The sequence below is a fragment of the Capra hircus genome, chromosome 14, assembly GCF_001704415.2.
Source record: "Capra hircus breed San Clemente chromosome 14, ASM170441v1, whole genome shotgun sequence".
Classification (NCBI taxonomy): domain Eukaryota; kingdom Metazoa; phylum Chordata; class Mammalia; order Artiodactyla; family Bovidae; genus Capra; species Capra hircus.
This window is the reverse complement of record NC_030821.1, coordinates 60,286,307-60,358,395: the sequence shown is the minus strand read 5'-3', so window position 1 is coordinate 60,358,395 and position 72,089 is coordinate 60,286,307. Positions and strand designations below refer to the sequence as shown.

Here is a 72,089-nt window from a genome sequence, read left to right as displayed (position 1 = left end):
GGAGAGGATGAGATGAAAAGAGGATTTAAAAATGAGTCCAAGGGCTGAGAAAACAACAAGAAGGATGCTGTTGCTTTCATCTGAGATGAAAATGGATGTAAGAGCAGCAAATTCAGGAAGAGTCTTCATACACTACAGACTGAGAAGTTGATTAAGAGTTTGAAAGGGGCCCATGAGGCATATCTCCATGTATCTCACAGAAGCCTTGATCTTTCTTTTGGATCTCTTTACAGTGAATTTATTTCATTTATTTACTTATTTATTTATTTTTGGCATATTTTGCACCACTAAAAATATAATACACCCTCACATTTGTAAGCAAAGTTGGCAATACAGGGTAAAACAGAATGAAAAGAAAAATCTAATTTCAGACTATTTACAAGAAACCCACTAAAAATAAGTTATCACAGAAAATTTAAAGGGAATGATTGGGTACAGTTATATTAAGAGCATTGTTTTCTTCTGTAACAAAAATGTTAAAGTTTAAAAAAATCTGCTCCCTCTCACTAATAGTTACATACATATTAAATTTACAGAGCAATCAAAATTCTCCAAGCCAGGCTTCAACTGTATGTGACCTGTGAACTTCAGATGTTCAAGCTAGATTTAGAAAAGGCAGAGGAATCAGAGATCAAATTGCCAATGTCCATTGGATGGTATTGGATCCAACTGGATAGAAAAAGCAAGAGAGTTCCAGAAAAACATCTAATTCTGCTTTATTGACCATACCAAAGCCTTTGATTGTGTGAATGAAGGAACGTGAAGTTGCTCAGTCATGTTCAACTCTTTGAGACCCCCATGGACTGTACTCTACCAGGCTCCTCCATTCATGGAATTTTCCAGGCAAGAGTACTAGAACGGGTTGCCATTTCCTTCTCCAGGGGATCTTCCCAACCCAAGGACTGAACCTGGGTCTCCTGCATTGCAGACAGATGCTTTACCATCTGAGTCACCAGGGAACCCTGGTGACTGTATGGATCACAACAAATTATGGAAAATTCTTTAAGAGATGTGAATACCAGACCACCTGAGCTGCCTTCTGAGAAACCTGTATGCAGGTCAAGAAGCAACAGTTAGAACGGGACACAGAACAATAGCCTGGTTCCAGATCAGGGAAGGAGTATATCAAAGCTGTCTATTGTCACTCTGCTTATTTAACTTCTATGCAGAGTACATCATGAGAAACTCTGGGCTGGATGAAGCACAAGCTGGCATCAAGATTGCTGGGAGAAATGCCAATAACCTCAGATACACAGATGACACCACCCTTACGGCAGAAAGTGAAGAACTAAAGAATCTCTTGATGAAAGTGAAAGAGGAAAGTGAAAAAGTTGGCTTTAAACTCAACATTCAGAAAACAAAGATCACGGCATTCAGTCCTATCACTTCATGGCAAATAGATGGGGAAACAGTGACAGACATTTTTTGGGAAGGGGGGCTCCAAAATCACTGCAGATGGTGACTGCTGCCATGAAATGAAAAGATGCTTACTCCTTGGAAAACAAGCTATGACCAACCTAGACAGCATATTAAAAAGTAGAGATATTACTTTGCCAACAAAGTTCTGTCTAGTCAAAGCTATGATTTTCCCAGTAGTCATGTATGAATGTGAGAGTTGGACTATAAAGACAGCTGAGAGTTGAAGAATTGATGTTTTTGAACTGTGGTGTTGGAGAAGACTCTTGAGAGTTCCTTGGACAGCAAGGAGATCCAACCAGTCCAACCTAAAAGAAATCAGTCCTGAATATTCATTGGAAGGACTGATGTTGAAGCTGAAACTCCAATTCTTTGGCCACCTGATTTGAAGAGCTGACTTATTTTATAATACCCAGGACATGGAAGCAACCTAGATGTCCATCAGATGACGAATGGATAGGAAAGCTGTGGTACATATACCCAATGGAGTATTACTCAGCCATTAAAAAAATACATTTGAATTAGTTCTAATGAGGTGGATGAAACTGGAGCCTATTATACAGAGTGAAGTAAGCCAGAAAGAAAAACACCAATACAGTATACTAGTTCATATATATGGAATTTAGAAAGATGGTAATGATAACCCTGTATGCGAGACAGCAAAAGAGACACAGATGTATAGAACAGTCTTTTGGACTCTGTGGGAGAGGGAGAGGGTGGGATGATGTGGGAGAATGGCATTGAAACATGTATAATATCATATATGAAACGAATCACCAGTCGGTTCAATGCATGATACTGGATGTTTGGGACTGGTGCACTGAGATGACCCAGAGGGATGGTAAGGGGAGGGAGGAGGGAGGGGGGTTCAGGATGGGGAACACGTGTATACCTGTGGAGGATTCATGTTGATGTATGGCAAAACCAATACAATAGTGTGAATAATTAACCTCCAATTAAAATAAATAAATTTTTATTTTTTTAAAAAAGGAAAGAAAAGACCCTGATGCTGAGAAAGATTGAAGGCGGGAGGAGAAGGGGACAACAGAGGATAAGATGGTTGGATGGCATCACCGACTCAATGGACATGAATGTAAACAAGCTCCGGGGGTTGATGATAGACGGGGAAGCGTGCTGCAGTCCATGAGGTCGCAAAGAGTTGGACACAACTGAGGGACTAAACTAAACTGAACTGAATCTATTTGTTCAAGGCTATGGACTGGTCAACATTAGCTGATGTTTACTTATAATTAAAAGACAAAATTCTAAGCCAGAGAACGTATTATGATTTTTTTTTTTTTTAGGTTTAAAAATGAAGTGATTGATAGTCACAGTCTGTGGGGAACATTTTGTTTCTAAAAATCCATTTGCCATTGCTGTTGGAAGCTATGAAAATATCAACAAGATCATCAAGTGCACTAATGATGTGCTATTCCTTCGAGAGGATCGTAATGTTATGCTCTCAGGTATGGGTTTGGAGTGGCTGAAACAAGCCGATAGCACATACAATGTGGGTGTTTTTGCCAGGCGTGGGGGCGGGCATTTGGGGGGATTCTTGTGGAGTCCATACCCAGACTGTCAGCTGCACAGAGAGAGACAGCCACAGATATGAATAAGTGGAACATGTTTTGTAACCTGTATTCTCATGAGTGTGATGATCTTGGTGGTTCTCACCTGGGCCTCCACACACCAAAGGGATGTAAAGGCACCTCCACACCCTGGAAGGTCCTCAAGCCAAGGTGTTGGGGCTACTCTGATGGTCAAATGTCCTTCCAAACTCCATCACTCTGTTCTCATGTTTGTGCTCTTCAAGCTAAGTAGGTCTGTGTACATCAATAGAGGTTTGAATTTAGTCTTTTGCCATTAAAAGTGTGATAAATTTCAATACTAGAGAGTATAAATGTTTGAAATGATTTCAGATTCCACATTGTAACTAACATTTCAGAAACTACCACTTGTCTGATTTGAGTGCAATAGCAAAGAAGACCCAACATATAGAGAAAGCCACTAGCCAGCAACTCCATTCTCTACTGTGCAGTTAGAATAAACTTCAGAAAACATGAATCTGACCTGTGGCCCCAACATGGCCAGTGAAGTACGTACGTACTCAGGATGTAGCCCAGACCTCTCCGTGTGACTGTGAGGAATGAAGGTTTTTTTTTTTTTTCTGGAATGAAGATTTGATTGTGCCTCATCTCTTCAGTTTCAACTTCTCATTTCTCTCTTTTTATTCAACATTTCTAATTTTCCCACTGTTCCATACTCAGGGAGAGTTTTTTGTTTGTTTGTTTCAAATTACCAGAAATTGAATTTATTCAGGAATAGCAGAGGAATTGTAGTTTGGGAAACACAAGCTGTTTGGTTTGAGGAGGGTTGTATTATTGCAGAAGGCATGCAAAGAACCCAGTTAGGGGTCCAAGTAGCAAATTCATAGGCTTGAGTGAGGATGGCTTGAGATTCTTCTGGATGCTCAGCAGTCAGGATATTTATGTTCCGGTTTTCCATAAGCCAGGCATTTAGGAGAAATTACATTTCAATAAAGTTCATTTTCCTGTGAGCAAATGCTTGAGATTCATTTCTTATTTCCGGTTCCATATTAGACTGAAATTTGGGAGTGTTTTTTATTATGTCTTCTGAGTCTAAAGAAAATGTTTTAATATACAACTTTACTGCTTTCATAATGTTTACAATATAAAAGTGCTTTCCTAAGTATTCTTTCTTTTTACTCTTACAAGTACACAATACATAATATTATCCAATTACAAATTTGTGATTTAAAGCACTGAGTCATAGGAGTTGAGAAACATCCTTAAATCATATTATTAAGTGAAAAGGACTGGTATTTAAGTCTCAGGATCTAGTTTAATTCTAAGATTGATATAGGGCTATAAATTCTTGCTACAAATCCTAAATTTACAATTTTGAACTCATCAAAATTGTACCATTATTTTCTTAATAACCTACTATCATAAATGCTATTTACTTGAGATACAAAGGCTTCCCTGGTGGCTCAGTTGGTAACAAATCCACCTGCAATGCAGGAGACCCAGGTTCAATCCCTAGGTTGGGAAGATCCCCTGGAATTTGTCATGGAAACCCACTCCAGTATTCTTGCCTGGAGAATCCTGTGGACAGGGGAGCCTGGCAGCCTATAGTTCATGGGGTTGCAAAAAGCTGGACACGACTGAAGTGACTGAGCACATGTGCACAGTAAAAAATTAAAGGTGAAAATTCTCCTACAGAATCACACTCGCACAAAATAAATGTCTAAATTTCTTCACACTCAAAACATAAAGGTCCTTTGCTGATCTTTTTTTTAGTAAATAATTTTGAATACATGAATAAAACAATTAACAGAAAAATAAAGGCAAAACCTCTTATCTAAAATTTATAAATAAATATATATAAATTTACAAATGATATATATAAATGTATAATAGAATATATATTGATAAATATATGTACATGTACATTTAAAAATGTATATATGTGTGTGTGTGTATGTGTATGTATATATCCTGTAAGTAAATTTAGGGGTCAAGATTAATGAAAAGCAATTAAAATATGAATGAAAATATTGAGAACATTTAAAAAAAAACATACAGGTCCTTTTGAATCGATCTTGGCCATTAGCTGTTAAACAGAGAATCACTATGATTAACTGGTTTTCATAACTCTACTCACAGTCTTGACCTCTTTGACACTATCGAAATTACCAATATAATTTCTAGGGCACAAGAGATATCACCAAGGTCCTAAATTAATTTGGCTCATAGTTTCATTTATAGGATTTAGAGCATTCATTTTGGATTCTTGTAGATCTGTATTGGAATCCAAGATCTGCTACTGTGTGGATTTGAGGAGCTTTCTTATCCATCAGGACAGGCTAAATCATGCTTTGATATCAAATGACACCAACACTTCAGTGGCTCATGGTGGCAGAAGTTTACTTCTCTTCCAAGCCACATGTCCATTCCACGTTGACCACAATGACCACGTGCCCATCTTGGGGGTTGTTAAATTTACTCTGAGCAAATGACATCTAGACCGAGACTGAGGTGAAGGGGAAGACTCTGGATGTGGCGGGGGGAAATAGTTCGGTCAGAAACGCCTTGGGAGAACAGTCTCAAGACGAGAGAATGTTTAGAAACTGAGGAGAACTGGTTTTTAGAGGCCATGCTCAGTTTCCGATTTACCAATTATCTCTGTGACCTCAGGAAATTTACTTAAACTTTCTGAAACTCAGTTTCCCCCTCAAGTGAGGAGAATAATATTACCAACATTTTAGCATCAAATGTCTAATGATTGAATAAAATAACACGCGTGAAAATTTCTAACACATTGTCTCGTACTTAATAAACAACAGTTTTTCATTTTCTGGGTGTGAAATTGTGTGTCAGATGTACACATGACAGAATTGTCAGAGAAGCTCTCAACACCAAACCTCCTGGGTCTGACGATGAGATAAAATAGAAATGGGAACTAGATGCTTTGTGTTTCCAAATAAACAATTGTGATTCAAAACATCTTGTTTCCATTCATGTTTGTGTTTTATAATTTTCAGTACCCATGCACAAACTCTTCTCTGGGTTCTATAGAAATATCAACACAAGTAAGACAAAGTTTCTCAAAATCTGTAGATGTCAAAGTGTCTGAAACCTAATGGGACGGACTATGCCAACCATACTGAACTGGCCTGACATTTATTTGCTAAGTGTCATCTAAACACAATCTTTTCTGATAATTCAGGGTTTCTTCAGCCACCACAATGAATGCCTATTTGTACAAGTGTTCAATAAAGACAGCCAACAAAAGACACATCCTAAATTTTTTTACATTATTTTACTTTACAATACTGTATTTCATTTTTCACTGAGTTTTCACAATATCTAAATTAAGCTGACTGATGAACATTTGATTGATATTCTTTCCAGTAAGTTATTATGATGTCAAAAACTCTCAATGAAATCCAGTGGCTGATTTAATGATACCATATTTTCAAATTGACACAAACTTGTTTAAAAAGAAAGGAGAAGAGACAGAATGGAAGATTTAAAGAGAAGAGACAGAATGGAAAATATAAAATGTTGGATATTTATACCAAGTAAGAATTCCTTTAAATGTAGGAAAGTATTGGTTGTAGCTGGTAGCTGCAATGAATCACAACATCTGATAAAGAAAGATAATGAAGAGCTTTTCTTTCTTCTGTCCTCAGCTTTGTAGAGTAATAGAAAAACTTTTCTTTGATATCATTTTTCTATATAAGGCTCTACTATTATTATAAAAGGTTGCAAACGATTTGTGTTTAAGAGTGAGTGGAAGCTCATGTGTCATTAAACATACACTTTTGGCCCCTTGGTGCAGTATCAGACCTTGGATATCCCTCAGTGAGGCTCAGCAAGGTCTTACACTACATTCCTTAATTGTGTGGTATCTATGGGCTTCCCTGGTGGCTCAGATGGTAAAGAATCCTCCTGCAGTGCTGGGACCTGGATTCAATCCTTGGGGCAGGAAGATGCCCTGGAGAAGGGAATGGCTACTCACTCCAGTGTTCTTGCCTAGGAAATCCCATAGACAGTGGAACTTGGAGGGTATAGTCCATGGGGTCTGCAAAGAGTCGGACACTATTGTGTAACTAAACAATAGCAACAGCAACATTTCAGTATAACCTCCATAAACCAGATACTTGTAGAATTGACCACTGAGATCAATTTAAGTATTTGGTGTGTGGTATCAAGTATAAAGCAATGTTTCCACTTGGCCATTTAAAATAACAACAGAAGGAATATACTTCAATCTGCTGATTACTCACAATAAATCAAACTGATGTTTTCACCTCCTTTCATCTCGAGTCTGGAATAAATATTAGGTAGTGTGAAAAAGACTGCCAGTGCTCACCTAATAGCAGGGGCTCCTCTTCTGGGCTGCGGGCAGAGCTGAAGTGTGGGAGCTGCTGGGTCCCTGAGTCACTGCTGGGAGACAAGCCACGATCCACTTGGACTGCACTTGACAGCGACGTGAATAAGAAAAACGCCTTTCCTGTGGCTGGTCCCGGGGATTGGGGTCGTTTGTGACTGATTTCCTATGGCTTTGACAAGTGGACTCTCCAACACTGAGGTTCCACTTCACTCTTACAGGGAGGTGGGGCCAGAAGGCTTGGCCCTGCCAGTGCACTTATGGAAGATGCATGGACCGTCTGATCTAAAGACATTGTCACTGGAGAATGCGCATGACTGAGGATCTCTCTCTTGGCTTTTCTGCCCCGCCCAAAGTTGAGTGCAACTCATGGTTATTGAACATATTTTCAACAACAAGTCAACATTGTTTGTTAATCAGCTATATACTAATACAAAATAAAGTTTTTTTTTTTTAAAGAAATAGTGGTTCTTCATCTGTCCTTAACATTAATGGCTAATATTTGTTGAGTACATACTCTGTGCCTGGCAGGCCTAATATTTATTTTTTCATTCATTCTGTTTATTTAACAAATATTTGTGGAGCACCTTTGTGATGGCCAGTAATGTTTTAGATCCTAGGGACTCATTTATTCATCTCAGCCACTTTGTGAGTTGAGTATACTTCTTCAATTTACAGATATAATAGAACAACTCCAGAAATACAGGTCTAGCCCTGATTTTTTGTCAGCTCTTCAAAACCATGCTTAGTCTCCACAAGCAGAGTGCCCACCCTTAGAAAATGGTCATGATAATATTCACAAGGAAAATGATGACGTGCGAAAGGAGATAATGTAGTTTATGGTGCTTTTATTGCTACAAACTGTTATAGAAAGGCATTGTTGCACATGCCTAAGGTGACTCTTGCAACACAAAATAAGGAATATATTAATATTTCAGAATTTTTCCATTGTTTGTTTCCCCTCCTTGAGAATCATTTGAGGTCTATTTGAAGAAAGAAACATAAAAATGCCTCTTCTAAGGAAAATAGTTTCGAGTCTTGGAGCCAAAGTCTTTATTATTTCAAGGCACAGCCACAGAGCCATGCCAAAGGTCACATTTCTGCCAACACACAGAAGACCAAAGCTCTGGAGTAAGACCTTGTTCATTACCATGCAATTTGAGTTTACATTTTGACCTTAAAAATCATCTATCATGGTGGTAGGTTTTAGCCAAGGTGACTCTGCCCAAGGGAAGAAAAATGGGTTTAGTGACCTTCTGAATCCTGTTCCTCCAGAATTCTGTTGTCTATAAAATGCATTCTGAAATAGTTTATAGCAAAACATCTACCAGGACTAAAATGATTTTCAAAAATATAAAATGACTATGTGCACATTTTAGGCATGAAAAGATTTCATTTGACTCTTTTCCAACATGTTGACTTTCATTTAGAAATAGAAAAATGAACTACTTTTTAAATTTAAAATAAGACTTCTGAGTTACAGAGCAGCTTGAAGCCTATACAACAGAAATTACCACATAATTAAAAGTCACATGGTCCCTGGTCATGAATGCCGTGAAGGTCTACTTCTTTAATGGACTGTCTTTAAGAGCCATCACTGAGCACAGAGAATGAGTAAACAACTTGAGTTATGGAAGACATTCTCCTAAGGATGAAACTTAATTAAAGAAGAAGAATGTATTGTTTTAAAACTATTTCAGGCCTTTGCATGAAGTTCCAGAAATCTGGCCAGAGAACAAAGGAAGAAAGTGACTGTTAGGAAGGAGCTGGTTAGTCATCCATATGTCATGATTACGGCGTCTCATTTGTACTTGCACTTGATTTCCTAATTGCCTCTTTGGAACTCATACAGTGAGCAGCTGAGAAGGCAAACACTGTGTGTATCAAATAGGAATTCAGACAGAATAGCTGGCATTACCTGCTACAGGGTTGAATTATTTCCCTCATAAAGACAACTTCAAGCACTAAGCCCCAGGACCAAAAGATGTGACCTTTTTTGGAAATACAGTTTCTACAGAGGTAGGTCCTTTAAAAGGGTTTCCCTCATAGCTCAGCTGGAAAAGAATCTGCCTGCAATGCAGGAGACCCGGATTCCATCCCTGGGTTGGGAAGATCCCATGGAGAAGGAAATGGCAACCCACTCCAGTATCCTTGCCTGGAGAATCCCATGGACAGAGGAGCCTGGTGGGCTACAGTCCACAGGGCTGCAAGAGTCAGACACAACTTAGCGGCTGAACCACCACCAGGTACATTAAAATAAGGTCATTAGGGTGGGCCTTAATCCAGTGTGACTGAGTGAGTGAAGTGTCACCTACCAGGCTCCTCCGTCCATAGGATTCTCCAGGCAAGAGTACTGGAGTGGGTTGCCACTGAGGTCCTTATAAACAGGAGAAATGTTGTCAGAGACATGCACACTGGGAAAACTGTGTGAAGATTAGAGTTATATTTTCACAAGCCAAGGAGAGTCTGGGGCTACCAGAGGCTACAAGAGGCAAGGAAAAACACTTCCCTTCAGCATAAAGTGCTTCGCCTAAAGAATCCATCCACCCAAAAATATACAATGGAGAAAAGACAATCTCTTTAACAAGTGGTGCTGGAAAAACTGGTCAACCACCTGTAAAAGAGTGAAACTAGAACACTTTCTAACACCATACACAAAAATAAACTCAGAATGGATTAAAGACCTAAACGTAAGACCAGAAACTATACAACTTTTAGAGGGGATGCATAGGCAGGACACATCTGTCATAAATCACAGCAAGATCCTCTATGACACACCTCCCAGAGTAATAGAAATAAAAACAAAAACAAACAAGTGGAACCTAATTAAACTTAAAAGCTTTTGCATAATGAAGGAAACTATAAGCAAGGTGAACAGACAGCCTTCAGAATGGGAGAATATAGCGAACAAAGCAACTGACAAAGAATTAATCTCAAAAATATACAAGCTCATGCACCTCAATACCAGAAAAACAAACAACCCAATCAAAAAGTGTGCCAAAGAACTAAACAGACATTTCTCCAAAGAAGACATACAGATGGCTAATAAACACATGAAACGATGCTCAACATCACTCATTATTAGAGAAATGCAAATCAAAACCACAATGAGGTACCATCTCATGCCAGTCAGAATGGCTGCCATCAAAAACTCTACAAACAATAGACGCTAGAGGGTGTGGAGAAAAGGGAACCCTCTTACACTGTTGGTGGGAACGCAAACTAGTACAGCCACTATGGAGAACAGTGTGGATATTCCTTAAAAAAATGGAAATAGAACTGCCATATGACCCAGCAATCCCACTGCTGGGCATATACACCAAGGAAATCAGAATTGAAAGAGACACATGTACCCCAATATTCATTGCAACACTGTTTACAATAGCTAGGACATGGAAGTAACCTAGATGTCCATCAGCAGACAAATGGATAAAGAAATTGTGGTACTTATACACAATGGAATATTACTCAGCTATAAAAAAGAATGCAGTTGAGTCAGTTCTAATGAGGTGGATGAAAGTGGAGCCTATTATACAGAGTGAAGTAAGTTAGAAAGAGAAACACTAATACAGTATATTAACGCATATATATATGGAATTTAGATGGAGAAGGAAATAGTAATCCACTCCAGTAGTCTTGCCTGGAGAATCCCATGGACAGAGGAGCCTGGCTGACTACAGTCCATTGGGTCGCAAAGTGTCGGACACAACTGAAGCAACTTAGCACATATGCATGGAATTTAGAAAGACGGTAATGATGATCCTTTATGCAATAATCCTATATGAAAGGTAGCAAAAGAGACATAGGTATAAAGAACAGACTTTTGGACTCTGTGGGAGAAGGCTAGGGTGGGATAATTTGAGAGACTAGCATTCAAACATGTATATTACCATGTGTAAAATAGATAACCAGTGCAAGCTCAATGCATGAAGCAGGGCACTCAAAGCTGGTGCTATGGGACAACCCAGAGGGATGGGGTGGGGAGGGAGAAGGGAGGGGCATTCAGGACGGGGGGACACATATGCACCCTTGGCTGATTCATGTCGATGTATGGCAAAAAAAAAAAAAAAAAAACCACCACAATATTATAAAGTAATTATCCTCCGTTTAAAAAAAAAAAAAAGAATCTGCCTACCAACGCAGGAGACATGACTTTGATCTCTGGTTCGGGAACATACCCTGGAGAAGGAAATGGCAATCCACTCCAGTATTGTTGCCTGGGAATTCCCAGGGACAGAGGAGCCTGGTGGGCTAAGGTCCATGGGTTCTCAAAGAGTCAGACAAGACTGAAACGACTTACACACACTGTGATGCTTATATAAGAATAAACACACATCAGGCCAAGCCAAGTCTACGGAGATGTGGGGGCAAATGTAGACATTCTTTCCATGTCTAGTAAAGTTGTTTAATTTGCAGTCTGTTTATCCATAAATCCAAAAGGACCTTTCAACATAAATATCTTTTAAAAATCTTTCTGCAGTAAAAATCTCTCTTTTTATTTATTTATTTATTTTTGCTTAAAAAATCTCTTTGGTGTTCACAGTAGTGAGGGCAAACACTTTGCTCTTACTCATAGAAACTAGGAGCAATCCAGAAAAGATGATGGGCTTGTTTCAGACTTCTGGTTCCAGGAAAACTCAACTTCACTTGAAAATGAATACATTTTCAGAGAGTCTGAGAATGTGCTTTTTTTATTGTAGAAAATCTGTAGAGATTCTTAGGACAAATATATTTCATCGTTTTTCCTGATTTTCTCTTTATCGAATGTGTTATCTAGACAGAGACCTTACCAAAACTTTCTACCAAATTCTAATGAGTTTTTTCCATCAATATGCAATGGATAACTGAGAGGGGTTTCATGAGAGCATATTGTCCACAGGATTAAGAGCTGTATCTACTAGTAAAACCCCCTTTGTTTGATATGTTAAAAAGCTGCCTACCAACTCCTTCTAAGAGAAGGCTCTATGCCATGACAGTCCGGTGGTTAGGACTTCCCCTTCCAATGGGGGAGGGTGCAGGTTTGATCTCTGGTAAGGGTGCTAAGATCCCACATGGCTGGAGGAGGCCTGAAAATCAGAACATAAAACAGAAGCAGTATTGTAACAAATTCAGTAGCTCCATCACACAAAAGGAAGTGAATTCTGGATGAGTTTGAAAGTGGATTCTTCCTCATTCAGGCTCCGGACCAGAGTGCAGACCAGCTAGCACCCTGACTGTGGATTCATGAGACCATGAGCAGAGGGCACAGCTATCTGCATGGACTCCTGACCCCACAAAAATCAGGAGATAATAAATGAACATTGTTTTTATTAAATAAAATAAAGACTTTTGAAAAAAGAGTGAATAACAATGTACACAGCATTATCAAACTGGCTTGTGACTCAAACACAGAATCAAGTGAACTTCAGCCATGACCCCCTGTTTCCTTGTTTGTTATGCTTTTATCAAGTCTGGTGGCTTAGACAGTAAAGAATCTGCCTGCAATGCAGGAAATCTGGGTTTGATCCTTAGACCAGGAAAATCCCCTGGAGGAGAGCATGGCAACCCATTCAAGGAAGGCTACAGTCCGTGTGGTCGCAAAGAGTCAGACATGAGCGAGTGACTAACACTTTCACTTTTTCACTTTTTTCATCAGGTCACTGACTGTGAAAATAAATCCATACAGATGCTTTGCTTTTTATATATAACCACAGGTGACAAACCAACAAACAGTTGGCAACAGAAATACTACCAATTGTTTTTGAATATTAACAGTTAAAAATATCCAAGCATCGAGAGAACCTGAAGTGTCTCAGATTTCCAAATAAAATCTTCAGCTTTCTCAAGATGACTGGCATCAGAGTAGAAATTAGCCAATCTTTCCTTTCAAATGTAACCTTTGAAAACATTGACAACCCAAGCCTGAGTATACCCGGGTACTGACGCTGCTGCTCTCTGCTCCCTTCATCCATGTCAGATGTCAGGGTTTGGTTTGCAAGTGTTGTCAGCTGGGTAGGCAGAGAACTGACATGTGACCCCCAAGGCTGCCCTTTGTTTGCTGTGACTGGGAAGAATTGGCCCCGGACTTTTGGCTCTGCTTCACCGCAGAATTCTGGGGCAAATATTTATTTAACTACTCATCTTCCAAATAGTGTCTCCCTGAAATTCATATCCACCCCAAACCCCAGATATGACCTAATTTGGAAATAGGGTCTTTGCATATGTTAAGATCCAGTTGAGATGGGGTGGTGGTGCTTTAGAGTGGACCTGCTGGTGTGCTGATGTCCTTACAAGGGGAGCAAGAAGGCAGAAAAGACACAGAGGGGGAGGGCCATGTGACCAAGGCAGAGATTGGAGTCTTCATAGGAAGGAATACCTAGAATGGCCAGGCACCTCCACAAACTGCGAGACAAGGAAGGAGCCTCCCAGAATTTCAGAGGGAGCCTGATTCTGCCAACATCCCAACTTCACACTTCTAGTCTCCCAACCGAGTCCAAATTTTCTGTTGTTTCCTGCTCCCCATTTTGTGGTACTTTGTCTGGCAGTCCCAGGATCAAATCAGGGAGCATCTAGGGAAGATAGTGCTTTCGAAGGTTGATTTCTACATAGTTGAAACCAATGAGTAATGGGTTTTCTTCTTGCTCTCAGGTCATTGTACAAGAGTGAGAAAGAAGCAAGTATTTCCTCTGAGGCAGGGGCTCCAGCAACAGCTAGTCCATGAAGACCCTTCCTCATTCTCAGGAATGAACACTTTTCCATGCTACAGGGCAGCCACAGAGTACAATCAGGGCCTCAAGGCTCTTCTCCCCAGGACCAGTGGTGTCCTCCCGGATGGGACCTGTGAGACTCTGAATCTGGGTCACCCTCATCAATTAAAATTTCAGAGAACAGAGGCTGCTCAGGACTTACCTGGTGGTCCAGTGGTTAAGAATTCACCCTCCAATGCAGGGGAAGGTTCCTAGTCAGGGAACTAAGATCCCACACACTGTGGAGCAACTAAGCTCGCGTGCCACATTTAGAGAAAAGCCCGCATGAAAACAAAGACCCAGTGCAGCAAAAAAAAAAAAAAAAAGGATAGAGGCAGCTATCTGCAGAAAACTTTGACACTGGGCCCCAGAGCATAAGCTTGCACAGGTTGTCTAGACTTCTGAAATCTTAAATCCTTCACCTAAGAAATGAGACCAGTGGTATTGTCTACATAGTTGGCCTACATGGAGTTAAATAAGCTAATGCATAGAAACTGCTTAGACAGTGGCTGGCACCCAAAAGCACTTAATAATGGCAGCTATTGTCATTGTCTAAGACAGCTGCAAATACCATGGCAATCCTCACCATGGTGATTACAATGATGACCTTGGCATACTTGCTCAGTCTCTTCAGTTGCGTTCAACTCTTTGTGACCCTATGAACCTCTGTTCATGGAATTCTCCAAGCAAGCATACTGGAGTGGGTTGCCATTTCCTTCTCCAGGGGAACCTTCCTGACACAGGGATTGAACTAGCACCTCCTAGATTGGCAGGCGGATTCTTTACCACTGAGCCACCAGGGAAACTCTATATGTCAATTACATCTACATAAAGTTGGGAAAAAAATGTTAATATTTTGTCGGAAAGAAACCTGATAAAATTTGGAATTTTCTAAAAGTCCCACGGTTTGATTGTATAGTCTTGTTTCCACTTAAATTCTAATTAAAGAGTGCTATTTATAAGTTAAATATTTTGAGATCTATTATGTACTGTGTTAGTTTGCTGCTGCTACTAAGTCGCTTCAGTCGTGTCTGACTCTGTGCAACCCCATAGACAGCCTCCTATCAGGCTCCGCCATCCCTGGGATTCTCCAAGCAAGAACACGGGAGTGGGTTGCCATTTCCTTCTCCAATGCATGAAAGTGAAAAGTGAAAGGGAAGTCGCTCAGTCGTGTCCGACTCTTAGCGACCCCATGGACTGCAGCCTACCAGGCTCCTCTGTCCCTGGGATTTTCCAGGCAAGAGGACTGGAGTGGGGTGCCATTGCCTTCTTCGTATTAGTTTGCTAGGGAGGCCATAACAAAGTGCCATAGACTGAGTGGCTTAAAAAACAGAAATGTGTTTTCTCACAGTTTTGCAGGCTAGATGTCTGAGATCAAGGCATCACCAAGGGCAGCTGTCCCCTTAGCTGCAGATGGCTGTCTTTTCCCTGTGTTCTTGCAGGGTCTGTCTTCTGTGTGTCTGTCTGAATCCTCATCTCCTTTCTTTATAAGAACACCAGCTGCTTTGGGTTAAGAGTCACCCTAATGACTTTGTTTTAACTCAAGCACCTCTTCGAAGGCCTTATCTCCAAATACAGTCATTTTCTGAAGTTCTGGAGGCTAGGACTTTAACACATGAACTTTTGTGTGGGTGGGGGCACAGTTTAGCCCATAATATGCACTTTAATAGGGCTTCCCTTGTGGCTATATGGTAAAGAACCCGCTTACAATGCAGGACACCTGGGTTCGATTCCTGGGTTGGGAACAGCCCCTGGAGAAGAGAATGGAAACCCACTCCAGTATTCTTGCCTGGAAATTCCACGGACAGAGGAGCTTGGCAGTTACAGTCCACAGCATCACAAAGAGTTGGACACAACAGAGTGACTAACACTTTCATCTGCTTTACTATTTTACTCTCAATTTTCAAATGAACATTTATCACAGTGCGGACCAGATACACAGGAGCGTAGGAGAAAAGCTTTATGAGGAAAAGTAACTCTCAGGAAATGACTTCTTTTTTTTTAAGAAACCACTCAGAAGCACCCAGCAGGACCACTCCCTGTTCTCCCAATCAAGGGCATTTCCAGCTGCACCATTTGCAGCCCAACTCTTAGTGACAAAAATACCTCTTTTGAGGACTAATGTCTCCAGGAAAAAGCTGATGCTTCTGCTCCCTGCTGGCTTCCAACTCCCCCCCACTCCCCTCCAAGCTGGTCACAGGAAATCTGAGAGGAATAAAGATGGAGGCAAGGATTAGATTTACTCCAGAATAAAATATTTGTGACTGTTGCTCACACCTTCTTGTTTGCAGTGAAAATTCAATTCAGTTCAGTCACTCAGTCATGTCCAACTCTTTGCGACGCCATGGACTGCTGCATGCCAGGCCTCCCTGTCCATCACCAACTCCCAGAGTTCACTCAGACTCATGTTCATTGAGTCGGTGATGCCATCCAATCATCTCATCCTCTGTTGTTCCCTTCTCCTCCCGCCTTCAATCTTTCTGAGCATCAGGGTCTTTTCAAATGATTCCATTCTTTCAGGTGGCCAAAGTATTGGTGTTTCAGCTTCAACATCAGTCCTTCCAATGAATATTCAGGACTGATTTCCTTTAGGATGGACTGGTTGGATCTCCTTGCTGTCCAAGGGACTCTCAACAGTCTTCTCCAACACCGCAGTTCGAAAGCATCAATTCTTCAGTGCTCAGCCTTCTTCACAGTCCAGCTGTCACATCCATACATGACCACTGGAAAAACCATAGCCTTGACTAGATGTACCTTTGTTGGCAAAGTAATGTCTCTGCTTTTGAATATGCTATCTAGGTTGGTCATAACTTTCCTTCCAAGGAGTAAGCGTCTTTTAATTTCATGGCTGCAATCACCATCTGCAGTGATTTTGGAACCCCCAAAAATAAAGTCTATCACTGTTTCCACTGTTTCCCCATCTATTTGCCATGAAGTGATGGGACCAGATGCCATGATCTTACTTTTCTGAATATTGAGTTTTAAGCCAGGTTTTTCACTCTCCTCTTTCACTTTCATCAGTGAAAATTAAGGGCCTTCAAAGGTACTGTGTGTGCGCGTTTAGTCACTCAGTCGCATCTGACTCTTGGCAACCCCATCGCAAGTTCAAGTCATTTTAATTATTTTCAAACCATTCACGGAGTTTTAGGATTTCTTTCCCATAAAGCCATTGCATTGCTTGTTCACCATTGGATTTCCCGTGCACACTTTTGTTGCAGTGGAGGAACAGCCGAGAATGAGGGTCCACTCCTGGATCCCAGGGTCTCCGTCAGGCCCAGGCCCCTGCTCACGACATCTCCCCCAAGGTGTGGGCCCGCTGCCCTGTATACCACCCTACCGATGGAAGCCCGGGGGTGGCAGCCACCTCCAGGCCCTGTCAGCACCTCACAGCCTGTGGGGAGCAGGGGCACGCCAGCCCTGGGAGCTCTTTGCTCAACAGTGAGGGTGGGAGGATTTGAAGTTTGTGCATCATACTGGGGGCACAGTTGGAGTGTGTGAGTGTGTGTGTGTGCGTGTGTGTACAGAGATAAACAGATATGCACGTCAGGTCATGAAGTAAATGCTTCCCGGCATGTAAGTGAGTTACTGCTTCTCTTTCACGGAGAACAGTGGAAATGCAACTTCTTCCTCCCACCCCCCAACCTCACCTTCTATGTTTGCCTGAAAGACCTGCTATCAGTCTTAAAGGAGAGTCGGGTACATTAAACTCAAAACATTTTGAGTGTAAGAGAGTGGACTGTGAACCCTCCTGGCCTCCTTATCCTGTAAAAGCTTTAATAACCTGCTCTCATTTCTAGTCCTGTAGCCTAGTGCCCCACCTGCCACTGACTCAGAACGAGTAAATGCCACCACTCTGAGGACATATAATTATGGGCTCTTTGCTGTGTTGTTCAGTCTTTTAAACATTATATAATTTGTCTTGGGAAATATATTCACCATTGTACCCCAAAGTACACATCTCATTGTGTTTCTGACTTCTGAATCCAAATTCAAACAATCTAACTTGATAATATATTAACAAAGTGGACACTTTCATCTTTTTTTTTTTTAAGTGCAAAAAGAAGCCAGGACTGAGAACTGTTTAATAACATGTTCAAGGTCATTAAGCCAGTTAATGCAGGTAATTCCAAATTCAGATTGCTCTGGCTTACAAACCCACCGTCTTTCAACTTTCCTACAATGTAGTCAGTGATGACATTTGTATAATTTGATACAATAATATTTAGAAATCTGAGATAATATAAAATGAAACTTATTTTCCACAAATGACTGTGAAAGGGAAACGTCTCTACATGAAACTTAGTCTCTGTGTTCTTGTAAGATGCCTGCAATCATGATTTCCACTACTAATAAAAGCACTGCTGTTTTATCTCCTGATACTGAGAGGTCTTCCATATATTCATTGTCTGCTGCTTCTGGTCCAGTGGTGGTTGGAGGGGAGGGGGTCTAAGATGAGTTTCTTAGAAGCTTTAGTATCTTTGTATTCTGTTCCTTAGGAGGTCTTCCCAGGAGGCTCAGTGGTAGACTCTGCCTGCAATGCAAGAGATGTGGGTTTGATCCCTGGGTAAGGAAAATCCCCTGAAGGAGGAAATGCAACTCACTCCAGTATTTTTGCCTGGAGAATCCCATGGACAGAGGAGCCTGGTGGGCTACATTCCATGGGATCGCAAAGAGTTGAACATGACTTAGCGACTAAGCAGCAACAAATTCTTTAGAAAGGATGCCACGTGGTGGGTGTACAAGGTTTGGAAGTCAGGCTAAGTCTGCTTGCAGGATGTTCCTTCTCATCACTTCTCCATCTGCACTGTGGACAGGTGACCAGGGAGGTACTGATCGGAGGAGGCGCTTACTTCTGAATGCTTCTGTCCATGTGTCCGCGTGAGTCATATAGCTGCTACGTGACAGAATGGGAGGAAGCAACCATTTTGTTATGCTCAGAGACTCTGTGGGTGAGGAATTAGGAAATAGCAAGATGGCCTGCTGTCGTTCACAATGTCTGGGTTCTCTGTGGGCAGTGAGTTCTCTGGGTTCTCTGTGGGCAGTGACTTCACAGCTGGGGGCTGGAATTGTGGTCTGGCAGGGGTGCCATGGGGTTTTGGGGGCCTCAGCTGGACTCTTACAGGTCCCCGCGGTTCTCACTCCCCGGCTTCTCCACCTGGCAGCTGGTTCCAAGAGCAAGCACCTCAAGAGAGAAAGGTAGAATTACACGATTCATTATTTAATCTCAGCAATCTCACGGCTTCCTTTCTGCCACATTCTGGGGATTGAGATAGCAACCCCAGTTTATCCAAGTTCAAGGGCGGAACATATGATGGGAGGAACACCAAGATCACCCATGTTGTATGAAGGTCACTTGGAAAGAAAGATGCTGTTTGCCATTTTGAAAAATACCATCTGCCATAATGAGTCAAATCTTAAAAATGTACTTTTATAATGTTATCAGCTATGTGATTTCCCAATGGTACAAATATGAAAAGAATAAATGATTTGGGACTATCTGCAGTTAAACCTTATTCATCCCATGAGTCTTTCCTTAGAGACCATCAGAAGTTGATTGTATTAATATATCCACTGTCTGTGGCTGGATCTTTGTTCCTTCTGTGGTCCTAGGATGTGGAAGCTCTAATACTTTATCCATGGATTGCCAATTAGGATCTGCTCTATGGGCACGTTTACAAAGACACTACAAAGCCTGCTCAAGTGCACATGACAGGAAAATCCAGTTTAACTTGCAGCTGAATCTCAAAACATGAACACTAGTGGTGCTTGAAAACCTTAGCCAAATCAATCCATAATAAAGACAATGTTGGCTCAATTTTCTTTATTCCCTGACAAAATATTTGAGATTTGTGTGTGCATTGTGGGGTAATTAAGTCCTCAATTACATTTGAACTAATATTTGAGTGACATAATCAAGAAAATCCAATACCCTGCAGTCCTTAAGCAATGAGTCCTTCAAAATGAATCCTTATATACAGAGGAGCAATTTCAAAATATAACTTAAAGGAACACTGAGATCTATTTTTAAATCTGAAAATAAAGTTGGGAAGAGATATATCATAGGAAAAAAAAAGAAAGAGGAAGGAAGGGAGAAAGAAAAAGAAAAACTGGCAAAGGACCTTGAGAGGGTCATCTTATCACTGTGCATCTATGCAGAACTCATAAATGAAAGCAGGCTATGGAAAAAAATATTTTAGTTTACAAAAAAAAAAGCCAGCACTAAAAAGAAATCTATTCTGTGTTTATTGATGCACTATTCCTCCCGTTATCTCAGAAAACAAACACTCTTAATTTTCACTCAAATGGAAACTCGCTCCAACTGGCATATGTCGTGGCTTTGTGTGGTGCTACAGGACAAATGGCAGAAACCTCTTCTCTGCAGACAGATGGAAACACATCATTCTATGAGTTTTCCTTTCACCATCCCTGTGTCACAATCTCTTCTCCATGGTAATCAAATGCCTGGATCTACCCTCCTTGAAATGATGTCTAATTTAGACCTGATAGCTGCAGGATTTATGGAGGTATAAATAGCCACCAAATGACAGTCTCATCTTTATGGAAGATATAAAAAGTGGTAAGACCTGGAAGGTATGGCAGGCGTAGGAAAGCATTAATTTCGTTGGCAGTGGCAACAGGACACCATATTCCGTATTAGCAGTGCCACTTTCAGTGCTATTCCAATATCTGCAAATATTAATTTTTTCCCTAACAAATGTCACCTTGTGTTATTTATAAAATAACGTTGGTGTTAGAACTCTTCTAAAGCATTCATTATTTTGTGGTTCGTGTGTTAAATTCTACTTGCTAATTTTGAAGAGTACCCTATTCTCCTTTATTCATCCAAAATTTGTAAGTTTGAATGCAAATTGCTATTAATACTTAGGAATATAAATATTTGGAGTGTGGGTTTTCTTCTTGGCGGTACATAAATCTGGGGCCCAGCTCTCTGAACAGAAGGCGAGACGTGACGTAGGTTGTCAGAGCGCCGTGTCCCTGGATCCTGTGGTCCTCACGCTACCTACTGCTGCCTTCTGTGCTCCCCTACACCTCAGCTCACCCTCCTCCCACCTGCAAACACCTTCTACAGGTACTTTCCTTTCAAAGCTGTGGTCCCCATGTTACTCTTCCCACCAGTTTCTTCCCCGTTCTTCCCGTAGGGCCATTGAGGAAAGGACGAAAGTTTGACTAGATGGACACACTGGTGGATAGCTGCTGTGTTTCTCTTTCCAGAGTCCCTTTTGCGTGGATCCCTCCTCCAGGGGAAATCCACTTTATGAGGTTCAAAGCAAACCTGTCCTCCCCAACTCCTCCATGCTGGTACACCCCTGGGGCTGGTGGGGGAGGACACATAAACAAGTTTTGGCCAATGGGGTACTGTATCCCTGACCCCACAATAATAGGGATTGACTAGGAGATGGAATCCCTTCCTTGGATATATGGGAAAATAGACGGCCCTTCTGTGCCTTGGGTATCATGAGCTGTAAGGACCATGTTAGCCTGGGGCCGCCAGTACCACCCTTAGAGAGAGACTGCCTGAACATGAAGGCAACACAGAACAAATAGATGAGCGGTGAAACAAACCCTGAAGTCATCATTCGAGCCTTGAGTCCAGTTGTGTCTCTCACCTGAGACATGCTGCACCCCCGAGTTAGGAGGCAAACAAAGTGCCTAAAATTTACTACATGTTGAGTTTTCCCTCCAGTCAAGTAAATTAACAATTTCCTTAAAAAATAAATTTCTAATCATGTTCTGCATATTCCAGCATTTTTACAACCAAATACATAGCATCCTGCTCAAGGAAAGGACCTTGTTTTAAATGAAAAACTATTGCTTCCTTAGACTTTTTCCAGTTCTATTTGGTCCCTCTTTTATTAGCAAGCTGAAGGATATACCAAAAAGGGGATCTTATAATACACTTGAATTCCAATCTCTAATGAAAAACTGAGTTAACAATTAAATAGTAATAAGAAATATGTTCTTCTAAGTGAGACTACGACTTGCTAGTATGTTCTCCTTAATTACCAAGGAGTCCCTTTTTCATTTTCCTTCCCTAAGTTTTTATTTATAAAAAAAAAATATTTCTTTTGTCAAGATGCTGATTTTACATTACTCTTTGTGTGTTCAAACACCATGAGGTTTAGAGACCATTCACGACAGTGATGTGGTTGTATTTCATTGGAAGCAGGACAGAAGCTGCATGTGTTTCCAGGAGTATTTGATTTTTTCATGTTTTTATTGGTGGAACAGCTTGAGTTTGAATTGCACATACTTTTCGTAGTGAAATAGTGGCTTTTCATAGTGAAGGCAGTATGCATCGGTTCTGGAATCATGGCTGCATTACTGTGGAAACAACTGCATTTTCCTAAGTGATTGATAAAGTAAAAGTGAAAGTAAAAGTTGCTCAGTCGTGTCCGACTCTGCAGCCCCATGAACTACACAGTCCATGGGATTCTCCAGCCAGAATACTGGGGTGGGCAGCCTTTCCCTTCTCCAGGGGATCTTCCCAACCCAGGAATCAAACCCAGTTCTCCCACATTGCAGGCAGATTCTTCACCAGCTGAACCACAAGGGAAGCCCAAGAATACTGGAGTGGGTAGTCTATCCCTTCTCCAGAGTATCTTCCCGACCCTAAATCAAACCAGGGTCTCCTGCTTGCAGGTAGAGTCTTTACCAACTGAGCTATCAAGGAAGCCCTAAGTGGGTTTCACAACTTAAGATCACACACCGTTTAGATTCCCACCTGTTATGTTCTTTTCCATTAACTGTCCACAACATTGTTGTGGATGGAAAATTAAGGCAACAGTTTATGTTTTGGAGATTCAGTGAGCATTGTTTTTGCTGAAGTGCAGCACCAGCAAAGCCATTAAAGAGCAGATGACTGAGCACAGTAATGGAAAGGCTGTGACTTTAGCAGGTACAGTTTTTATTTTCTTGCAAGGCACACAATTATATATACAATGCATAATCATCACAAAGTACAAGATATAAATCATAGACATTAAAGAATATACAAATATGCCTGTCTCAGAGAAGAAAACTGCCTTAGGGCAAGCAGATTCATGGCCTTTGGGGATAAGATTTTCCTATTTATGCTGAATCTTCCAAACAGCTCTTGCTTGGAAAACAAACCCCACTGAATGGACATACAACCCTGTCACAGTTTTCTCCATAAAAAGCTCTAATTTAAAGCCAGCTGATGTAGTCCTTTTATTCCAGTTATTTATCTTATGTCCCAATACTAGAGGAAGCATCTATATATAAATTGCCTGGATAACAGTTATGCAGATTTAAGGACTTCATTTCTCAGCAATGCATCATCAAATGAAACCATTTTATTAAGATGTTTGTGAATTTTCCTTGATTTTTGAAAACTATCTTTCCAAACTATGGTTCCTTTTTAATAATAAGCCTAGAGTTTTGACTCAAATTTTGCATAGGGATGCATCCAGATTCATAAGAGTAATTCAAGACACTAATGGTGGTTCTTACTCTCCTTCAGGTCAGAATTGCAGGAGTTTTTTTTATCCTCATGGCTGTAAGGTGTTTCCTTCTTATGCATTTTTCCTGACCCTTCACTACGTCCTGTCTCCAAGAAGATTTTACCAGGGAGGAAAGAATTCATGGAGGACATTGAATTCAAGGTTAGAAACACTCATTTCTGGTCCTAAGGAGACACAGCGGACATTGCACTCCTTGCCGTGATGTGAGACAGGAACATCAAGAGATGGGACCCAGACACACACATAGTCACACATGGTACATGCACACACACACACATATACACTCAACTTGCACACACATACATACACACTTTTGACAAAGAAATACATCTGTGTAAGTGGTACTTTTCCTAACAAATGTGATTCAGTTGATCATTCTTTAAATCCTGCCCTAAAATGACACAGCCATCCTCTCCTCTTCCAGTCTGGGAACAAAGGTGCTTATGACAAAGAAGATGCTTAGAACACCATGACCTCACGAGCATTGAGGGCTGTATCTCTCTCTCCTGGGGTACAAACTTACCCATGAAGAGCTACATAATGCTCAGAGCTACACAATGTTCAGTCTAACATTTATACTCCAGTCATGGCAAGATGCTGCGAGGACACATGGAATGTGAATTTAAGGAGGTTTTCCTATTTTCCATATCAGCAGGATTTCTTCCTGGAACTACTCTCCATGTAAATATCCCTCCCACAGGATGGTAAGAACTTTCAGCCATGGGGTGAAAGTCAACCAATATTCAAGCCATTCCTATGTGTTGTAAGAATACAAGGACACCTAAGAAAATCAATGAAATCTAAGAAATGCTCAAAAAACACTACATTTTCATCAGGGAAAACCTTGCCCTGCTGTCTTCACCCATCCATGTTAGGTGCTGTGAAAATCTGGAACACAAGCATCATCACAGGAACCCTGGAGGAGGAAATGGCAACCCACTCCAGTATTCCTGCCTAGGAAATCCCATGGACAGAGGAGCCTGGCAGGCTACAGTCCATAGAGTGGCAAAAAGTCAGACTTGACTGAGCGACTCAGCACGCACGTCACGGTGAAATTCTGGAGCCACGTAAAAACCTCCCATGCAAGGTACATTTGCAAAAGTAGAGTGCACACACAGTAGGAAGTCCACAGTGAACACGTCTTGTAGATGTAGTGACGTCTGCAGTTACGTTTCACATCGCTATAAATTCCAAAGGGTGTTGCCCTAACATACAGGCTTAAAGAAGAGATGGGTGTTATTTCTAAATTAGCCCTTTCTTCTGCCCAGGCAAACTGCAGAAAAAGCCATTACCTCGAAACCATAAGTTTCCGGGTAAAGGAGGAAGAAGTTATACGTTATCTCGAAGTTCTAGCAAAATTACTCTAAATGTGCCCCCTGCCAGCATTATCCTCAGCAGGTGTGCTCCTCACCAAATACTGTGCCAGCTATGTTCCAGCACCGAGAGTGACATAATGTCCTCATTCCCCCACAATTAGGATCAATTTCACTTCCGGCTAAAAGCCACAAAACAGTATCTCAAGATTCACATGAACAAGATGCCCTCCTTTCATGAACAGAGAGAATCTGGTAATAGTGATATGTTCATAAAAAGATACAGCTTATAAACTAGATTCTGCCAAGGCTACCACCTGGGAGTGAGTTAAATAGTTCCTGATTCATTAGCATATGAGTTCTGAGCCCTGTTAAAGGGCTGACAGTGCTAAGGGACTCAGAGTATGTGACACATGGCTGATCCCAGACAAAAGCTTATGCATCAGCATAGCATCTTTGCATCAGCCCTAAATGACTCAGGGTTTTATCAGCATGTCCCAGGGAAGCCACTTGGTGGGAAGACAAGCCCATTCCTTATTTGCACATATACTATTATTTACAGATAAAACTGTACATTTTTTTTGGTGGTATTGAAACCACTTTGTGTCTCTTAACAACAGGACATGCTTTATCATGAGGTTATCTGTCTGAAGAGCATGCTAAAAACAAACCAACCATAGTTTTCAAGAAATTAAACGATGTCGGAAAATACCTTTTGTATATTTAAATAACTTCGTAAACATCAGGATAATTTTCTGCTACACGTGAACAGCAGACACCCCAGGGGTGGAGTCTTAAGCTGAAATCCTCACCCTGCAGCTGTAGGAAATGCATGTCCACTTGGCATAAAGTGAGCTGGGCAGGGCTCCGGACATGGGTCTTCTTACCGAGGTCATTGCTGTCTGAAGTTGTGTCTGGACTGGAGAGCCACTAAGCTCTGAAATCACTGCATTTTTCTTTTTCCTAAATAGAGCTTTGAACACCACATTGCCTAGGAAAGTCTCAGAAGAATGGGTCCTGAATTAAAGGTAGGGAACCAGAAGAAAAAGGCTTATTTCTTGGTTCATCAAAGGAACTGGGAGTCAGCACCACTTCTCTGCCCTAGAAGGGGCTGTGTCTGCTCGCTCTGATCTCCTGTGCTCCATCCCCAGGGCCCTGATGTTTCCACCGACCTGAGTCGCTAACACAGCCTGCATCTTGCGATCTCAGAACCACAAGATTTCTAAAAGTTTGTTAAAATTTCTCCCTTTCCATCTCAGACTGCGGTAGTAATCTGAGTTAATCCTAGATCATTGAACTCTTCTCTACCCGGAGGACTGTAAGAGGACATCTCCACGACTAGTCATACTGGTTTATTTACCCCATCAACCTCCCTCACATAGGCAGGATCCTGAACGGTATTTCTGACCCTGCTTGTGCTCTGGCGCTCCATCCTCATCTTAATGGGAAAGCAGAAGTCCCGGAAACACCGCTTGAAGTTTTCGTCAAGGAAGGCATAGAGAATGGGGTTCAGGCTGCTGTTGGTGTAGCCCAGGGCGATGCAGAAATAGTAGCTGGAGAGGGCAGCCGTGCTGTGGGCGGTGCTCCCCAGGGCCTCCACGAGGATGAAAATGTGGATGGGGGTCCAGCAGACGACGAAGACGGCCACCACCACCAGCACGAGCCTGGTGATCCGCCGCAGGTTGCGGTCTTTCTCTCGCGAGCCGGAGAGGAGGCGGACGCTCTTTAAGCGCAGGATCATGAGGGTGTAGCAGACAATGATAATGAGGACGGGGATGACGAAGGCGAAGACGAAGACACAGACCTTCATGAACAGGTCCCACCAGGAGTAGTCGTCATCCGGGAACTGTAGGGAGCATTCGATGACTTCCATGTCTGCAGGAGGGGACAAAGCCACAAAAGGGAAATCCATTAGCCCAGGGTTTCAAATGTGGATTTCAATACCTTTCATTACAAAGGTCCAATTATGGCGAGGTGATATTACCTGAAGCTGATCACCAAGCTAGGAATGAGGGCCGTGTGTATTAGCCATCCTTTTTTTCACACAAAGAACAATGAAGTCAGAAAGGTTACCATTCACTGGTAACAAACACACTGCTATAGAGTAAATAAGATTATCCAGCAGTACGAATTATCTAGTTGTGGAGGCTGGTTTGATGCCGACTATTTTCAGGAGAGCTACACTGTTAATTTACCCCAGGAGTACTTAACTTGCATACCCATGTATTAACAATTCTCCCAGATCTAAGGCTCTGGCAATAAAAGCTAGTGGTAGTTTAGTCACTAAGTCGTGTTGGACTCTTGTGACCCATGGACTGTAGCCAACGAGGCTGTAGCCCCCATGAGATTCTCCAAGAAAGAATACTGGAGTGGATTGCCATTTCCTTCTCCTACCTGCAATAAATGATAAAACATTGCAAAACCAGCCATTCGACTTAACAAAAGCCAACTTGTCAGAAAAACCTTAAGTGGTTTACAGGAAATCACTATGTAGGTCCATAAGCATGTAAACAAAATTTGTCTAAATACCACCCAGCTGCTGTGATTTAATAGAACCAGTGGTGGTCATTGTGATTAAAAGCATTGCTGAAACATGAGAGGAAACTTTTGAAGAAGAAAGAGGAGGAAGAGGAGGAAAGGAGACGAAAGGAAACAGAAGAAAGGGGAGGAGGAAGAAGAGAGTCAGTATTATCATCTTCAAGGAAATTCACGAATCAGACACATTTTTTACTTTTGCCAACAGTGACTATGTAACAGGGAAAACAAATATATGATTACTTAGAAAATGACTTTATTTTGCTCAGCTGTTCTTTGCTGGACAGCATTCTCTTTGGAGTGACCATAATATTAGCGAGAGCAGAGACTCAGGACAAGTACCTTTTATAATATTTTCCCAGAGGCCACCCACCCTCCCCAAGCTCTAGCCAGTGAGCCCAGAGCAGGCTAAATTCTTTTTGCCCTGATTCTTCTTTACAGATAAAGAAACAATGAATGATACTAAGCTGTAGTTTTTTATAATGAAAACGTGTCTTCTGACATTGGAAAATCTGCTTCAAAAATAGGATATTTTTCAAGCAGTGAAACAGCTCTATTAATCATGTTTTCTAAAACACCTTAATGTTCTCCTAATCATATATAGTAAAGTAATGCTCAAAATTCTCCAAGCCAGGCTTCAGCAATATGTGAACCGTGAACTTCCAGATGTTCAAGCTGGTTTTAGAAAAGGCAGAGGAACCAGAGATCAAATTGCCAACATCCGCTGGATCATGGAAAAAGCAAGAGAGTTCCAGAAAAACATCTATTTCTGCTTTATTGACTATGCCAAAGACTTTGACTGTGTGGATCACAATGAACTGTGGAAAATTCTGAAAGAAATGGGAATACCAGACCACCGAACCTGCCTCTTGAGAAATGTGTATGCAGGTCAGGAAGCAACAGTTAGAACTGGACATGGAACAACAGACTGGTTTCCAATAGGAAAAGGAGTATGTCAAGGCTGTATGTTGTCACCCTGCTTATTTAACTTCTGTGCAGAGCACATCATGAGAAACGCTGAGCTGGAAGAAACAGGCTGGAATCAAGATTGCCGGGAGAAATATAAATAACCTCATATGCAGATGACACCACCCTTACGGCAGAAAGTGAAGAGGAACTAAAAAGCCTCTTGATGAAAGTGAAAGAGGAGAGTGAAAAAGTTGGCTTAAAGCTCAACATTCAGAAAACGAAGATCATGGCATCTGGTCCCATCACTTCATGGGAAATAGATGGGGAAACAGTGGAAACAGTGTCAGACTTTATTTTTGGGGGCTCCAAAATCACCGCAGATGATGATTGCAACCATGAAATTAAAAGACGCTTACTCCTCGGAAGGAAAGTTATGACCAACCTAGATAGCATATTGAAAAGCAGAGACATTACTTTGCCGACTAAGGTCCGTCTCATCAAAGCTGTGGTTTTTCCTGTGGTCATGTGTGGATGTGAGAGTTGGACTGTGAAGAAGGCTGAGCACAGAAGAATTGATGCTTTTGAACTGTGGTGTTGGAGAAGACTCTTGAGAGTCCCTTGGACTGCAAGGAAATCCAACCAACCCATTCTGAAGGAGATCAGCCCTAGGATTTCTTTGGAAGGAATGATGCTAAAGCTGAAGCTCCAGTACTTTGGCCACCTCATGCGAAGAGTTGACTCATTGGAAAAGACTCTGATGCTGGGAGGGATTGGGGGCAGGAGGAGAAGGGGACGACAGAGGATGAGATGGCTGGATGGCATCACTGACTCGATGGACGTGAGTCTGAGTGAACTCCAGGAGTTGGTGATGGACAGGCGTGTGCAATTTATGGAGTCGCAAAGAGTCAGACACGACTGAGCGACTGAACTGAACTGAATCATATATCCCTTTGTAAAACAAAATCTATCTTGGAATTTCAATTAGACATGCTTAAAACACAAAGAATATAATCATGGCGGCCAATTAATGAAGATGACTATTTCAGAGACATTTTTATCAACTAAATACCAGATCAAACCTTCCAATAGTAAATGAAAACTCCCAGATTAACTTATAATTTTTGATTCCCTAAAAAGCTCCTGTCCTAAATACTATTACTAGGAAGACTAAAAGAAACAAAAAGCATCTCTCTTAGTCTTTGCTTTGGTATTTACGGGAATAAGAACAGTTAAAATCATCTTTCAAAAAATTCACCACTATTATCATAGTTCAAAATGTATTTATTTAACAACTTTTTAGGATGGCACATTGCAATCTGGCTTCTTTGAAGTCTTTTTTTTCTTTCCTGCTTAAATTCTGTGTATTCCAACAGTGTCTTTCTTGTGGTCGACTTCAGCTTGAATGTCACTTTAAAGAGATTTATACAGAGTTTCCATGGTGGCTGGATGGTAAAGAATCCACCTGCCAATACAGGAGAGATGGGTTCAGTCCCCGATCCAGGAAGATCCCACATGCTGCAGAGCAACTAAGCCTGTGCACCACAGCTACTGAGCCTGTGCTCTAGAGCCCAGGAGCTGCAGCTACTAAAGACTCCTTGCCCTAGAGCCTGTGCTCAGCAACAGAAGAGACCACCACAAAGAGAAGCCAGTGCACAGCATCTAGAGAATGGCCCCTGCTTGCCACAACCAGACAGAAGCCCACATAGCAATGAAGACCCAGCACAGCCAAAAATTAGTAAATAAAATTGTAAAAGAGACATTTATACAGAGGCAGCTCCATTTGAATAGTCCTCTTCTCTGAAATTTATATTCTCCCTCTAAACTATACACTGGAGAAGGAAATGGCAACCCACTCCAGTATTCTTGCCTGGAAAATCCCAGGGACAGAGGAGCCTGGTTGGGCTGCCATCTATGGGGTCGCACAGAGTCGGATTGGACTGAAGCGACTTAGCAGTAGCAGCAGCATACTATACTCATTGTATTTTTTATCATTATTCAAAGACAGAAGCCAGAGAGAAAGCAGAAAGTAGCTCTTTGTAATAATATGTTGCCTTTCCCAATGTTTTTCTCTCTATCCAGAATGTAAACTATCTTAGGGTAGGGACCCAGTCTGCCTTGAATAATATTCAATTCCTGCCACACAAGGAAGCAGGAACATATGGTGTTTGAACAGAATAAATTGTTAAATAAACAAATGAATACCACATGGAAATCCTTGAAAATATGGACTCAGTGCAGTAGTCATTATGGAAGAGTAATCTGATAAGATAATCAAGGCAACATAAGGGCTGATGTTTAATTTGGGGACATCTTTTAACTCTGAGGATTAGCTTTCTCTTGCATGCAGTAGGAACTAAAAAATGTTTAATGATTTAAATCATTTAAGTAGTGATTTAGTGACTGAACAATGCACCCAACATTGGAATACCCAAATATACAAAGTATATATACACAGAACTAAAGGGAGACATAGATAGAAACACAGTAATTGTAGAGGAATACAATACCACACTTTCAACAATGGGCAAATAATCCAGATAGAAAATCAATAAAGAAATGGCAGATCTGAAAAAATTAAAAATAAAATGAACTTAACAGACATCCACAAAACATTTCACTCAAGAGCAGCAGAAGACAAATTCTTCTTAAATGTGCATGAAATAGTCTACAGTATGTATACGTATATACACACACATCATATGTTAAGACATGGAGCATGTCTTAACAAATTAAGATCAAAATCACATCAAATATTTTTTCTGACCACATGAAAATAGATACCAATGACAGGAAAAAAAATGGAAAATTCACAAATATGTAGAAATTAAACAACACAGTCTTAAAAACCTAGGAGTGGAAACAGAAATCAAAAGGGAAATCAAAAATTGCTTGAGATGAATGAAAAAGAAATACAATATACCAAAACTGATGGGATGTAGCAAAAGCAATTCTCAGAGAGAAGTTTATAATGATAAACAGCTACATGAAGAAAAAAGTAAGATCTCAAATAAAGAACCTAACTTTACACAGTAAGGAACTAGAAAAAGAACAAACGAAGTTAGTAGAAGGAAAGAAATGAGAAAGAATGAATCAGAAATAATAAATAGAGACCAGGAAAACAATAGAAAAACAGCTGGGTTTTTTTTTTTAAGATAAAAATAACAAAACCTCAGCTACACTAAGAAAAAAGGAGAGAAGACTCAAACAAGTAAAATTATTAATATAAGTGAAAGAGGAGACATCACAACTGATAACACAGAAATACAAAGGATCACAGAAGGTGGCAGTAAACAATTACATGCCAACAAACTGAACAACTCAGAAGAAACAGATAAACTTCTGGAAACATACAACCGACCAGACTGAATCTGAAGACACAGACATTGGTCTGAACAGACCAATAACAGATACAGAGACTGGGGCTAAAGAAAAGCCCCCTTACGAGAAAAGTCAAGTGCCAGATGGATGCAGCCAAGCATTTAAGATGCATTGGTTGAGACTTCCTGTCCAGGTGGCTGTGTTCTAATGCACTGACACCTGGCTCCCTTCAGTGAGCTTTCTCCACGAACGTGACTCTGTGAACCACCAATGCCAGTCAGCCCTGCCTCAAGAGCATGGAGACGGCCTGGGGGACTCTTCTCGGTCTGCCAGGGATCTGGACACACATGAGATGCAGCACGCCACAGTGAGCAGGCTAGCGGGTCTGGAGACAGTCTCTCAATCACATAATCAAGTGTGCTTTACAAAATAAAAGACTCATAGAGAGGATGGAGCCCTCCTACAAGACTAGTTTTCTCTCACTTCCTCCTCTTTGCTGCACAAACTAATCCTCTGCTGACACCGGTGCATCGTTTCTCCCATCACATCTGCACACGTTCGTCTACAGCTGCTCCTTCCAGGAAAGCCCGCATCTATCTTTATTTCCTTTCAAAACCCTAATTGAAACCCAATTCCTCGAGAATGTCATTTTCTGACAACAATTACAGGAGTAGTGGTTAAATCAACAGGTATAACATGAAATGTAAAAATCAATTCTTTATTTGCCCTGGGAAAAACCATCTCTCTTCTTTTATTATTAACCCCAGTCTTCTCACATTCATGGAGCATCTTCTTTTGAACCTAAGTTATTACACACCAACCCCTAAGGCTCAGAAAAGTTTCCTGCAATTTTATTTCATGTGTTGTGTGCATGAAGAAGCAAAATCCTATGTGTAATTGTTGCTGTTGTTCAGTTGCTAAGTCATGCTCGACTCTCTGCAACCCCATGGACTGCAGCACACCTCTGTCCTCCATTGTCTCCTGGAGTTTGCCCAAATTCATATCCATTAATCATATTGGTTAATTAACACTAAATAGTACTCTTGCCTGGAAAATCCCATGGACAGAGGAGCCTGGTAGGCTGCAGTCCATGGGGTCACTAAGAGTCGGGCACGACTGAGTGACTTCACTTTCACTTTTCACTTTCATGCATTGGAGAAGGAAATGGCAACCCACTCCAGTGTTCTTGCCTGGAGAATCCCAGGAACAGAGGAGCCTAGTGGGCTGCCATCTATGGGGTCACACAGAGTCGGACACGACTGAAGCGACTTAGCAGCAGAAGCAGCAGCAGTAATTAAATTAATAATATTCTGATGTAATTAGTGGAATTAATCATATTTTAAAGTTCTTCTCTAGTAAAGCTTGGCATTTCTTAAAATTTATCAAATTATCGCAGCTGTAATTTTTACCAGTGCTGTCCTTGAGTTTAGGTTGAACCTATACCATAACAGGATTAACTCTCCTTTCTTGTATTGCCCATATGTCTAGATTACAGTTTTTTAGATAAGCTCACAGATGGTTACATAGGACCTAAACCTTTCTCAGCTACTGATTGGCAAAGGAAGGGATATAACTCTTATGTGGGGGTTTAAAACTCTTCAGTTCTGCTCCTTTGTTCTATGTGATTGTTGTTATCCTTGTATAATCCAGCAGTGACTGCAATAGTGCCTTAATCATAACAAGAATTTAGAAATGTATTCAGGAAATGATACAAGAGCAGCCTATAACCTGACATACTATGCAGAATGGTTTAAAATATATGCTTTAACAGAGCTAGGTAAACAAATGTATATCTGACATCTGAGCTCATAGCCACCTTAACTTCATTTTTGTCTAAACAAATCACTTTTATACTTAATGGGGAGCCAACCAGCTTGAACTTTAGAAAGAATAATAGGTTTTGACGGGAAAATCTATCAGATTTCCTTCAACAGGAAAGAGATGTTAGATAGGAAACGTCTTTATATCTTGCATTAAGGGAACAGGAGGAGGATTTTACAGGTTTTAGGGGTCCACTGTGGTTCCTCTGCCTGTGTGTGAAAGGGCATTCTTGGTGGCTCAGGTAGTAAAGAATCTGCTTGCAACGCAGGAGATCCTGGGTTTGATCCCCGGATCGGGAAGATTCCCTGGAGAAGGGAATGGCAACCTACTCCAGTATTCTTGCCTAGAGAATTCCATGGACAGAGGAGCCTGGTGGGCTACAGTCCATGGGGTCACAAAGAGTCGGATACGACTTTGCCTGTGTATACTGTACTGATAGCTTAACATCTGTGGTATTTACATTGTAAATTCATTTTAAAAGAAAAAAGATGATGCTTCATTTAAAAATGTGTACCATGCAGGAGAAGGTATGGTTTTAGCATCTGCCTTTTCACTACGACCTGGAAAGTCTCTGCTTATCTGTACTCACAGGTGTCATGAACCTCTCTCATAACCTGGAGCATTTAGACACCTGCTACTGGACATGGAACAACAGACTGGTTCCAAATAGGAAAAGGAGTATGTCAAGGCTGTATATTGTCACCCTGCTTATTTAACTTATACGTAGAGTACATCATGAGAAACGCTGGGCTGGAAGAGCACAAGCTGGAATCAAGATTGCTGGGAGAAATATTAATAACCTCAGATATGCAGATGACACCACCCTTACGGCAGAAAGTGAAGAGGAACTCAAAAGCCTCTTGATGAAAGTGAAAGAGGAGAGCGAAAAAGTTGGCTTAAAGCTCAACATTCAGAAAACGAAGATCATGGCATCTGGTCCCATCACTTCATAGCAAATAGATGGGGAAACAGTGGGAACAGTGTCAGACTTTATTTTGGGGGGCTCCAAAACCACTGCAGATGGTGATTGCAGCCATGAAATTAAAAGACGCTTACTCCTTGGAAGGAAAGTTATGACCAACCTAGATAGCATATTCAAAAGTAGAGACATTACTTTGCCACAAAGGTCCGTCTATTCAAGGCTATGGTTTTTCCTGTGGTCATGTATGGATGTGAGAGTTGGACTGTGAAGAAAGCTGAGCACCGAAGAATTGATGCTTTTGAACTGTGCTGTTGGAGAAGACTCTTGAGAGTCCCTTGGACTGAAAGGAGATCCAACCAGTCCATTCTGAAGGAGATCAACCCTGGGATTTCTTTGGAAGGAATGATGCTAAAGCTGAAAGTCCAATACTTTGGCCACCTCATGCAAAGAGTTGACTCATTGGAAAAGACTCTGATGCTGGGAGGGATTGGGGGCAGGAGGAAAAGGGGATGACCGAGGATGAGATGACTGGATGGCATCATCGACTCGATGGATGTGAGTCTGAGTGAACTCAAGGAGTTGGTGATGGACAGGGAGGCCTGGCGTGCTGCGATTCATGGGTAGCAAAGAATCGGACACGACTGAGCGACTGAATTGAACTGAACTGAAAGCAATAAATAGCTCCCCTCACCTCAGTGTTTTATATCAAAACAAACATATTTTCATAGCTTTATCTTTCACTAGTAAAGCTAAATTCCTAGAGTAGAAGTTCTCGCCTTGGCTGTAGGTCAGAGTCATCTGGGGAAATCTTAAAACTCTTGACACCCAGACTGTGCCTCAGATCAATTAGACTGAACCCTCCAGAGAGGGACCCAGGCAGCAGGTAAACTTCCAGGTGATTCTAACATGCATCCCAGAGTCAGAAGCACTGTCCTGGAAATACAGAGAAAACATCAAGTCCTGTCTGCATGGGGTGAGAAGCAATGAGTCCAAAGTTTGATGGCTTTGCTCATCTGTACTATCATCCATTGTGACCCTGATTTTGAATGACTTACCTTCAGAAGAAGGCTTCCCTGTGGGCTCAGTGGTAAAGAACCCACCTGCCAATGCAGGAGACATGGATTTGATTCCTGGGTTGGGAAGATCCCCTGCAGAAAGAAATAGCAACCCACTCCAATACTCTTGCCTGGAGAATTCCATGGACAGAGGTGCCTGACACGCTGCAGTCCATGGGGTCACAAAAGAGGTGAACATGACTTAATGACTGAACAACAACCACCACCAAATAAAGTTGCCATGGAAATTAACCCCTTAGGAAAAAGAGTGAAGAGGCAACCTATGACTTTAATGACTTAGGACCCTTTTAAGGGAGGAAAAAGAGGAGCAAAGTCTATCTTAGAATTGCCAGGATGCGACAAAATTGTATTTTAAAAATCCACATGCCTGTGGTTCCTTACTTTGTCCTCACCCCTCCAGGTTCCATAAGCACTTTCTAAGTAGGGGATAGGATGGTGTCTGTGTTCTGGTCACGCCATCATCGCATCTTGTGTTAGACAAAGGAGGGAATGCAAATTGTTTTCTTTCTCATTTTCCATGAATTTAGGCATTATATTTCTGTTGGCTTTTGGCTTTTCTTCTATACATGAGTCCTGCTGCTGCTAAGTCGCTTCAGTCATGTCCGACTCTGTGCGACCCCAGAGACAGCAGCCCACTAGGCTCCCGTCCCTGGGATCCTCCAGGCAAGAACACTGGAGTGGGTTGCCATTTCCTTCTCCAATGCATGAAAGGGAAAAGTGAAAGTGAAGTCACTCAGTGGTGTCTGACTCCTAGTGATTAAGAGTTTGTATAACTAGAAGCTACATTCTAAAAATGAAATAATGTAGCTGAATCACATTTCTGTACACCTGAAACTATACCACACTTCAATAATGTTTTCAATAAATCAGCTATACTCCAATGAGTTTTTTATTTTATGAACAAGGACAAAATAAATCACAGAGTCTAATTTTTTTAATGGAAACAGCCACCCTTACCTTCCCTAACTTTGGTTCCTCCAAGGACTATGGCAGAGATGCCAACAGATGAAGACAGGATCCAAATACAGATGTTGATGATCTTCGCCTTCAGGGGTGTGCGGAAGTCAAGAGCCTTGACAGGGTGGCACACGGCGATGTAACGGTCCACACTCATCATGGTCAAGGTGAAGATGCTTGTGAACATGTTGTAATAGTCGATGGAGATGACCACCTTGCACAGCACATCCCCAAAGGGCCAGGAGTTCATCAAATAGACCGTGCTCTGGAAGGGCATAGTTGTGGTTACCAGTGCATCTGCCAAAGCCAGGTTGAAGATATAGATGTTGGTTGCTGTCTTCATCTTTGTGTATCTAAGAGACAAGAAACAAGATCATTTCTTTCCATCTTCATGCCATACTCATGAGGTAAACGTTTCTCTGGATTACTGAATGTTTCATCCACTTATTCTTTACGTATTTATCATCCAGACGTTAGGGGCAATAGAAAAATGGGCAAATACTTCCAACTTTATTAAGCTTTTATTCTAGTGCTTTGTTCCAAAATCTATTTAATTGTAAAACGGTAAAGAAATGAGTTGGATAATCACTGACTCAATTGACACGCGTTTGCGCAAACTCTGGGAGATAGTGAAGGACAGGGAAGCTTGGGATACTGCAGCGCATGGGGTCGCAAAGAATCGGACATGACTTAGGGACTGAACAACAGTACAAGAAACAAGTAGGCTTCCCTGGTGGCTCAGTGGTAAAGAATCTGCCTGCCAATGCAGGAGATGCGAGTTCAATCCCTGGGTCAGGAAGAACCCCTGGGGGAGGAAATGGCAACCCACTCCAGTGTTCTTGCCTGTGAAACCTCATGGACACAAGAGTCTAGCAGGCTACAGTCCTTGGGGTCACAAAGAGTTGGAAATGACTTAGCAACTAAAAACAACGACAACAAAAGAAACGAGAATAGATAGACAAATGGATAAATGTACACACAGATCTTGTCAACAAACTTGTGTGTCATATAGGTCTTTATTTTGTGACTAACATTTTAATCCTACACAAGACTACTTGGCTTTCATTATTTTTTAATGCATTTTCTTTTTCACTGTGTAAAACAAAGATAAAACATACCCAACTTTTCCTTAAGGTTACTTTGAGAAATCAGTCATTGTAATTATGTCTTTTGAAAATCTAAATGGTTTTTTATTTTTTAAATAATTCCATTTCAATGACTACAGCACAACTAAGTGTAGATTTTTTTAACCAGTGACCCACACCTTTTAATTTAAAATGTGTTATGTAAAAAAAAAAAAAACAGGCTGAATTCTCTTATACACAGTATAGTATGAAACAGTCTGGTATGGTATGTGAGAAATGAATCTGTTCCTTTCACTTTCATCTTGGGAGGTTTATAAAGCACACAATTTGTTTCATCTTCCTACTGAGGGAACAGAACATTTCAAAATAAGTCAGAAAGATGGCCTTTAAGCCCAAATTACTTCTTTCCATTTTCACATGAAGTTTAGAACAATTGCCTCTTCTACTAAAACTGAATTAATAAGATTGTTTTACTTAGAGAATGCTTCCTCGGGGATCTATAGGGCAGGAAATGTTCGAGACTACCTCAGCAGGTTTTCTGAAGCCAGATGCTAAGATATGGTGAGGAAATCCACAGGGAAATGATTTTCTACACACCTCAGGGTTGTGGACCTAATCACAATTAATTCAACCATGTCCCATGTATCTTCAAGGAGCCAGACTTTTTTCCATACTAGGGCCCTGAGTTTAATCGAAGGTTATTTGTAAGGAGCTGATTACAGAAAATGACTTCTGCTTGGACTATAAAGTATTATCAGTGGTACGTGTTGATCATTGTGTCTGTGCTATCTTTTTTTAATGCCTGAGTAATATTCCATTGTTTATATAAACCATTTCTTCTTTATCCATTCATCTGTCAATGGACATTTAGGTTGCTTCTATGTCTTACCTATTATAAATGGTGCTACTACGAACACTGAGGTACCTGTATCTCTTCAAATTAGAGTTTTCTCCAGATATCTGCCTAGGAGTGAGATTGCAGGATCATATGGTAGCTCTAATTTTTAAGGAAAATCTGTACCATTATTCACAGTGGTTACACCCATTTATAGTCCTATGAATAGTGTAGGAGGGTGTGTTTGTCGATCAGTCGTGTCTGACTCTTTGCAACCCCATAGACTGTAGCCCACCAGGCTCCTCTGTCCATGGGACTCTCCAGGCAGAACACTGGAGTAGGATGCCATTCCCTTCTCCACGGAATCTTCCCAACCCAGGGATTGAACCCAGGTCTCCTTCATGGCAGGCAGATTCTTTACCATGTGAGCCACTAGGGAACATTATCTGTTCAAATACTGTCTTCTTGAAAATATGGTTTTATGTTTGAAAAATGCATCTTACAACCCAGCCTCTTACTCTTTCAATCCCTAATACTAGCAAAGACTTGACCCAGCAACACCTGTGACTTCTGCTCTAATGTTTTGTAACGTGATATTCTCCTCTATCTTTAGGAAGTTAGACTGATGTTCTCTGCCTTACACATTTAGGTGGACCTGGGTTCTGGTCCTTAATTTTCCCTCCAACAGACAGACTTTGGAGAGGTCACTAAAAACCCTGAATTTCAGTTTCCCCACCCTGGAATGGGAAACTTATTATCTCAGAGCGGTCCTGAGATAACCAAGGGAAGGCACCTGATCTAGATTTTGTCTGGAATTTATCGCATGCTTCCAGCTCCTCTCCCTGCTCTAATATGGGTGGAAACTACCAGTTACCAGAGGAAGCAGAAGGGAACACAGTTTGTAGTTAACACCTCTGGTGGTATTTGCCCATTTCAGCTTGAATAGGGAAGATAAAAGTAAAAATGAAGCCTGCAGCCTTACGTGCTAGCACGCCATGAATGGAAAGACACATGAGTTACAATAAAACAGCATATGTGTCTTTTAGGTAGTCAAAAAATACTGGATGATAACTTGCCCTGAGCTTTTCAAAAATATTTTTATTAGATGTGTGAAATTGCTTAAGGCTTGAACTTTCAAAAAGTTCAAACCCTGTCATCAGATCTCAGAATGAGACAGATGACTACCTGCAACAAAGACATCTATATCGCAATTAAACTAATTGCAGCAGAAGTTGGTGCTCCCCAAGAAACAAGCTCTGCCCATACACTCCCTGTGGGGGCTCTCTGTTACAGTCCGAGGGCCAGAGGTGTCTGCCAGGGATGGAGGGAGATGCTGGCAGCCCCTGCCATTAAGACCCTTGCATCTGCCGACATCTGATGTCTGAGCATGGGGTGGATCGTGCTCCTGATAGTAATCGTAATAACCGTTTGTCTCCGAACACTCCCTATGTCACACTCTGCTGTGCGCTCCACATGCCGTATCCCACTCAGTCCTGAAAGTGACTCTGCGTGGTGGGTACCAGCATCCTCACTCTAGAAACGAGGCACTGAGAACCGCAGGAGGTTTTAAATGTCTCAAGAGTCGCATGGTTAGAAGAGGCACTGCAGGAACTCAGACCCAGGGATTTGAGCTCATGCCCACATTCTGGCATCTCTGCAGCACTCCATAACTTACAAAACCCACTCAGTATTTTTACTTCCACATATCCTATTGGATTTTCACAAAAACTGCTCTTCGAGTTGCCCAGGGGATGTACGCCTTTTCCCTAACATGGCTGAAGAAAGTAGACTCAGGAGAGTAAATTGATTTTTCTAGTGTCAGAGAGGGAAGGGCCCTGTGGGAGGACAAGGAGGGGGCAGCAGGTCTCAGCCCCCACTCCAGGGCTCTGGAAGACATGTGCTTACAAGCCTACAACCCTGAAAAGGAGAACTCAACAGGTACAAGTATTAATAACAGACTATGAGTACAAGGAATATATATTAAGCCTTTTATGTGCTCCACTGGACTGGATCCAGTGAACACAGGGTTTTAAGACCTTCCCCCAACCTCAAAGACAAACTGGTTGAGCCCCTGGGTATGGGTATTGCTTGCATTGAACCAAAACAGAACAGCATGTGTTATTTCAATTATTATCTGTCTGCTGGTGGAAATAAACGAGTAAGCTTTCTCACCAGGATCAGATAGGAAATCACTTTCCATTTCATCCATGCTGCCTGACAAAGACTCACAAGCCTTTCAAGTAAAATGGCACTGTGTGAGTGGGAATTCTTGGCTTGTGTGGAGCAGCTGGGGGTGGGTTGGCAGCGGGCGGCTGCACTTTTTGGTGTACACGCTGCAGGAGCGTGTGGCATTAAGAGAGCAAAGTGTGTAGGCTGTACCCGCTAAACTTGCCAGTGTCACAGACCTGGAAACAACGGTGGGATGCGGGAAGCAGGCCAGGAAGAGCATCAGGAGGGAGCCCCGGGTGCCAGCCATGAGGAAGTCAGCACAGGGCAAGGTCATGGATGGTGTCCCCAGGAGCTTAGAATCTCCCCATCACACATGAACTCAAGATCTGCCTAGCACGGCCCTCGTCAAGAGAGGTTTGTTGAGTGGCTTCTAAACTGGCAGCCAGATCACAGCTGGTATGATATCGAGGGAAACAAAGGAATCTGTGGAGCTCTCAGGAACCAATGTCACCAAGTAGAGATTCTAGGAGAGCAAGGCTCTCGCAGGAGAAACTGACTCAGAACCTATCAGCAGGCAGAGATGTTAGGAGAGCATGGCTCTCGCAGGAGGAACTGACCTTGTGACACCGCAGGCTCACGGCTTCTGTCCTGCCCTGCACCTGCCCGGTGCAGACAATCCAAGTGAGACTTCATTCTTAGAGCATTACTATCCCTTACTATTCAGGTGTGCTGCCCCAGTGTTTTTCCTTAAATTTAAATGAGGCTTTTTAAATCAGGAGCTGCTTTTTAGCTTTGGTGCAGCATAATAAACCCCTAATCTTGATGGCTAATCACCATATATCTTTAAACACAGACACGTTCTCAGGTTTGTGGATTTTGGTATTTTGTGGCTCGTCCCTGCCCTTGTCCGCCAGGCTGACATCCTCTCTATGTCTTCAGCTGGCTCATGCTCCCACCCTCAGCCGCATCTTCTCATCATTTCAACACCAAGTCTCAGGGCCTACTCCATACCCAGCAGCATCCTGGACACTGAGGCGACTGAAAAACAGGTTTACACAGATCCTGCCCCCCGGATCTTCTAAATTAATTGAGTCAAGATTGTAACACAAACTAGAAGAATAGACTACCTGATGGGAAGAACTGACTCATTGGAAAAGACACTGACGCTGGGAAAGATCAAGGGCAGGAGGAGAATCTAATCTCTAATAAGTAAAGGAATTCAGGGCCATATTCCAAAGTTTCTTAACGAGTCAGAAATTGTACCAGAGAAATGACAGGATACTCGGAATTCCACTCCTTCCAGCAGCTAAAGATTGAAAGGCATTCTGGTAAGGGTGGTTAACTGTACCTTGCAAGGGCAGGAAGCATCTGACATGAGGAGGTAGGGCCTGAGCCAGATGGGAGTATCAACATAAAATACAGCATGTGACCTCTTGGTAGACAAAGGCCATCATGCAGATGATGGTGTTTCAGCTTGTCCACGAGCAATGCCCGTGGTTTGCAGGAGAGGGAACTCAGTGAAGAGGAAGTGAGTGATCTCCTCAAATTCGAGAGACCATGGGAAAAGAAAAATGTGAGCCTTCTGAGTAGACACAGAATCTCAGCTTCAACATCACAAAAGAGCAAACACCCTACTGGCCAATTATCTGAAGAGACTCGTTTAATACAGCAAATACCTAATCACCATCAGAAAGCACCTGAACAAACGATGATCTGGTGAAAACATCAGTGTAACCTGCCCCACGGGCAGCTGGCTGCTACCCCACAAGCTGGGGCTGGACCAAGAGACGCAAGGCCTGAACACCAAACTCAGGAAGGGGAGGCTTTGCAGGCCCAGGGAGGAGGCACCCCTCTTTAACCAGTGGTGGGGGAACAGCACAGTGAGGGCGGGCTTCAGTATCTTTTCTCTGTATGACGTATTCATCCTCTTGGGCATGTTTTCCAGATATATAGCATTCTAGATTTTATGTTTAAAATAACCAGACACTGGGGACTTCCCTGGTGGTCCAGTAGTTAAGACTCTATGCTTCCAATGCAGGGGGCGTGGGCATCCCTGGACAGGGCACCAAGATCCCACATACCATGTGACCTGGCTAAATAAATAAACAAAATTTGAAAAAGTAAAATAGCCAGACGTGACAGCTGTATCAGTGCAAATTCTCAGGGGAACTTTTTAAAAAATATATAATAAGTTTGCTTCATTAAATTATCCAGATATTTCCAGTCCATTTCAATGAACTGGCTAAACATCCTTTTAGATTGTTTACTACTGAAATTATGGTTCTTTACTAAAGGGCAGTAGCTTGTGATTTAAAAAAAAAAGGGGGGGGGATTGAGCTGCTGTTTCTCAATGATCTGACTTTGAAATAGCCTCAATTGATGGTATTCTAAAGGCGTCGTTTTCATGTAGGTATCAGGCCCTTGAAACTGTACCACAAGCTGAGCAAAAGCTCTGAGGAGAACAGAGGAGGGGCGGGCTGTACCCCAGCCCCAACTCCTGGGACTGCAGGTACCAGGCTGGCAGCGAGGTGCAGTCAGAAGGCAGACAGATACCTCCGCAGGTCCTGGTGGGCTGCCCTTGAGGGTGCTGTGGGGCAGGGGGGGAAGCAGTGCGTTCCCTGCCTTAGCCCAGGCCCCAGCAAGTGCTCCCCTCCCTGGAGTCACAGCCCTGTTCCCCAGGAGGTACTGTCCAGTGTGTCCAGCAGTGCACACAGGGTGTTTATCACGAAGCACACAGCAACCCACTCCAGTACTCTTGCCTGCGAAAGCCCATGGACAGAGGAGCCTGGTGGACTCTAGCCCATGGGGTCTCAAAGAGTTGGACACGACTTAGCGACTAAACAACAGCAGCAGGTAGAAAACTATTAATACGAATCTCAAATGACTGATGCAGTGTTTCCCAGTGTACAACTCTCTGGATACCTAGACATATGTAGACTTCTGGAATTATTTTCCCATTTTTATACAGAAAACTGACCTAGCTAAGGTGAGCCACAGGGCGCCACCCAAAGGCAACAAGGTCACTCTTCTGCTCTGTCTTCTGTGGGAAGGAAGAACCCCTGCATTAGGTGGAAAGCAACACAGCAAAGCAGAGTTTAGAGTTGTGCTCAGAAGAATTAATATTCAACAGAATCTCGGAAGATCGCTCTGATTGTTACAGCCTATCTCTAAAGGCACGTAACTCCAGCCATGCTTAGTCTGAAGGCTTCCCCGCTCAATCTCAGATCAGTCCCTTTGGGGTATCTCAATTCATCCACATGTTTTATGTTTTTCTCATTTTTCATTTAAATGCTGACTTGCTAGGTCAGTGGAGTGAGTTAAATAAAAAGGCATAAGCCTTTTACAACATTATCCCCACTCCTAAAATCCATTCTTCTCATGCAAGTCTTCCTTATTTAAGATATAAGCCAGCATTCCAAACAAAGAGAGAGAGAAACAAAATACACTGGCTGATTTTCTGTTGAGGAATACATGAGTGTTATTCTGAAACCATCTTTTGTTAACTAGGTATTTTATAAAGCCTGTAAAATCTTCTACCTCTGAAACACAGAAGCCAAATCTTGGAAAGGAAACCATCTTGCAGACATACGATTTTAGGTTTTTAGCTGAGCACAGAGGCACTTCTCCCACGGAGCAGGGCAGCAACAATTGAGTGTCTCCACAGGTTAATCATAGACTTCCCTGGTGGCTCAGACGGTAAAGCGTCTGCCTACAATGCAGGAGACCCAGGTTCAATCCCTGGGTTGGGAAGATCTCCTGGAGAAGGAAATGGCAACCCACTCCAGTATTCTTGCCTGGAGAATTACATGGACAGAGGAGCCTGGTAGGCTACAGTCCATGGAGTCGCAAAAAGTCGGACACGACTGAGCAATTTCACAGGTTAATCTAGGGAGAAGGAGATGCCCACTTCCCAGTTCTCATGAAGATGCTGCCTGCTACCCAAAGACATCGCTGGGCAGAAAATGGATAGAAGCTGCCAGTTCCCAGCGAGAAGTCAGTCCCTCCTAAAAATAACTCTAAGACAGACGCCAAAAAAACTGTCGGCAACAGCATCCAAAAGTGATTTTGAAGACTACAACTTTGCCTGAGTCTGTTAAATCTTAGGAGCTCTGTACCTGATAACCACGTTGCTTGTTTTTCTTTCTTTTTATTTTTTCCTGTTTTTTTTTTCTTTCCCTTTCTTTCTTTCTCCCTCCCTCCCCTCATTGTTCCTTTCCTCTTTCCTTCCTTTTCAAGCAATCATGTAGTCTCTGATCTCTGAAATAGCTCCATGAAGATTTGGGCTTCCGTGACCACATGTCCCACATGGAAGAAAATAATCTCATTTAGCTAATCCATGTAAACAGTGGCAGTGAAGCCAATTTTCTCTTTTAAGAGCTTGTCAAACAGTAAAATTACTTTGGGACATTCAAGATAGGCTCCTCTGAAAATAATTTCTGAAATTATTTTTCCTATGCTTGCTTTAAAGGAAATGTTGAGCATGGATTCCAAGAGAGGATCAGGATAAATTACAACATACTCATTTTTTTCTAATCAAAGCCTAAGGTAAGCCTGCAGTTGAACAGGAAGCAGTGAGTAGTTAATGACAACTACACACCTCTGCTTTCCTCTCACATCTCCCTGCATTTCATCAGGTGACATGATCTAAGTCGGCTCCCAAAGTTACCCCTTTGGGGATATTCCAACACTGCCCAGGCTGAATTACAGGGAAGCCAAAGTCTTCTACAAGTGAGACAAAGTCTCCAGAAGACTGATCCCTTTATTGTGTCTTTATCGTGATAGCAAAGAATTAATGAAAACTAATAACACAACTTATAAGATTAAGGACCAAATAATTTTCTGATTCCTGTAATTTTTTCTAATAATTTTTCCTTGCTTATCCTTATATTTTCTGGAGAAGGGAATGGCAATCCACTCTAGTATTCTTGCCTGGAGAATTCCATAGACAGAGGAGCCTAGCAGGCCATGGGCTGGCAAAGAGTCCATGGGGTCAGAAAGAGTCAGACATGACTGAGTGACTAACACTATCCTTACATTTAATTTAAAAAGAAACATACCTTTATAAGAGTAAAGCTTTTCTTTAAACAAACAAACAAAAATACCCTCTTCAGTATTCTTGCCTGGAAAATCCCATAGACAGAGGAGCCTGGCAGGCTACAGTTCATACAGTCAAAAAGAGTTGCACATGATGGACGGGACTGAGAACAAAGAGATGAAATGAGGTAAAATTAAGGTTAAATGGGGTCGTTTCCAAGGCAAACCATTCAATGTCACGGTAATCCAAGTCTACGCTCCAACCAGTAACTCTGAAGAAGCTGAAGTTGAATGGTTCTATGAAGACCTACAACACCTTTTAGAACTAACACCCAAAAAGATGTCCTTTTCATGATAGGGGACTGGAATGCAAAAGTAGGAAGTCAAGACACACCTGGAGTAACAGGCAAATTTGGCTTTGGAATGCGGAATGAAGCAGGGCAAAGACTAATAGAGTTTTGCCAAGAAAATGCACTGGTCATAGCAAACATCCTCTTCCAACAACACAAGGGAAGACTCTACACATGGACATCACCAGATGGTCAACACCGAAATCAGATTGATTATATTCTTTGCAGCCAAAGATGGAGAAGCTCTACACAGTCAACAAAAACAAGACCAGGAGCTGATTGTGGCTCAGATCATGAACTCTTTATTGCTAAATTCAGACTTAAATTGAAGAAAGTAGGGAAAACCACCAGACCATTCAGGTATGACCTAAATCAAATCCCTTATGATTATACAGTAGGAGTGAGAAATAGATTTAAGGGCCTAGATCTGATAGATAGAGTGCCTGATGAACTATGGAATGAGGTTCATGACATTGTACAGGAGACAGGGATCAAGACCATCCCCATGGAGAAGAAATGCAAAAAAGAGAAATGGCTGTCTGAGGAGGCCTTGCAAATAGCTGTGAAAAGAAGAGAAGTAAAAAGCAAATGAGAAAAGAAAAGATACAAGCATCTGAATGCAGAGTTCCAAAGAATAGCAAGGAGAGATAAGTAAGCCTTCCTCAGTGATCAATGCAAAGAAATAGAGGAAAAAAACAGAATGGGAAAGACTAGAGATCTCTTCAAGAAAATTAGAGACACCAAGGGAACATTTCATGCAAATATGGGCTCAATAAAGGACGGAAATGGTATGGAGAGAAGCAGAAGATATTAAGAAGAGGTGGCAAGAATACACAGAAGAACTATACAAAAAAGATCTTCATGACCAAGATAATCACGTTGGTGTGATCACTCACCTAGAGCCAGACATCCTGGTATGTGAAGTCAAGTGGGCCTTAGAAAGAATCACTACGAACAAAGCTAGTGGAGGTGATGGAATTCCAGTTTAACTATTTCAAATCCTGAAAGATGATGCTGTGAAAGGGCGGCACTCAAAATGCCAGCAAGTTTGGAAAACTCAGCAGTGGCCACAGGACTGGAAAAGGCCAGTTTTCATTCCAATCCCAAAGAAAGGCAATGCCAAAGAATGCTCAAACTACCGCACAATTGCACTCATCTCACACGCTAGTAAAGTAATGCTCAAAATTCTCTAAGCCAGGCTTCAGCTATACATGATCCATGAACTTCCAGATGTTCAAGATGGTTTTAGAAAAGGCAGAGGAACCAGAGATCAAATTGCCAACATCCACTGGATCATGGAAAAGGCAAGAGAGTTCCAGAAAAATATCTATTTCTGCTTTATTGACTATCCCAAAGCCTTTGACTGTGTGGATCACAATAAACTGTGGAAAATTCCAAAGGAGATGGGAATACCAGAGCACCTGACCTGCCTCTTGAGAAACCTATATGCAGGTCAGGAAGCAACAGTTAGAACTGGACATGGAACAACATACTGGTTCCAAATAGGAAAAGGAGTACGTCAAGGCTGTATATTGTCACCCTGCTTATTTAACTTATATGCAGAGTACATCATGAGAAACACTGGGCTGGAAGAAGCACAAGCTGGAATCAAGACTGCCGGGAGAAATATCAATAACCTCAGATATGCAGATGACACCACCCTTATAGCAGAAAGTGAAGAGAAACTAAAAAGCCCCTTGATGAAAGTGAAAGAGGAGAGTGAAAAAGTTACCTTAAAGCTCAACATTCAGAAAACCAAGATCATGGTACCCAGTCCCATCACTTCATGGGAAATAGATGGGGAAACGGTGGAAACAGTGTCAGATTTTATTTTGGGGGGCTCCAAAATCACTGCAGATGGTGACTGCAGCCATGAAATTAAAAGACGCTTACTCTTTGGAAGAAAAGTTGTGACCAACCTAGATAGCATATTGAAAAGCAGAGACATTACTTTGCCGACTAAGGTCCGTCTCGTCAAGGCTATGGTTTTTCCAGTAGTCATGTATGGATGTGAGAGTTGGACTGTGAAGAAAGCTGAGCGCCGAAGAATTGATGCTTTTGAACCGTGGTGTTGGAGAAGACTCTTGAGAGTCCCTTGGACTGCAAGGAGGTCCAGCCAGTCCATTCTAAAGGAGATCAGCCCTGGGATTTCTTTGGAAGGAATGATGCTAAAGCTGAAACTCCAGTACTTTGGCCACCTCTTGCGAAGAGTTGACTCATTGGAAAAGACTCTGATGCTGGGAGGGATTGGGGGCAGGAGGAGAAGGGGACGACAGAGGATGAGATGGCTGGATGGTATCACTGACTCGATGGACGTGAGTCTAAGTGAACTCTGGGAGCTGGTGATGGACAGGGAGGCCTGGCATTCTGCGATTCATGGGGTCACAAAGAGTCGGACATGACTGAGCGACTAAACTGACTGATCCAACTTGACAAGTGTCCTTATAAGAAGAGATCAAGATACAGACAGTAGGAATGTCCACACAGAAGGATGACCACATGAGGACATGGTGAAAAGGCAGTCACCTGCAAACAGAGACACTCAGGAGGAACCAAACCTGCCAACACCTTGATCTTGGACTTCCAGCCTCTAGAACTGCAAGCAGAGAACACAATTTTGTTGTTTAAGCCACTCCGTCTGAGGTCCTTGTTATGACAGCCTTAGCAAGGCAGATTCACTAGAAATTTGAGAAACCTACAAGACAATCCTATAGAACCATCCAGAAGGAGGGAGGGCAGATGAGTCTGAAGTAGGGACGAATAAGTGGAAGAGAGATACACAGGTTTAGGACAGTTCAGAATTTCCCTGACAGTTATAGCCACAAGAATGGATAATACCATCAAGAGTGATGGTCAGTTTGATGAGCCATCTTGGCCAGGCTACAGTCTTCAAATACTCAAACACTCACCAAGATGCTACTCTGAAGGTGTTTTGTAGATGTGGTTAAAGTCCGTTATCAGTTGATCTTAAACAAAGGAGATGATTCTAGAGTACCTGGGTGGGCCTGGTCTAATTAGTCGAAGGGTCTTAACTACAGGGCATACAGCTTCCCTGAGAAAGAAGAGATTTACCTTAGAAGCGCATTCTGCCTCTCCTGACACCTATCCTCAGGGCTACAGACCTGACTGGCCAGCCCCACAATCACCTAAGCCAAGTCTTTGTGGTAAACCCCTCCACACACACATATCCCCTACTGGTTCTGCTTTTCTGGCTGAATCCTGACTAACATGAAGAGAGTGCAAAGAAAGCTAAGAAGTCTCAGGAAAAGACAATTATTTAGGACACGTCAGGGAAGAGGAGCCTGTGATGGAGACTGACAAGAAACCCAGTGTGTGTGGAAGGAAGTCAAGAAGAAGGTGAGATTGGTCCAGCATGTTGAATCCCCATGGACTTTAAGGGACAGCCAGCCTGAGACATCACCTGGGATGTGAGACCTATACGTCCGAGAGAGGAGCATCAGGGAGGAAACTCAAGTGCCCTGATTGAGGAACGGATGGATGACACCAAAGCTATGGGCAGGGGTTATTCCTCCAAGAGGTTTATCCAAGACAGATAGGAGGAAGAAAGGACATTAGCTAAGGGAACATAATCTGTTAAATGGGTATGGGGAAACATACCCATGGGCTTTCCAGATGGCTCCAGTGGTAAAGAATCCTCCTGCCAAAGCAGGAGACACAAGAAATGTAGGTTCGATCCCTGGGTCGGGAAGATCCCTTGGAGAAGGAAATGACAACCCACTCCAGTATTCTTGCCTGGAGAATCCCATGGACAGAGGAGTCTGTCCATGGAGTCATAAGAGTTGGACACAACTTAGCAACTAAACCACCAACCACCACGCAGCTTTACCAGCCTGGCATATATTAGGTGTTCATTAAATGTTAATTGTTTTCACCAAGAGAGGAGACAGCCATATGTGTTGGAAGTTGTGGTTAGGGTGGGAAAAGGAATATAAGGTATCAGAGGTGGGGCTGCCTGGCAATGTCCCAGGCTTGGGCTGGGTGGGCATCATAGCATTCACTGCAGGTGACCTGCACAGGAGAGGTGAAGAGAACACGGGGTTAGGACCCTGAGGATCATCATGGGCACCCCAAGGTGTCGGTGGGACCCAAGGACATGAATCAAGGGCTGAGGTAAGACCTTCCTGAGCCAGGACCACAAACTCCTATCCCTGGAGAGAGGGAGGCTGCAGTGCTTAAATTTTACGGTGTTCACAGTGAAAGGTTACAGAACCCTAACATTGAGCAACTATAGTAGTTGCTACACATTAAAGGAGGAAAATCCTTGAAACATTAGATGATCTTCAGAAGATATTGGATGACATTCCAGGTGCTGAAGGGAGAAAAGCCATTGGTAAGGCAGGTCTACAAGCAGTCGATGCTTCTTCCACAACCCTCACGTCCTCCCAGGTCTGAGATGGCCATCCCAGACCTGCGCCTGCCCTGCCATCCAAGCATCCAAATTCCATCTCTAGGGTGATTTCCTAGGTGACTCAACCAGGACCCTTTGGCATGTTCAATATTTAAAAATAACATCCTTTTCAAAAGTGATCCTCCATCTTTTCAAGTGACACTGCTCAGCCAAGGTCAATCACAAAAGCCGCACTTGAACTCCACCCTCTTGTTCTGCTCTGAGTTCTGATGAGCACACGGTGTCTGATGCCTGGCTCCAACCTTTAGTCCTTTCTTCTCCTTAGCAAAATAAACCCATCCATCAAGTTTTCTTCTGAGGTTTTATTTTTCAGTTCTCTGGCCCTGTATCAGTCTAAACAAATTCTAAACGCTTCTTAATGCTCTTTGCTATAGATTTAAGCCAACTATTGTTTCGATATTTGGCTTTCCAAGATGATAATAGAACTCTTCACTCCTCATTTACTATCAAATGTAGTGGGCAGATGCATAATATTATTACATGAACTCTATAACTCTTTGTGTATTTTTAGCTGAATTTATCCCCTTTTCACAAACTTTAGTCTTGGATGTCTTTGAGATAGACATATTTAGCTTATACTTATATTTTTTTGTACTTATCTTGAAAATTCTAGTCAATCTACAGTGATTCTTCTTTCTTTCTGACATGTCTAATGCTCCCCAGGGAGTTCTTTTCACATATTTTAGGATTCTTTGTTCTTTTTAATCCTAGACTGCAGGGCTATACAAAGAGCTGTAGAGCAACTGAAAAAGCCTCTCAAACTCAAAACTTCAAGTTCTCTTTCAAGTGACAGTAAGATGTATCTGTTTCACTCAAGCACTCAAGTATGATGGAGCAGGAACAGAGTGGGTTTCCTCCTGGCATCCCCTGTCTCTGTAACAATGTTTTATTAGAAAACAACGGCCTCTGTAGCAAAGATCTCCTAGAAATTTTAATTATAGTTTAGAGTACAGCTGTTCTTTCTTTTCTCTCGGTTACTATAATCTTCTTTCTAATGGAGAGTAGCCCTGCAATTACTAATGATTTGGAAGAACAATTTGCTTGTAAAATATTACTTCTGTAGCCTGTACTCATCACTGATAGAAGCCCAGTGGAAGGCAATAAGCAATTGTGGAAAGCAAGGTCACCAAGCTAGAGACACTAATTGTAGGTGAAAAGAGCTTTATAATATGTATTTGGAGGCTTAAAAGATGGTTTTCAGTTCTGTAGCACAGATGAGGATAAAAGTGGTGACATTCCCAAGTCAGAGAGAGAGAGAGAAAGGAAACAGGTATTTGAAAGATTCATGCTACTGCAGATATTGTCTTTAAAGTTCACAATAAATAAAGAGCATGTTTCAAAACTACAGTCAAGATTAAAAAAAAAAGTTCTCCATCCTTTCTATGCCTCTAAGCAGAGTGACTTGCATCCTTCCTTTATACACAGGAATGTCTCATCTTCGTATTCACTCTCAAATGTGCAGCTGAAAACCATGAAATCTCCCAGAAAGGGAAATTTCTCAAAGGGTATCCAGACAATGGTAGGATTTCTGTTTTTTTCTTGTTTCCTTTGTTATGAAAGGCCAACATACAAATCACTTCACATTCTAGAAAATTAGCATATATGCAGATATTTAGGTATCTATTATTGGAAGCTGACTTCAATGGGCCCACAAAAGAACAATAAAAAGAAAGTTCTAGTTCCCATGGTGGGAGATAAAAAGCAAAACAATTTTTGGAAACCTCCAGCACCCGTACTGTAGGAGACAAATACTAGATGGTTTAGGTACCAAAGTGACTGGCATTCGAAACAAATGAGGTAGCATGTCAGTACTACAAGGCTCACACGTGGATACCTAAACAGTATACTGGATTTGCTTCATAAACCATAACACCATTCTGATGAGTCACAGGAAATCCTGAATTCTCTTCAGGGCATTGAGTGGGCATGAATTTTATCTAAAGAAATATTTGCAAGGGCAAAACAAAGTGCTCCAAACTGGTGCAGGCAATCAGGCAAAAGGCCAGGCAGTTGGACTAGTTTCCTTCCCAGGAGACACTGACTTTGTCTCTTGCAGGGACACCCCATTATCTCCATCCGAAGGGCCTTCTGCAGGGATTTGGGGCGCAGGGGAGGGTCACTCTTAAACCTTCAAGTCACCTCTGGTCTCTTGGATTCGTCCTGTGCCAACCTCGCAGTCCCACAGCAAAATGTCTCCCAGGAAATCTCACTTCGAAGAGGCCGCCCCCTGAACCTCTCCGGAGCGGGGACGGAATGGGGTCCCCACTACCAGGCTGGCGTCCCTCCGCGCGTCCCGGTGACCAGCCCGACCCTCCCTCCGGCTGCGGCCACTGTAGCGCCGGGACCCCGCGCTCACCGGATGATCACGAACATGACCAGCGAGTTGCCCACCAAGCCCACGACGAACACCACGGAGTAGACGGCCGTGATGACGACCAGGATGACCGGGGAGATGTGAGCCGGCTCCAGCAGCCCGTCCTCCGAGCCCGCGCTGCCGTTACCGTCCGGCTCTGCCCAGCCCGGGAACCAGCCGCTGCCGTTGGGGGGCAGGCAGGTGCTCGGGGAGCAGGTGGGGCCCGGCTCACCGCGGAAGATCTGGACTGGGGGCTCCATGTCCAGCGGCTGCGGCAGCGGGACAAGGACAGGCGGCACCTGCGGGGGCAAGAGAACCGACTGGACCCGGGAAGCGAACTTTGGCCGCGTCCGAACCAGCGCGCGAGCGCGGCGGTGCAGGGGCCTGGGACCCGCTGATACCCACCCCGGCCGGAAGACCCCGGGGAGGCACAGGGGCACGGACCTCTCTCTGGGTGCCACCCCGGCCAGCAGACGCGCCGCAGGTACCAGGAGGGACGGAGAGCGCGCCGTCCTTTCCCCTAGTGCCTGAAATCCCCCACCCTTTCCTAGGCACGGCTCCCGGGAGGAACTGTCCCTAGTCTGCGGCCCGGAGACCCCAGGGACAAGAGACCCCTGGAGCGCAGAGCCCTCGCTGCCAAGGACCGTGCTTCGAAATCCCAAGGCTCACCTCCGGCTCGGGAGATGCACGCAGAGGAACAGCGACGCTGGACCGCGCGGAACCCAGCGTTCCCGAATCCCACTCAGCCGGCGGGTTGCCGTGCATCCGCAGCCCCGCGGCGCTGGCTCCCAGACCCGGACCCCGCGCTCTGGCCGCCCCCCAACCCCCGAGCGCACCCCCGCCACTCCGCGCGCGGTTCCCACGACCGGCAGCGGCTGAACACGGCTGGACGCCGCGAGTGCGCGCGGGCCCCAGACATCCCTCCCCTCCCGACCCCGCCCCTGCCGCCCCGCCTACCCGCCTGCGCGCCCCCCGCCCCGCGCCCGCCGGCTCAGCCGGAGCACGGGCTCCATCCATGGACCCCGGCCTCCCCGGCGCCTGACTGTGAACATCTGGGCGATTCAGACTTAGGGTCAAAGGGTGCGCCTGTCCAGTGCGAGTGGGCATCGGGGTTACTCACAATGTGTCTAGAACTGCTGCCGGCCTCGTTCTCAGAACACGTCTGCTTTCGGGTGAGGAGGAAAATGGTAATTTCATGTGAGTGACCAGTCCAAACACAGTAGCAAAATGATCCAATTAGAGTAAGACCAGACCACACGGTTTTAGTGGTTGATTCTGACCACCCAATGCTAAGAGCCGACTCACTGGAAAAGACTCTGATGCTAGGAAAGATTGAGGGCAGGAGGAGAAGAAAATGACAGAAGATGAGATGGTTGGATGGCATCACTGACTCACGGACTTGAGTTTGAGCAAACTCCGGCAGATAGTGAAGGACAAGGAAACCTGGCGTGCTGCAGTTCATGGAGTGGCAAAGAGTCGGACACCACTGAGCGACTGAACAACAGCAAATACATAAATAGAATATTCTGTCCCTTTCATTCTGCTGTATGCACGGGATGCACCCTGCGGTACCACCTGTGTGTCTTGCTGTCACCTGCTGAAGAGAAGACACGCCCCTCCTCAGGCCAGGCTATAGTGTGGGTGCAGGTCCGAGATAGGATCCTTTCTCCCACGTTAACCTCCAAAGCCATCACATTCCCTCATGAAGGCAGCTTTTCTCTGACACCTCCAAGAGCCTGAGCCCCCAAAAGAAATCCCATCCTCGTTCCTCTGCATGACTCTGCCAGTGCCAGGAACAGACTCTGCTGGTAAGAGAGGCCCTGAGCACAGTGACTGGAGGGCAAGAAAGCAGGACTCCGGTGCCGTGATGAGACCCTGAGGGAGACTGGGGAAGTCCGCCTCACCCAGCTGGTGTTGGAAGTCAGGTGCCAGGAGACCAAGGTAGCCAAGTGTCCTGAGTGGACTCCTGTCTAAGACTGACTGACCTCTGGAGACAAAGAGAGCCCACTGCTGCTGCCCTGGCTTCCATTTGCACCCACACCTGGACACTCACGGCCCAGGCAGTCATCCCACCCATCGATGGGCAGCAGAAGGGAGCTCCCCCCTCTTCTGCGACACAATGACCTCCCAATAGAGATACGCCCCCCAGAGTTGTATCCCAGCCTGGAAATGTACAGCTCTTCTGAGAAATATGATGTGAGCCCAACTGTATCCCTTCAACCCTGGTGCTCTTGGAGGTTTGAAAATGTTTTACCTCATCTTGTTCTTGTTCTTGTTCAGTCACTCACTCATGTCCGACTCTGACCCCATGGACTGTAGCCCGCCAGGCTCCTCTGTCTGTGGGATTCTCCAGGCAAGAATACTGGAGGGGGTTGCTGTTTCCTGCTCCAGGGCATCTTCCCAACCCAAGGATGGAACCTGTGTCTCTTGCGTCTCCTGCAGTGGCAGGTGGATTCTTTACCACTGCAAGTCACTGTCATGCACTGTCATAACACAAAGGCATCTTAGTGAACCCCATACCTGCGTGTCATACACGTGACTTTCCTGTGGTCATGGAGCAGGGGCTTAAACCTGAAACGTTTAATCTCTACAACTCTGAAACTCTTGATCAAACTGAATCCACGGAGTTGAAACTCTAGTGCCAATCCCATGTCAGGCACCAGGTGATGGAGTGAGAGTTTCAAGGGAGAACAAGAATGTCAGGAACAACCATGACTGCTACTGTGCAGCTTAACAATAACACATTGGGGGCTGGCTGACAAAGGTGCTGTTCATCCTTAAGGAACTGACTGACTCCAGGTTTGAAGGGAAACTGGTTTCCCAGGGTGTGAGGGACTCCTGGCTTTCTGTCTTGCCCTTGAATGGCCAGAGTAGAGGAGCCAGGCAGGACCCCCAGAGTGTGGCCAGGGCCTCTCACAGACACAAAACCTTGCCACCCCCTGCCTCACTCACTCAACCTCACCAAATCCACTGTTCTGTTTGCAAAGAGTGAAAAAGATTTTGACTTAATAAATATTCCTAATGCTATTACTGCTGATGTTCCCCATATACTGTCTGGCAAATACAAAACACATATTAACTGAATGAATTAAGAATATGTTATATTTCACATACAGCACAAGGAACTTTGCTCAATGCTCTGTGGCAGCCTGGATGGGAGGGGAGTTTGGGGAAGAATGTGTGTGTGTGTTTGTGTGTGTGTGTGTGCTCAGTCGTGTCTGACTCTTTGTGACCCCATGGACTGTAGCCCACCAGGCTCCTCTGTCCATGGGATTTTCCAGTCAAGAATACTGGAGTAGGTTGCCATCCCCTTCTCCAGGGGATCTTCCCAACCCAGGGATTGAACCCCCATCTCTTGCATCTCCTGCATTGGCAGGTGGATTCTTTACCACTATGTCAGGGACTATGACTGAGTCCCTTTGGTCTTCACCTGAAGCTATCACAGCATTGTTTATTGGCTATACCCCAATACAAAATAAAACATTTAAATTAATTAATTAATTTCTTAAAGAATATGACATACTTCACAGTAAAAAAAGCAAATGCAGATGTGTGGGCTTGGAACCAGAAAATATGCTAACGGAAGGTTAGCATGAATTTGAAAGGTAGCGTTAACTCAAGACAGTAATTATATTTGATTAGCATTTTCTTTCCCTTTTTCTTACAGAAGTCTTCAAGCAAAATTATAAGCAAAGTGGCGGAAGTCAAGGGATAACAAATCTAGAGAAAATGGGTTAGTGGATTCCTTAGTATCCTATGAAGCATCATGCACTTTTAAGATCAATGAACTCACCGAACTTAATAAAACTTAGCAGTTCATGACTCCGAAGAGTTCAGACTCAGATCAAGCTTTGTATTTGGAGGCAGTGCTTGCCAAAAATGTTTCTCGTTTTGCAATCAATTTCATGATGATTTGGTTAGCACTCAGAGTCAGGAAACAAAAATCCCCTGAGTGGAGAAGCCATAATGGCTCCTGAATCTAATAATACCGTCTCTGCTGACTCCTTTGTCTTATAAGACCTCCTCCAGTTTCTAGCATTTTTAAAGCATGTGCCACTAAAATTAAAAACTTTTAGACTGCACCCCAAAGAGTGATGTTTTAAAAGACTATCAAAGCCTAGTTCTACAAGCTACCAAAAAAAACCAAAAAAACAGCGTTTGAATACTCTACCCTTGCTGTTGCTGCTAATTCGCTTCAGTTGTGTCCAACTCTGTGTGACCCCATAGACAGAAGCCCACCAGGCTCCCCCTTCCCTGGGACTCTCCAGGCAAGAACACTGGAGTGGGTTGCCATTTCCTTCTCCAGTGCATGAAAGTGAAAAGTGAAAGTGAAGTCGCTCAGTCATGTCCAACTCTTAGCGACCCCGTGGACTGCAGCCCACCAGGCTCCTCCGTCCATGGGATTTTCCAGGCAAGAGTACTGGAGTGGGGTGCCATTGCCTTCTCCGAATCTACCCTTAGAAAGAGATAATTACAAGAATATTTTGGGTGACACAAGGTGAATCCTCTTTGACTTCATTTCTGACCTCCCCCCATTCCCCAGTTGAACAGGGTAGTTGAACAGCAGAGGGAGTAGGTAAAGAGATGCAAGTAAATAAAATTAGAACCAACATATAAATATTTTCAATAAAACAGCAAATTTTGAACCCAGTTTTGTTAGAAAAGTACAGTTTTGCTTTCTATGCAGCATATTTAAAGGTCATAGGCTTCCCAGGCGGCCCAGTGGTGAAGAACGCACCTGCCAAAGCAAGAGACGAGGGTTCCATCTCTGGGTGGGGAAGATCCCCTGGAGGAGGAAATGGCAACCCATTCCAGTATTCTTGCCTGGAGAATCCCATGGACAGAGGATCCTGGCGGGCTACAGTCCACTGGATCACAAAGAGTTGAACATGACTTAACAGCTAAACAACAGCAATAACAATATAAAAATTTGTACAAGCCTTTGATTCTGTCAGAGTACTTCCTATGATAATATCTCACTTGGTCATGATAACTTCCTTGTCTTTGTGCAGAATAACCCTGTCTGTATTTTATAATTAAAAGCAGGCTTTGAGGGGTTAAGTTGCATAACCGCAATCATTTAATAAGAAGAGGTACTAGGAACAGGATTGTTCCTTTAAATCCCACCCTGTGATCTTTTCACCGTCCCAGTTTGCACAGATACTGTAGTTTGAATGAAAGCAGAGATGAGTCACACAAGTAAAATTAAAATGTGAGCAGAATGTCAAGTGTTTGCTCTGACATTGAAGCATGAGCTGTGGCTTCGTTGTCCGCTATGCAAGAGGTGGTTAATCTATTTTATGAAATGGAGATAAATACAATGGAAATTATGTTGAAAAATTACACCGATGTTAATATGTCGAACTCCCCCTTAAAGGGGGTATATTCAGACAACTAAAGCAGAAGGAAGGTAGACTGATTAATTCTACAGTTGATTCAAAGAAAGATACTGAATAAGTGAAAACTGCACATATGTTAATTCTGGGAAAAATAATTGATATAAACAAGATTACGTAGCACTTTGAAAGAAATACCGTTATTTATAATTATAGAAATAGAGTGTGATTTCATTTAAAAAGGTTGTTACTTGCTTATACATTCAGTTCAGTTCAGTCACTCAGTCGTGCCCAACTCTTTGTGACCCAATGGACTGCAGCACACCAGGCTTCCCTGTCCATCACCAACTCCCGGAGCTGGCTCAAACTCATGTCTACCGAGTCAGTGATGCCATCCAACCATCTCATCCTCTGTTGTCCCCTTCTCCTCCTGCCTTCAATCTTTCCCATACATTTACATGGACCAAAAATCAGAACTATTTACAAAGGTATTGTAAGTAGTCTTATCTCTGTTTTCCACATCCAACCCCCATCTCATATAAGTAAATTTTTTTCATTTCCTTTGTATTTTGAGGGTGTGCCTTTATACACGTGCAATTCAATTGCTTCCTCTACATTTTTACACAGAAAAACGCATTCATTGTTCTGCACCATGTGGTTTTCATGTAATAGTATATACTATAGATAGTGCTATGTCAATACATAGTTTTCTCATTCTCTTTAAAATAATCTAACTTTTTCAAAGCATTTCATTTCATGGAACTATCAGCTTCTGTAACCAGTCCTTCTCAAACAGAAATTTGGATTGTTTTAATCTCCCGCTGTCACAATTTCTCCAAGTCAACAGTTGTTTTACATTTTTATAGACATTGCAAACAATTATGTATCAATTTTTTATCTGATGGTTAGTTTCTTTTGTGAAGAAAAGTATTACATTACTCATTCCAGTTTAATTTCAAGAAAATTGCATATGAATGAATGTGTCTCGTTTGGGATGACAAGTACACACTGCTGTATTTTAAATGGATAACCAACCAGGACCTAGTGTAGAGCACAGGGAACTCTGCTCAATGTCACGTGGCAGTGTGGATGGGAGGGAAGTTGGGGGGAGAATGGATACGTGTATAGGTATGGCTGAGTCCCTATGCTGTCCACCTAAAACTATCACAACATCGTTAATCAGCTATACTGCAATGCAAAATAAAAAGTTCAAAGTTCAATTAATTAATTAACGTTTCTCTAATGGTTATTCGGTGGAAATTTGGTCTTTGAGAAGTTTATTGTACCCAAGTTTCAAAGGAGGCTCCTCAGAGACTCGGGCACTAGAGCTGTTTTGAATCGCATTCAGCTCATGTTCTGAGAGTCAAATGACTGACACTTGTTTTAGGCACGCTTGCTGACGATTCTGCCTTTTCTTTTCTGGCAGAGACAGTAATATAAATTTAATTATGGAATAACATTAGTGTTTCTTCTTTTTTTTTCTTCTTTTAAATATATAAACTTTCTCAAGTGAGAAGATAGAAGGTCCTATGCGGAATTAATTTCATATATGTAGCTTTTAGAATGAAGCAAAGGCATGAAATTGACTTCCAGTGTGCTATATAAAAGTATAATGGTATTAATACATAGATTGTAGGGTGAGACTGAAATCTCCTATCTCTCTTCATTTCTCTGTCTAGAATTGTTGACAAACCAACTTTTTAAATTATCATACATATGCAAGTATCTAATGGACTGGAAGAAGCACAAGCTGGAATCAAGATTGCCGGGAGAAATATCAATAACCTCAGATATGCAGATGACACCACCCTTATAGCAGAAAGTGAAGAGGAGCTAAAAAGCCTCTTGATGAAAGTGAAAGAGGAGAGTGAAAAAGTTGGCTTAAAGCTTAACATTCAGAAAACGAAGATCATGGCATCTGGTCCTATCACTTCATGGCAAATATATGGGGAAACAGTGGAAACAGTGTCAGACTTTGTTTTTGGGGCTCCAAAATCACTGCAGATAGTGATTGCAGCCATGAAATTAAAAGACACTTACTCCTTGGAAGAAAAGTTATGACCAACCTAGATAGCATATTGAAAAGCAGAGACATTACTTTGCCAACTAAGGTCCGTCTAGTCAAGGCTATGGTTTTTCCTGTGGTCATGTATGCATGTGAGAGTTGGACTGTGAAGAAGGCTGAGTGCCGAAGAATTGATGCTTTGGAACTGTGGTGTTGGAGAAGACTCTTGAGAGTCCCTTGGGCTGCAAGGAGATCTAACCAGTCCATCCTAAAGGAGATCAGCCCTGGGATTTCTTTGGAAGGAATGATGCTAAAGCTGAAACTCCAGTACTTTGGCCACCTCATACGAAGAGTTGACTCATTGGAAAAGACTCTGATGCTGGGAGGGATTGGGGGCAGGAGGAGAAGGGGACGACAGAGGATGAAATGGCTGGATGGCATCACTGACTCGATGGACATGAGTCTGAGTGAACTCAGGGAGTTGGTGATGGACAGGGAGCCCTGGCGTGCTGCGATTCATGGGGTCGCAAAGAGTCGGACATGACTGTGACTGAACGGAACTGAACTGAATCACATTTTTAGGTTTATGAGACAAAAGTGAGTTGCTATAAGCAAAGCGATGTCATTAATCTAAAAAAGAAGGGAAAAGGGAAGAAAGAGGGAAATAAAGAGAGAAGGAGGAAGGAAGAAAGAGAATATATTGATACATATAAAATTATGCTTATACCAAAAAATCACCATTTTTCAAAAAATATTACAGCATTGTTCCTTTTATACTCTCATTCAGAAACTTTCCTACACAAAGAAATCGTAAATTTTTAAAATTCAAATGTCCTTTCGGTATTTGGAAATAGCTTGACAGTGTCTTTATTTTGTACCTATCTGTGCGTGAATTTCGTTGCCGTTGTTTTTATTGGGCACACGGCATGTGGGAGCTTAGTTCCAGTTCCCCAACCAGGGATTGAACCCACGCCCCTGCATTGGAAGTGCAGAGTCTTAACCACTGGTTTGCCCAGGAAGTCCCTGCACTTATTTATAATGAAAGGCTGACTACATCACTTTAGAGTCACTGCTCTTTTCTCTGAGCCCTTTGTGGATATTGTCATATCACTACTGCTTTCTGGGCTCCAGTGTCTGTAAATCACATCAGCTGTTGGTCCACGTATCACTGCTTTGCAGACATCTGTCTGCTTTCTGCCTGCTTTCTAAGATCTTTGTCTTTGCTCTTTCAGTTCTTTAACTACAATTATCAATTGCACAATTGATATAACAGCTATAATTACTCAGCAGGCTGCTTTCCCCTCCCCCAAATCCTGCTGAGAATATTGTGTTCCTCTTGACTACGAGTCTGTATGTCTTTCAACAATTTTTTAACTTCTCAGCCATTCTTTCCTGAAATATTCCATCTTCCCTTTCTGTGTTCATTCCTTCTCAAACATAGAGTGTCTCTTAGACCCCCCATTCTCCAGGTCTCTTAACCTCTCCAACACATTTTCCTCATCTCTTCATGCTATATTATAGGTACTTCCAAGTTACTTTTCTCATTTACTTATTTCCTCTAAGATGTGTCCAATCTGCTCTTTGAATGATCCACTGAGCATTTAATGTCAAGAATTACTTTTTTCTATTTTGCAAGCTTCTATTACATCATAGGGCTGCCCTGGTGGCTCAGGCAGTAAAGAATATGCCCACAATGCAGAATACCCAGGTTCTATCCCTGGACTGGGAAGATCTCCTGGAGAAGGGAATGGCTACCCACTGCAGTATTCTTGCCTAGAGAATTCCATGGACAGAGGAACTTGGCAGGCTTCAGTCCATGGGGTCACAAAGAGTCAGACACAACAGAAGCAACTTAGCACACATGCTGTATAAACATTTTTCTTTCTGGATTTGCCTGGAAACTCTTGGCATTTTAGCTGCTCTCAACTCTGTTCCACTGCCAGTTGACTGTTGTTTGTAATTGCAGTTTCAAAATTAGCAGGTAAAAAAAAATTAGCAGGTAATACACCATTTTTTCAAGGTAACCAATAAACTGACAGGGATGTTAAATTCAAGTCTACTGCTGATTCCTGCAGGGCCATTCATCTTTGGCATTTAACACCACCTGCCTATGCAGGAAATTAAGTATTGTCCTTTCCTCGACTATAAATGTTTTCTTTTAATGGTGATATAAATCGAGTGGTTGCAGAAAAATAATAAATTACATAGAAAAGAAAAATGGGCCTGAATGTGTAGCTTTTTGTGACTACCTGGCTTTTTTCAACCAAGTGTGATGAAGTGGAGGATTAATATAATGAAGCAAAAATGTGATGCTTTTTATTAATATGCAATCAGTCTCGAGCTCTTGGGTTTCTGAGACATTTCTTTTTCTTTGATGGAAATAAGCAGATTATACAATGTATGACTTTCAATAGCCATTTTATTTTGCTTTCATTAATCTGGTTGGTGTCAAAGAAAAGTTGGAAAATGCTTTAGCTTTTGCTTTTCCTTGGCCTTTCATATTTCATGTAGAGCATTGCTGACACATTTTATAGTGATGAATATCGTGTCATGTGAATGTGGCTTCTGGACTGAAGCAACAGTGTAAACTCCTTGGGTTTTTGGACAATGCAAACATGAAGGGAGCTTGTTGACAAGCAAATACCGTGTTTGCTACTGTAGTGCTCTAATATACCGAGATAATCAGCTTCATTAAATGAGAATACAAGGGAACAAGGTCAGATCGAGTTAAAATTCCAATGTGAACTGTGAATTCCCTTTCCTGTGTGCTCCTCTCTTCATGATCACGGCTGCACAGACACCTGCTTCTTGCTGTCTCCCTGCCCCAGGTGGCTCGGGGTGTCCTAAATTTGGTCTCTTTCTTCTACCCAATTTCCCTACTCTCTTCCTCAGTCTACCCATTTTGCTCTCCAAGCACTCAGTCAAGACTCATCTCAAAAGTAAGATGGTTCTCCAAACCTACAGGATATCATTCGATGGGCACCTGCTTTCCTTTATGTGTTTATTTTGGCTGCACCACATGGCTTGCAGGACCTTATTTCTGCAACCAGGGATTGAACCTGGGGCCCCCTCAGTGAAAGCACGGAATCCTCACCACTGGATCGCCAGGGAATTCGGCACCTGCTTCAAATCTTGACTTGTCATAATAAAGAGCACCTTATTGTTTGGACTCCATTCTTGTTAGTTTGTGTAGGTGTTTCAGACTTGAAGGATCCCCTGGGAAAATCCACAGACCTCTGAGATGGTAGCAACAGCTAACATCATCACCAGCACTTTAAGCATGATCAGAGCTGAGCAAGGCTATGTAAGGGTGCACTGGAGAGATACTTGAGCAGAGAAGAGACTGGCACTGCAGCCACCCACTGGGTACCTCAAGCCCCTAATGTGTACATGGATATGTGACCCATGGCAGGTACCCTAGACACCAAGTGGAATTGGAGACCGACCGCATGAAAGCACAGGTCCCTAAGCCAGGCTTGAACAGCTTCACAGTGTGCTGTGGGACTTTGTTCTTGAGGTTCTTTGATGACGAGCAAATCAGTCTCATAACAAATGACAGCTGATGTGTGGAAAAGTGAAAGTGCTAGTTGCTCAGCCAAGTCCAACCCTTTGTGACCCCATGGATGGTAGCCCACCTGGTTCCTCTGTCCATGGAATTCTCAAGGCAAGAATACTTGAGTGGGTAGCCATTCCCTTCTCCAGGGGATCTTCCTGACCAGGGATTGAACCCTCATCTCCTGCATTACAGATAGATTTTTAACCATCTGAGCCCCCAGGAAAGCCCCAAAATCACTTCCAAAAAAGCCATCCATCTTCCATGCACCTCTGCTCAGTGGATTTGTCCTGTCTCTGAGATCCCTAGCTTAGGTCCTTGCTCTCCACCTACTCACAAGTTTTCATACATGGACATGCTCTCTAGTGAATGGACGCAACTGTTAAATAAAACTATTCCCATTTGAGCATGTGTGAGAAACAAGTACTTTATCCAAGTCTCTGTGCAGTGTGTGTTTTAAGTGCCTTACAAACATTTATAATACAGCAACTACAAAGCTTCAACACTTGAAAGCACCCAGACCTCCCCTAGTTGAATTAACAATAACTAAGACTTTGACCTTCCTTTGAGATAACGAGGTCTGATTGTCTAGGATACCTTAGGAACAGAGTTATTCCTCACTGTAGGGGCAGTGTTCCTGTGAAAGAGACAGGGAGTTTCTTTGTCTTATGAACTTGCTCATGATTTCTATGAGTCTCCCAGTTAAACAAAACTAACACAATAGAAAGCTGTCCCCCTCCTGCCTTCTAAGGTGGGGAGAGCATCTTTCCAGCAGTACTGCCATTTCTCACTTGACACATGCAGATGGCCCCACGACATTCCCATGCCAGCTGATTCCAACAGCTGACACGTACACATCCATAGTTCATGTTGTAATATAAAATATGTTTAAAGCACAAGGTACTTTGTTTCCACGTACATGTAAGATCTCTAACAGCACATGCAAGACCATGAGTCTGTTTCCATCTTTCCATCTATCCCCTCCAACCCTCTGCCACGTGCTGCCCATTCAGTGTTCCACCAGTTAACAGACCCAGGGCAGATGTCACACAGGCAGCTGCTGCCCAGCGACATAGGCAACGTGGGCATGACAACCATGGTGCCAGAGAAGAGGAGCACTGGTTCCAGGTGTACACAGTCTGCCAGGAGACCAGATGGGGCGGCAGGCAGATACTGACTCCTGTGTGCACGTCAGGGCAACTGAGAGGCATCTCAGGTTGGTGGAAAACCATGAATAGCTCATTATTGCCCATCAGCCACAGGATAATAAACATGTCTTGGAAAACAGGGAACATGGCATAAGAGAGATGTCTTCAAATCGTTGCTGCTTGTATTTCTAAAATTCCTTCCTTCCTGAGATTTGAGGGTCCACCCAGCACCTGAAAACCCTCCATCCTGCTCCTGGAGCTCATGGCTCAGGGCAGATAGTTGCCAGCACCATTGATTCACATGCAGCAGCAGCAGCTAAGTCGCTTCAGTCTTGTCCGACCCTGTGCAACCCCATAGATGGCAGCCCACCAGGCTCCCCCATCCCTGGGATTCTCCAGGCAGGAACACTGGAGTGGGTTGCCATTTCCTTCTCCAATGCATGAACGTGAAAAGTGAAGGTGAAGTCGCTCAGTTATGTCCGACTCTTAGCGACCCCATGGACTGCAGCCCACCAGGCTCCTCCGTCCATGGGATTCTCCAGGCAAGAGTACTGGAGTGGGGTGCCATGAGTCATTATTTATTCACAAGGTTGTTCATCCCAGGCATTCACCTACTATGTGCCAGATGCGATACTGCCTCCTGGCAAAAGATCAACACATTGTGGGGAAATAACCACATGAACTGACAAAGAGGTGAGGGTGGTGCCTTCATGGGGAAATAACCACGTTAAGTGATGAAGGCAGTGACTCCAAATGCAGGTGTGTCCCAGGCTCCTCAGGCCCGTTGTGTCAGGTTGGGGTTCAGAGGAGATGTGCTGGTAGTCAGGCTGCATCTGGAAGGGCAAGGGGAGCTCTGCCCAGTAGAGATTCAGAGGAAAGAGCTCAGGGATATCAAGCACAGGGCAAGGTCTGGGAATGAGTGAAGCTGGAGAGCAGAGTCTTACTGTGTGAAGAGGGCAGAGGGGCAGGTGCTAAGAAAAGGGGGGAGGATGGCTGTGAGTACAGGCTGCATGGGATCCAGGTCCTCACAGCGCCACTAAGGCCCTGCAGCTTGTTCCTCCTAAACGAGGTCATCGGAGCCCCTGTGATCACCAGGACTGGGGCACTGTTTGAGCTGCACGCTTCAATAAACGTTAGCTCTCCCCAGATGTGAGTGCTCCCCAGGGTGTGTCTTCTGGGCGGTCTTCCTCACTAGGCTGTCTGTTTGGTTTGAGTTTTGTTCTAGGTGATGTGGAGCCCATTCAAACAAAAGTGGAGTTTATTAGGAAAAGGTCAGCAAGTAACGCTGAGCCCCCGAGGGGTGGGTTCTAGGGTGACGCCTACGCTGACATCTTGGTCAGAAATCAAGGCTGCCCTGTCTGCTCATGGGACCAGAGGACCAGACATTGGCCGTTTTCTCAGGGATTCTCCCGTATATTCTCCCTGTGAACCTGACTCTCTGGCCCCTCACATCCACCCTCCATAAAACCAGCCTGTTCTCCAGAATGAGAACCTGAACAAAACAAGCCACTGCTTCATACCCTCCGGTCGCCTCTTGCTGCCTACACTCTATATTTCTTCCATCAAATCTCTTGCACACAACTTCTGTATCTTTCCTCTACCATTTTCACTGGATGTGGAGGGTTTTGTTTATGGATCTGTCTTCCTCACTTTTCTGTTTAAAGGCAAGAATTAGACACTACACCTTTGTATTCTTATAGACCAGTTCAGTGAATGGAACAGATAGCTTTTAAATAACATCTGATTACTTAAAAGTAAATAACCCATCCTATACATTTGTGGCTGGCGTAAGCATGGACATATTTATGTTTAAGGATGAGAAACAGAATATTTCCTGGCGTGTCAGTAAACAAAGGCTTTCACCATCATCTCCTCAGCGATTGCAGCCACCTTGGGTGATTGCAGCCACCTCGGAAGGTGAGCCCCTGAGCCCTGAGGGAACTCAGGCAGGAACAACTATTTGCCCTCTAGCAGCCATCAGACTGCAGCTACCCCCCAGGGTGAGCTCCAAGGGGGCTCAGGAGGTGAAAAACACAGGATACTGATCCCCAGATAGCTGAGGTGCTTAGGAAAGGAATGATTTCAATGACTGTAGATTCTTGCATCTTCCCATACACAGAACTGCTAACTTCCTTCACTTGAGATATCTGGTTTTATTTAATTAACAATAATCTTTTGAGTAGACACGTTTGGATGTGAGTTCAGTTCTGTTCAGTCACTCAGTCGTGTCCGACTCCTTGCGACCCCATGAACTGCAGCACACCAGGCCTCCCTGTCCATCACCAACTCCCGGAGCTTACTCAAACTCATGTCCATTGACTTGGTGATGCCATCCAACCATCTCATCCTCTGTCATTCCCTTCTCCTCTTGCCTTCAATCTTTCCCAGCCTAAATCAGGGTCTTTTCAAATGAGTCAGCTCTTTGCATCAGGTGGCCAAAGTATTGGAGTTTCAGCTTCAACATCAGTCTTTCCAATGAACATTCAGGACTGATTTCCTTTAGGACAGACTGGTTGGATCTCCTTGCAGTCCAAGAGACTCTCAAGAGTCTTCTCCAATACCACAGTTCAAAAGCTTCAATTCTTTGGGGCTCAGTTTTCTTTAAAGTCCAACTCTCACATCCACACATGACTACTGGAAAAACCATAGCTTTGACTAGACGGACCTTTGTTGACAAAGTAATGGATGTGAGAGTTGGACCATAAAGAAGGCTGAGCACCAAAGAACTGATGCTTTTGAACTGTGGTGTTGGAGAAGACTCTTGAAGAGTCCCTTGGACTGCAAAGAGATCAAACCAGTCAATCCTAAAGAAAATCAATCCTGAATATTCATTGGAAGGACCAATGCTGAAGCTGAAGCTAAAGCTGAAGCTTCAATACTTTGGCCATCTGATGTGAAGAACGGACTCATTGGAAAAGACCCTGATGCTGGGAAAGATTGAAGGCAGGAGGAGAAAGGGACAACAGAGGACGAGATGGTTGGATGGCATCACCGACTCAACAGACATGAGTTTGAGCAAACTCCAGGAGGTAACGAAGGACAGGGAAGCCTGGCATGCTGCAGTCTATGGGGTCCCAAAGAGTTGGATGTGACTGAGCAACTGAACAACAACAATCTTTTTACTTCGGAACACCTGCCCTTTTTTAAAAAACTGCTACATATCTTGGTTCCCCTCTGGCCTCCTTGGAGCAGTTCTCTCAGGGTTACTTGAGGGTTCTTCAGCCCCCCTGAACCTTTTCTGAGTTCCACAGGGCAGGTTCCAACAGATGCTAATTAGGGAAAGGAGGGGGTGCAGAGACAAGGAAGGAGCTGCCAAGAAACAGTAGCGCAGCCCTGAGGCAGGTCCTGGATCCCCTCAAGGGAGGCATGAAACAATGTCTTTGAGCTGTTTTGCAGATACCAAAACCTCACTGTGTGGGAGAAGCTAACCATGTGCTGCCTATAAGCACGGAGACCCTTGACTGGTTGGAAACCAGAAGGTTTATGCAAAAGACTGTAATTAATGGACAGAGGTTTAAAATCTGTGACTATAAAGAGTTTCCAAAACAAGATAGATTCTTATTTGTTATTTCAACATGTTATTCTAGCACGAGTATGCTGGTCTTAGGAAACGCAGGATGAAACAAATGTGCAGTGCAGATCAGAGTCTAGAACTGGATACAAAGCTAACATGAGTGATCCTAGAGATGCAAACATGGGGCCGTGAGTACAAATCCCAATTCCATACCTGGAATCAGATCAGCTAGGGAAGACACCTGACTCTAGGACACAAGACCCCTGTCCAGACAAAGGGAGGTCAGGGGCGAGGTGAAGACCCCAGCAGCACACAGTAGAGCAGCAGAGATTAAAGAGCAACACGACACAAGCGCTTAGAAATCAGGCATCAAGTAACATGCGTGTAAGGGTTTTATGTCAGTTGGAGGGTTGGCAAGAAGGAAGTAAGCAACCTTGAAAACTAGGAGCAAGAGTTGGAACTCCTTTTACTGGAATGTCTTTGACTGGGCACTTGGGGTCCAAAAAGGAATTTAGTCTAAGGACTAGAGAACAACGGGGGGAAACAATTCAGGAAGGTGGCTACTGGATCAGATCATTCTTAATAGTGAACCAGTAATAATTTTTGTGTTTTCTGTAGCATCCTCTAGACTATGGGTAACATTGTTTTTATAAGGAGAGGCAGAATTGACTCACACAAGTGATAATTGAGAGAACCCAACTGAGAGATTAAAAATCTGCCAAACACCAATAATACAAAGAAAGAATGTGACTCAGACAGTTTCAGAGAATAACAACCAAGTCTTCAAGGATCAACTAATCCCACTGCTACTTTCATATTGGGTAGTTCCAGGTAATATTTCAGCATGCAGAACAACAGCCAGCAACCTAGGACCACCTGGTACCCCAGAGATGCTAAAAGCAACAACTTCGAATTCAGCTTCTTTGGAAAAGCTATTATCTGGTCACACAATGACTATAAAAGAGCTGCAATACTGTCAAACTTATGGGGTGAAACTGAATAACAACACAGCCCTCAAATAATGGGGATATTTAATCTTTGCCATCCTAAGGTAATGGGCTTCCCTGGTGGCTCAGGGATAAAGAAGTCATCTGCCAATGCAGGAGATACAGGTTTGATCCCTCTGTCAAGAAGATCTCCTGGAGAAGGAAATGGCAACCCACTGCAGTATTCTTGCCTGGAGAATTCCATGGACAGAGAAGCCTGGGGGGCTGCAGTCCATGGAGTCACAAAGAGTCAGACACAACTGAATGATTGTTGCAGAAACCAGTACTCGAGAAACCAAGCACCATGCCCAGAGAGTTGGAGAACACAGGTTTATTATGCCAGTAGGCCCAGAGGAGTTAACACTCTAAGCTCTGAGCCCCGAACAAAGGGGTTACAGAGTTTTTAATATATGGACAGGCATGATTGAGCAAGTTTGCAGAGGCTGGGAGATTTCAAAGAGCAGGACAAGGGTAAGTGAGATAAGTTCCAGTTCCTAGTATTGTGAGCCCCCACTTTTTGAGACTATATGACCTACATGATCCAGACTTTACAAGGAGCAAGCTGAGTTACAGAGGCAGAAGGAGCAGGTTATGTAAAATTTTAACTTTTCCACTTCAAGATGAACAACAATCTTAAACTAAATGTGTTCCAGATGCTTCAATTGTTTCTCAAATGACATGGTTTAAGCACTCTTAATCATCTTTAAATGTTTCCATTAAGATATGATTCACGTACCAGCTAACTCATCCTTTTAAAGTGTACAGTTCAGTGGCTTTTAGTTTATTCACAGAATTGCACAGCCATCACCACAGTCAATTTTAGAACATTTTTATCACCCTCTAAAGTCTTTCCTTATTTCCTCTCTAACACCTCTGTCCCCTGTAACCACTAACCTATCTCTGTGAATTTTTCCCTGAAGATTTCATGTAAGTGAGACTATACAATGTGTGGTCTTTTTTTAAATATAAATTTATTTATTTTAATTGGAGGTTAATTACTTTACAATATTGTATTGGTTTTGGCATACATCAACATGAATCCGCCACAGGTATACACGTGTTCCCCATCCTGAACCCCCCTCCCTCCTCCCTCCCCATACCATCCCTCTGGGTCATCCCAGTGCACCAGCCCCAAGGATCCAGTATCATGCATTGAACCTGGACTGGCGATTCGTTTCATATATATTATACATGTTTCAATGCCTTTCTCCCAAATCATCCCACCCTCTCCCTCTCCCACAGAGTCCTAAAGACTGTTCTATACATCTGTGTCTCTTTTGCTGTCTCGCATACAGGATTATCATTACCATCTTTCTAAATTCCATATATGTGAGCTAGTATACTGTATTGGTGTTTTTCTTTCTGGCTTACTTCACACTGGATAATAGGCTGCAGTTTCATCCACCTCGCTAGAATTAAAATGTGTGGTCTTTAGTGACTAACTTCTTTCACTTAGCTATCAAAGTCTATCCATATTGTAGGATGCGTTAGTACTTTGTTTCTTTTTATTGTGGAATAATGTCATTCAATGTTATAATAAGAGCAATATTCCATTGCTTGTACATACATATTTTGCTTGTCCATTCATCAGTTGGGTTTGGACTGTTTCCACATTTTGGCTATTATGAATAATGCTGCTATCAGCATTCATGCACAAAGTCTCAGTGTGGACATATGTTTTTGATTCTCTTGGGTATATACCTAGAAGTGGAGGTTATGTGTTGTATGGTAATGCTATATTTAACTTTTGAGGAATTGTCAAGCTCTTTTCCACAATAGCTGTACCTTTTTACACTCCCACCAACGGTATGCAAGGATTTCAATTTCTCTACATCTTCACCAACATGTTTTCATTCTAATCATCTTAGTGTCTGATTCCAGCCATCAAAGTGAGTGTGAAATAATACCCTGTGGTTTCAAGTCTTATTCCCCTAGTAACTAATGAGACTGAAAATCTTTTTATGTGCTGATTGGCAATTTGTATATCTTCTTTGGAAAAGTATTCATATTTTCCCCTATTTTTTAGCTCATTTGTTTGACTTTTTTATTGGTAAACATTTTTTAAAATTCCAGTTATTTAAGTCCACTTTAATTTGTCTAAATCTTACTTGCTTACATTGTGACTCAGACAGTAAAGAATCTTCCTGCACTGCAAGAGACCTGAGTTCAATCCCTGGGCCAGGAAGACTCCTAGGAGAAGGGAATGGCAACCCACTCCAGTGTTCTTGCCTGGAGAATCCCATGGACAGAGGAGCCTAGTGGCTACAGTCCATGGGGTCGCAGAGTCAGACACGGCTGAGTGACCAACACACTTGCATCTAATTATGGAAAACACAGAAATTCCTTGTACCTTTGTTTCTCCACCCATCAAAAGGAGTAATATTACCATCAGAATGAGGTGACAACACAGAACCTGTGTGAGGGTTCTTTATCACAGTGACTGAGCCGTGATAGGAGCTCAGGAAATGAGACACATCTAAAAGAACTTGTTGGTGGCTGAAAGTAACCATGGTGCAATTAGGACTCTGTATTTGGGGGTTTGAGATAGCATTTACAGAAATCATAATATAATTGTGCTGTAAGTCTTATCAAAATGAGTCATGAAATTTTCAAAAATAAGAGTAGTATTAAAAATCCCCAGAACACATGTCAGGTTGTGATACAATTACACAAGTATGATAATGAGTGACTAGATAGAAAGGTTTTCAACAGGAAAGAGATCACAAGACAAGAATGTTTAAAAAGTATAAAGAATAATCATTTGATATGCATGATTGTATGATTTTTACACCCATTGTATATGGTTTTTGAGATCAACAACAATGCCTGGGGAAAAAAATTAAACATTCTATTCATCAGAATTAAACTATTTTCTCCATTA

At 42.9% G+C, this 72,089-nt stretch overlaps 1 protein-coding gene and 1 non-coding gene across 3 annotated transcripts; one reads left to right on the top strand and one right to left on the bottom strand.

The window, feature by feature from the left end:
* On the bottom strand, positions 23,157-53,855 carry OPRK1 (opioid receptor kappa 1). 2 transcript variants are annotated; one of them, NM_001314237.1, is given in 4 exon segments: positions 23,157-26,748; positions 36,412-36,764; positions 52,670-52,965; positions 53,787-53,855. In NM_001314237.1, coding segments are annotated over 3 exon segments (1,143 nt in total). In that variant the 5' UTR covers positions 52,927-52,965; positions 53,787-53,855; the 3' UTR covers positions 23,157-26,215.
* On the top strand, positions 44,179-44,250 carry TRNAC-ACA. The gene has a single exon. It is a non-coding gene; the product is annotated as a tRNA-Cys (tRNA).

Bases quoted from the DNA above. Each gene is read 5' to 3' on its own strand.
- OPRK1 (XM_018058073.1), bottom strand. From the start codon at position 53,431: ATGCACGGCAACCCGCCGGCTGAGTGGGATTCGGGAACGCTGGGTTCC. The intron at 52,966-53,335 runs GTGAGCCTTGGG...TTGCCCCCGCAG, and splicing joins GTGCATCTCCCGAGCCGGAG to GTGCCGCCTGTCCTTGTCCC. The intron at 26,749-36,411 runs GTAAGGGTGGCT...CCCCTCCTGCAG, and splicing joins AGGAACCAAAGTTAGGGAAG to ACATGGAAGTCATCGAATGC.